Genomic DNA, 72,089 nt, shown 5'->3' on the forward strand with positions numbered 1-72,089 from the left:
TGACAGACAAATTGAGAAAATAAAATCCAGAAAATCACATTGTAGGATTTTTTATGAATTTATTTGCAAATTATGGTGGAAAATAAGTATTTGGTCACCTACAAACAAGCAAGATTTCTGGCTCTCACAAACCTGTAACTTCTTCTTTAAGAGGTTCCTCTGTCCTCCACTCGTTACCTGTATTAATGGCACCTGTTTGAACTTGTTATCAGTATAAAAGACACCTGTCCACAACCTCAAACAGTCACACTCCAAACTCCACTATGGCCAAGACCAAAGAGCTGTCAAAGGACACCAGAAACAAAATTGTAGACCTGCACCAGGCTGGGAAGACTGAATCTGCAATAGGTAAGCAGCTTGGTTTGAAGAAATCAACTGTGGGAGCAATTATTAGGAAATGGAAGACATACAAGACCACTGATAATCTCCCTCGATCTGGGGCTCCACGCAAGATCTCACCCCGTGGGGTCAAAATGATCACAATAACAGTGAGCAAAAATCCCAGAACTACACATGGGGACCTAGTGAATGACCTGCAGAGAGCTGGGACCAAAGTAACAAAGCCTACCATCAGTAACACACTATGCAGCCAGGGACTAAAATCCTGCAGTACGAGACGTGTCCCCCTGCTTAAGCCAGTGCATGTCCAGGCCCGTCTGAAGTTTGCTAGAGTGCATTTGGATGATCCAGAAGAGGATTGTGAGAATGTCATATGGTCAGATGAAACCAAAATATAACTTTTTGGTAAAAACTCAACTCGTCGTGTTTGGAGGACAAAGAATGCTGAGTTGCATCCAAAGAACACCATACCTACTGTGAAGCATGAGGGTGGAAACATCATGCTTTGGGGCTGTTTTTCTGCAAAGGGACCAGGACGACTGATCCGTGTAAAGGAAAGAATGAATGGGGCCATGTATCGTGAGATTTTGAGTGAAAACCTCCTTCCATCAGCAAGGGCATTGAAGATGAAACGTGGCTGGGTCTTTCAGCATGACAATGATCCCAAACACACCGCCCGGGCAACGAAGGAGTGGCTTTGTAAGAAGCATTTCAAGGTCCTGGAGTGGCCTAGCCAGTCTCCAGATCTCAACCCCATAGAAAATCTTTGGAGGGAGTTGAAAGTCTGTGTTGCCCAGCGACAGCTCCAAAACATCACTGCTCTAGAGGAGATCTGCATAGAGGAATGGGCCAAAATACCAGCAACAGTGTGTGAAAACCTTGTGAAGACTTACAGAAAACGTTTGACCTGTGTCATTGCCAACAAAGGGTATATAACAAAGTATTGAGAAACTTTTGTTATTGACCAAATACTTATTTTCCACCATAATTTGCAAATAAATTCATAAAAAATCCTACAATGTGATTTTCTGGATTTTTTTTCCTCATTTTGTCTGTCATGTTTGACGTGTACCTATGATGAAAATTACAGGTCTCTCTCATCTTTTTAAGTGGGAGAACTTGTACAATTGGTGGCTGACTAAATACTTTTTTTCCCCACTGTAGGTGTTCCTCTTGTCCAGGTGGGAAACGGCAGTGTGGAGTGCAATATAGATTGCATCATCTCTGGATCTGTTGGGGCGGTATGCAAATTGGAGTGGGTCTAGGGTTTCTGGGATAATGGTGTTGATGTGAGCCATGACCAGCCTTTCAACAGACGTGAGTGCTACAGGTTGGTAGTCATTTAGGGAGGTTATCTTAGTGTTCTTGGGCACAGGGACTATGGTGGTCTGCTTGAAACATGTTGGTATTACAGACTCAGTCAGGGACATGTTGAAAATGTCAGTGAAGACACTGCCAGTTGGTCAGCGCATGCTCGGAGTACACGTCCTGGTAATCCGTCTGGCCCTGCGGCCTTGTTGAATGTTGACCTGCTTAAAAGTCTTACTCACATTGGCTACGGAGAGCGTGATCACATAGTCATCCGGAACAGCTGATGCTCTCATGCATGCTTCAGTGTTGCTTGCCTCGAAGCGAGCATAGAAGTAGTTTAGCTCGTCTGGTAGGCTTGTGTCACTGGGCAGCTCGCAGCTGTGCTTCCCTTTGTATTTTTCAAGCCCTGCCACATCCGACGAGCGTCCGAGCCGGTGTAGTACGATTCAATTTTAGTCCTGTATTGACTCTTTGCCTGTTTGATGGTTCAGGATTTCTTATAAGCGTCCGGGTTAGAGTCCCACTCCTTGAAAGAGGCAGCTCTACCCTTTAGCTCAGTGCGGATGTTGCCTGTAATCCATGGCTTCTGGTTGGGGTATGTATGTACTGTCACTGTGGGGACGACGTCATCGATGCACTTATAGATGAAGCCAGTGACTGATGTGGTATACTCCTCAATGCCATTGGATGAATCCCGGAACATATTCCAGTCTGTGCTAGCAAAACAGTCCTGTAGCTTAGCATCTGCGTCATCTGACCACTTTTTTATAAACCGAGTCACTGGTGCTTCCTGCTTTAGTTTTTGCTTATAAGCAGGAATCAGGAGGATAGAGTTATGGTCAGATTTGCCAAATGGAGGGCGAGGGAGAGCTTTGTACGCGTGCGTCTCTGTGTACAGAGTAAAGGTGGTCTAGAGTTTTTTCAATCTGGTTTCACATTTAACATGCTGGTAGAAATTAGGTAGAACGGATTTAAGTTTCCCTGCATTAAAGTCCCCGGCCACTAGGAGCACTGCCTCTGGATGAGCGTTTTCCTGTTTACTTATGACCTTATACAGCTCATTGAGTGTAATCAGCATCGGTTTGTGGTGGTAAATAGACAGCTACGAAAAATATAGATGAAAACTCTTGGTAAATAGTGTGGTCTACAGCTTATCATAAGATACTCTACCTCAGGCGAGCAAAACCTAGAGACTTCCTTAGTATTAGATTTTATGCACCAGCTGTTGCTTACAAATATACACAGACCGCCACCCCTTGTCTTACCGGAGTCAGCCGTTCTATCATGCCGATGTAGTGTATATCCCGCCAGCTGTATGTTGTCCATGTCGTCGTTCAGCCACTACTCGGTGAAACATAAGATATTACAGATTTTAATGTCCCGTTGGTAGGATAACCGTAATCTTAGGTCATCCAATTTATTCTCAAATGATTGAACATTGGTTAATAGGATTGATGGAAGAGGCAGTTTACTCGCTCGCCGTCAGATCCTTACAAGGCACCCCGACCTACGTCCACGATATCTCTGTCTCTTTCTCATGCGAATGACGGGGATTTTGGGCCTTGTCGGGTGTCTGTAGGATATCCTTCGCGTCCGACTCGTTGAAGAAAAAATCTTCGTCCAATACGAGGTGAGTAATCGCTGTCCAGATATTCAGAAGCTCTTTTTGGTAATAAGAGACGGTGGCAGAAACATTATGTATAGAATAAATTAAAAATAACGCTAAAAAACACACATCATAGTACAAATGGTTAGAGGGCTGTAAAATGGAAGCCATCTTCTCCGGCGCCATTCATCTCATGATCCTGCAGCCTCTACAGAAACTGTATCATGGCTCATAGAATCACAGGGGACCAAGGGTAGAAACTGGACCACGGCTAATAGAATCACAGAGAATCACAGGGGCCAGAGGGTAGAAACTGGACCGTGGCTGAGGCAGAGAATCCCAGCCCAGAGGCCTGAGGGTAGAACCTGGACCGTGGCTGAGTCAGAGAATCCCAGCCCGAGGGGCCCAAGGGTAGAAACTGGACTGTGGCTGAGTCAGAGAATCCCAGCCCAGGGGCCTGAGGGTGTCTTGTATAACCAACATCTCAGATGCCTCAGCAAAAGGTAGGCCGTGTTGTTACATAACAGTTTAGTCCGTAATGAATGGACCTCAGCACAGGCCTGCTGAATGGAAGTAAATGGGAAATGAATGGAAGTGAATGGGAAATGAATGGAAGTGAATGGGAAATGAATGGAAGTGAATAGGAAATGAATGGAAGTGAATGGGAGTGGAAGCAGAGGGGAACAAGTGGGTATAAACAGTTTGTCAATAAGACACACTACTGATATCATTTAACTCACTTTTAATTCACTTAGAAATAACTATTTCATAACTCAAATAAATTGACCTTGAATTCGTCAAAATATTTTTTAAATACCTCAAAATAATCAAACAATCAAAAATGTAAGATTGAAAGAAATGTAAGTCCATGTCTTGCATACTGCACCTGATGCAGGGTATACTAAAAGGTTCTAGAATGTCAGCTGTGGGGTTAGTTTTGTTTGCAGTGATGAGGGAGAGGGAGTGGGGAGGTGCAGTGATGAGGGAGAGGGAGTGGGGAGGTGCAGTGATGAGGGAGAGGGAGTGGGGAGGTGCAGTGATGAGGGAGAGGGAGTGGGGAGGTGCAGTGATGAGGGAGAGGGAGTGGGGAGGTGCAGTGATGAGGGAGAGGGAGTGGGGAGGTGCAGTGATGAGGGAGAGGGAGTGGGGAGGTGCAGTGATGAGGGAGAGGGGAGGTGCAGTGTGAGACCTTGCTTTAATGACCCACCATAGACTCTATACATGACCACCCTAGCACAACCCTCCCTCAGGCCTCCACCCTTCCACCCCTCCTTCACCCGCCCTGCACCCCTCTGTTCTGCCTCACTATACACAGCCCCAGCCCTCCTCCTCCACCCCATCACCCCACTATACACACAGCCTATTTAAAGGCCAGGTCTTTGTGTATGCAAGCCTCTATTTATGGCTTCCTTTACAAGGCCCCGGGTCCTTTGAATATGAACTATGTGAGCCGTCCTGCCACACAGACAGCCTCCTCCAGATACATGGAGTTTTGCATCCCAAATGGCACCCTATTCCCTACATAGCGCACTAATTTTGACCAGGGGTGCACTATATAGGGAATAGGGTGCCATTTGGGATGCTGGCCTTCCAGAGAGACCCCCCATGTAAGCTCCAGATCCAGCCCAGCACTCAGCACTCAGATTGGTGTCTTTGTGCTCCAAACTACTGCCTCCGTGGATGTCCCATTGCCAGTCATTAATACAACAAGCACTTGAGTTCAGTCAACGGCCAACTGGTAGGGAGGAGAGATTTCATTCCATTCAATTTCCACTGCTTAAATTACATAATAATAATAATATAATAATATGCCATTTAGCAGACGCTTTTATCCAAAGCGACTTACAGTCATGCGTGCATACATTTTTTTTGTGTATGGGTGGTCCCGGGGATCGAACCCACTACCTTGGCGTTAATAGCGCCGTGCTCTACCAGCTGAGCTACAGAGGACCACATAATGATGTAATGGTTGATTAATTGTAAGGTCTGGGAGCACACATTGCACCAGACATTAGATATGACTGAGGAGTCTGTTTCAGTTTCAACATTACAGGCCCTGAGAATAAAACACAGGAAGTAAAGACAAGAGGGAGCAAATAGAAACACAGGAAAAGGAGGAGAAGAGAGGAGATTTGTCTGTGTCACATCGTGTGTCATGGTGTGTCATGGTGTGTCATGGTGTGTCATGGTGTGTCATGGTGTGTCATGGTGTGTCATGGTGGAGTTCCAGTGGAGTGAGACTGTGGTGTGATGACACGACAACAGCAATACTGTGAGTCACAGAGCCTCTCATAAACAGCAAGACACACACACACACACGTACACACACATGCACACAGACCCCATACGCTCACACACACGAAACACACACACACACATGCATATTGACGCCACACACACACCAGGGCAGTATAGTGTAGCATAGCGGGTGCAGGAAGGGGACAGGGGAGCTCTAGTCAGTCTGGGCTGGTGGTTTCTCTCAGGGGAGATGTAGTCAGTCTGGGCTGGTGGTTTCTCTCAGGGGAGCTGTAGTCAGTCTGGGCTGGTGGTTTCTCTCAGGGGAGCTGTAGTCAGTCTGGGCTGGTGGTTTCTCTCAGGGGAGCTGTAGTCAGTCTGGGCTGGTGGTTTCTCTCAGGGGAGATGTAGTCAGTCTGGGCTGCTGGTTTCTCTCAGGGGAGCTGTAGTCAGTCTGGGCTGGTGGTTTCTCTCAGGGGAGCTGTAGTCAGTCTGGGCTGGTGGTTTCTCTCAGGGGAGCTGTAGTCAGTCTGGGCTGGTGGTTTCTCTCAGGGGAGCTGTAGTCAGTCTGGGCTGGTGGTTTCTCTCAGGGGAGCTGTAGTCAGTCTGGGCTGGTGGTTTCTCTCAGGGGAGCTGTAGTCAGTCTGGGCTGGTGGTTTCTCTCAGGTGAGCTGTAGTCAGTCTGGGCTGGTGGTTTCTCTCAGGGGAGCTGTAGTCAGTCTGGGCTGGTGGTTTCTCTCAGGGGAGCAGTAGTCAGTATGTGCTGGTGGTTTCTCTCAGGGGAGCAGTAGTCAGTCTGGGCTGGTGGTTTCTCTCAGGGGAGCTGTAGTCAGTCTGGGCTGGTGGTTTCTCTCAGGGGAGCAGTAGTCAGTATGTGCTGGTGGTTTCTCTCAGCCAATAAGCCCTTTTATTGAGTCTCAGGAAATCCTAATTGGAGTCGGAAGTGGCTCCAACAGCCAGCTGTACAACGACAAACAGACAGAATAGGGAGGGAGGGGGTAGTAGGACAGGGAGGGAGGGGGTAAGACAGGGAGGGGGGAGGGGGTAGTAGGACAGGGAGGGAGGGGGTAAGACAGGGAGGGGGAGGGAGGGAGGGGGTAGTAGGACAGGGAGGGAGGGGGTAAGACAGGGAGGGGGGAGGGGGTAGTAGGACAGGGAGGGAGGGGGTAAGACAGGGAGGGGGAGGGAGGGAGGGGGTAGTAGGACAGGGAGGGAGGGGGTAGTAGGACAGGGAGGGAGGGGGTAAGACAGGAAGGGGGGAGGGGGTAGTAGGACAGGGAGGGAGAGGGTAAGACAGGGAGGGGGTAGTAGGACAGGGAGGGAGGGGGTAAGACAGGGAGGGGGGAGGGGGTAGTAGGACAGGGAGGGAGGGGGTAAGACAGGGAGGGGGAGGGAGGGAGGGGGCAGTAGGACAGGGAGGGAGGGGGTAGTAGGACAGGGAGGGAGGGGTAAGACAGGGAGGGGGGAGGGGGTAGTAGGACAGGGAGGGAGAGGGTAAGACAGGGAGGGGGTAGTAGGACAGGGAGGGAGGGGGTAAGACAGGGAGGGGGGAGGGGGTAGTGGGACAGGGAGGGAGGGGGTAAGACAGGGAGGGGGAGGGAGGGAGGGGGCAGTAGGACAGGGAGGGAGGGGGTAGTAGGACAGGGAGGGAGGGGGTAAGACAGGGAGGGGGGAGGGGGTAGTAGGACAGGGAGGGAGAGGGTAAGACAGGAAGGGGGAGGGAGGGAGAGGGGAGGGAGAGGGGAGGGAGGGGGTAGGATAGGGAGGGGGGAGGGGGGAGGGGGTAGGACAGGGAGGAGGACAGGGGGGAGGGAGGGAGGGGGTAGGACAGTGGGGTGGGAGGGGGTAGGACAGGGAGGAGGGAGGCAGAGGGTAGAACAGGGAGGAGGGAGGGAGGGGTTAGGACAGGGGGGTGGGAGGGGTTAGGACAGGTAGGAGGGAGGGAGGGGGTAGGACAGGGAGGAGGGAGGGGTTAGGACAGGGGGGTGGGAGGGGTTAGAACAGGTAGGAGGGAGGGAGGGGGTAGGACAGGGAGGCGGGAGGGAGGGGGTAGGACAGGGAGACGGGAGGGAGGGGGTAGGACAGGGAGGAGGGCCCAAACCCCACAGAGCGCCCATGACCACAAGCACTTTAAACAAGCGCCCCTCCCCTGTCCCCTGGAGTGTTTGAAGACTTTTCTCTCCCCTCACACTACAGTGTTGTTACAGTAGACAGCTGGGGAAGCACACAACATCAACAGCTGTGCTACCCTGAGGACTGGCAGACACAGACTGTTGTAGATGCACAAATCAGAAACTACACCTCTCTTTATGTATAATATTCATTACAGTAGAGGGACGGAGCACAATACCGCCTCAAAAAAAGTAGAAATTCTCCTTGGCTCAGAGCAAAGTATATCTCAGTAGAATAACAGCAGATTTTTAGAAAGCCTGACAAACTTTGTTGTTGCGTCCCAAATGGCATCCTATTCCCTATATAGTGCACCACTTTTGACCACATCCCATAGGGCTCTAGTCAAAAGTAGTGCACTATGTAGGGAATAGGGTGCCATTTGGGACGTACAGTGGGGAGAACAAGTATTTGATACACTGCCGATTTTGCAGGTTTTCCTACATACAAAGCATGTAGAGGTCTGTAATTTTTATCATAGGTACACTTCAAAAAGTCCAGAAAATCACATTGTGTGATTTTTAAGTAATTAATTTGCATTTTATTGCATGACATAAGTATTTGATCACCTACCAACAAGTAAGAATTCCGGCTCTCACAGACCTGTTAGTTTTTCTTTAAGAAGCCCTCCTGTTCTCCACTCATTACCTGTATTAACTGCACCTGTTTGAACTCGTTACCTGTATAAAAGACACCTGTCCACACACTCAATCAAACAGACTCCAACCTCTCCACAATAGCCAAGAACAGAGAGCTGTGTAAGGACATCAGGGATAAAATTGTAGACCTGCATAAGGCTGGGATGATAATCTTAGCTTCTGGAGGGGGGTCGGAGAGAGGGGTTGACAGTCCCTCTGTAAGCATTAGGAGGTGGGGGCAGTAAGCATTAGAGGGAGTACGGGGGGGGGCAGTTCTCCCGCTTATGGTCCCCCACTTACCAAAACATTCAAACAAATCACCCTCCTCAATACTCTTTGATTTTAGCTTGATCAAACAGCGATCATTTTCTCACACACCAAAACACATCCATAGTATGTATATATGTATATATGTACTGTATATATGTGTACCGCCCACACTGTCTGGGCACCAATACACATTCTCTCTCATTCACCCACCCTCCCACTGGGCACACCACGTCATTTCAACGTGGAAATGTAGGTAATATTTGGTTGAGACGTTGATCAATGAGATTTCAACCTTTATTCACCCACTCAAAAAGACAGACAGAAGTTTGTTGAATTCCCAATGTGTTATCACTATGCTTTCAACCATCTAAAAGCTCAACCAAAGTCAAATGTAAAAACAACGTCAGGTTGTTGGGTTTAGTTTTCATCTAAATGTGTTATCACTATGCTTTCAACCTTTTCAAATGGGAATACCATGTCAGATGTTTTGTATTTATACAACAGATTAATGTGGTACCACTGTGCTTCATCTAATAGCAGAACCAAATGACCTGCACTGTTGTTGAGATCACATTAAAAGTACATGCTGCAAGTGATCAATGCTGTTCCAGATTCTGCTCCGATTATTACAGGTATTTTGAAGATCTCCACAGACCTGCGATGACCTTTGCATGCTATCTTGAACATGCACGCTTTCTATGATTACATTAGAAGACATGTATAGTTACAGTAACCTCAAAATGTGGCCATGGATGTGTTACTCATTTTAAGGTTGAATAAATACTGTTACATTAGTTTGTAAGTGTTAGGCTATGGTTCAACCCAGCACTCAGAGAAACAAACACGACAAAGGGAGTGGAAGAAACAAAAAATATTTAATAAAAGTTAAACTTGTCTTAGTCCAAAAACAACTGAAGTAAAGGAACAGAGTGGGCTAGTCGGCTCCGGAGGAAGGAGAGGCTGAGGCAGGCAGGCAGGCAGGCAGGCAGGCAGACCGACAGGCAGGAGGGCAGGCAGGTTGGGAGGTATGTCCGAAACTAAAGACAAAACAAACGACAGGTTAAGGAGTGTGGAGAGCCAGGCTGAAGACAAAGACAAAATAACTTTACTGGTGAGCCAAGTTACCGCTCTGGTAAGAACAACGATCTGGCGCCGGTGGAGAGCCATGCCCAGGAATAAGTAGTGCAGGTTGATGAGAGAATAGGATGCAGCTGCGTAGGCAGGAATCACTGGAAACAACCCGCAGCTGCACAGGAGAGGCAGATCCTGAGCACGCCCCCTGCTCCACTCCAGACACACCCACATAAAGGGGACAAACACACATACAGATACAACAGAAAAAGAGGGGACAAAACAAGGAGGAAGGGAAACAGAAAAGGGAGAGACAAGCTGCCCACATAACAGTAAGATAGCTTTAACTTTAGGCTATTTTAATGTATTGCAGAAGTGATATTGAATTGTGTTTGGTTGTCAACGCAACGAAATATCAACATTTGAAGGAGATGTCTAAGTTAAAGAATATGACTAAATCAAATCTAACTTTATTTAAAGTGCATTTAAAGTTTGATTTGATTTAGTCATATTCTTTAACTTCGATTTTTGGTTGAGATGGATATGTGAATCCAACATAGAAATTATTAATTTGTAGACAAACTGGAATTAAAGTCAGACTAAGTCAGTGGCACAGATGGAACTATCCAAGCAGAAGATACATCTCCTTCAAATGTTGATATATCATTGCATTGACAACCAAACACAATTCAATATCCAGTTTGTCTACAAATTAATAGTTGAAATTATGGATTCAAATCTCAATCTCAACCATAAATCTAAATTAAAGAATAGGACTAAATTAAATCAAATCAAATTTTAAATGCTATGTAAATAAAGCTGGATTTGATTTAGACCTATTCTTTAACTTTGATTTTTGGTTGAGATGGAGACTTGAATCCAACATATCAATTAACAACTTGAAGATTACATTTGAAATCAACCAAAGCTTTAAACCCTAGGCCTACAGTGCATTCGAAAGTATTCAGACCACTTCCCTTTTTCCACATTTTGTTACGTTACAGCCTTATTCTAAAATTGATTAAGTAAATTTTTTTACTCATCAATCTACACACAATAACCCATAAGGACAAAGTGAAAACAGGTTTTTAGAAATGTTTGCAATTTTATATACAAAAAATATAAGAAATACCACGTTTACATAAGTATTCAGACCCTTTACTAAATACTTTGTTGAAGCACCTTTGGAAGTGATTACAGCCTCAAATGTTCTTGGGTATGACGCTACAAGCTTGGCACACCTGTATTTGGGGAGTTTCTCCCATTCTTCTCTGCAGATTCTCTCAAGCTCTGTCAGGTTGGATGGGGAGCGTCGCTGCACAGCTATTTTCAGGTCTCTCCAGAGGTGTTCGATCAGGTTCAAGTCCGGGCTCTGGCTGGGCCACTCAAGGACATTTAGTGACTTGTCCCGAAGCCACTTCTGCATTGTCTTGGCTGTGTGCTTAGGGTTGTTGTCCTGTTGGAAGGAGAACCTTCGCCCCAGTCTGAGGTCCTGAGCACTCTGGAGCAGGTTTTCATCAAGGATCTCTCTGTACTTTGCTCCGTTAATCTTTGCCTCGTTCCTGACTAGTCTCCCTGTCCCTGCAGTTGAAAAACATCCCCACAGCATGATGCTGCCACCACCATGCTTCACCATAGCGATAGTGCCAGGTTTCCTCCAGACGTGATGCTTGGCATTCAGGCCAAAGAGTTCAATCTTGGTTTCATCAGACCAGAGAATCTCGTTTCTCATGGTCTGAGAGTCCTTTAGGTGCCTTTTGGCAAACCTGGCCACTCTACCATAAAGGCCTGCTTGGTGGAGTGCTGCAGAGATGGTTGTCCTTCTGGAAGGTTCTCCCATCTCCACAGAGAAACTCTGGAGCTCTGTCAGAGTGACCATCGGGTTCTTGGTCACCTCCCTGACCAAGGCCCTTCTCCCCCAATTGCTCAGTTTGGCCGGGTGGCCAGCTCTAGGAAGAGGCTTGGTGGTTCCATACTTCTTCCATTTAAGAATGATGGAGGCCACTGTGTTCTTGGGGACCTTCAATGCTGCAGACATTTTTTGGTACCCTTCCCCAGATCTGTGCCTCGACACAATCATGTCTCGGAGCTCTACGGACAATTCCTTCGACCTCATGGCTTGGTTTTTGCTCTGACATGCACTGCCAACTGTGGGACCTTATATAGACAGGTGCCTTTCCAAAGCATGTCCAATCAATTGAATTTACCACAGGTGGACTCCAATCAAGTTGTAGAAACATCTCAAGGATGATCAATGGAAACAGGATGCACCTGAGCTCAATTCCGAGTCTCATAGCAAAGGGTCTGAATACTTATGTAAATAAGGTATTTCTGTTTTTTTATTTTTAAAACATTTGCTACAATTTCTAAAAACCTGTTTTTGCTTTGTCATTATGGGGTATTGTGTGTAGATTGATGAGGAAAAAATTAATTTAATCAATTTTAGAATTAGGCTGTAACGTTAAAAAAAATGTATTGTCCGTTTTAAGTTTAACCTTGGGTTGAACTGAAACAATAGCTGTTGATTACTTCTCAAATACTATACAGGCCTAAATATTGATGATGCTGTATATGACTTATAAAGTATGGTTACATTTCATTTGCTCTGTTAAACCTACACTTTGGAATGACTTCGAAAGCAACAGGGAATCTATTTAGTTATTAAGAGATCTCTCAACAATCCTTTTCACGATAGCACATTGGTAATAGTCAGTGATATATCAATGCTAAGCAGGGCTTGGTTAAATCCCTGGATAGGAGACCAAAGGGAAGCTGTAGATAAATACATTTTTCCAGTAGGAGGTGCTGCCCAGCCAGTTTCGTTCTGATAGTGGATATAACGATGACAATCTGACGTTGTTTCAAAGGTAAAATTGAAATTTGGTTACCATGATGACATAATCATGTGGTTGAATTTTCACCCTCAAAACAACAGTTGATTACTTTGTTTCAAATCCAATGTTTTTCCACGTAGATTCCATATCATAATACGTTGACAAATTACGTTGAAACAACGTTGATTCAACCAGTTTGTGCCCAGTGGTCTGCCTCCAATACACTAATTCTCTCTCATTCATAAAAACGACACCCCCTCAATGAAAGGTCCCTTTCTGACCCCGTCCAGTTTTACACACGAACACCCACATGAACATCCATTCACAGGAGAACAGAGCCTCAAGCTCCAAGGCTCACTGCAGAAAGGGAAACGGGGTCGGTCCACCACTGACTGTTGTTTCACTGTGAAGCAAAATAGTCAGTCTCAGTGAAGCAAATGAGGTGTGTGTGGGTGTGTTCGTGTGCACCCTTCTACAGGGGTGTTCTGGCTCTGTACAAGGCCTATACAACAGCTTTTTTTCTCAAGTATTCTGAAGTCTACTGTACTCAGAGTCTGGCCTAAGTTACGGCCTGAACTGACTGGACAGAAAGATACGTTTCCTGAGAGTTAGTTTATTCTGGCACAGTCTCGGCACACCCCGATGGATGTACGGAGTCAGAGAGAACAATGGCTGGCGCTGAGAGGTCATAACCTCCCAATTAGCTACTACAGCCTCTGATGTGTTGAGTTGTGTCTGTCACCGTGCCGTGTAAAAGAGGCTACCTACCTGAGAGCACACAGGTGACACCCCCAGATGCCCCAGCACGTCCAATGAAAGGCCAGTGTTGTGGCTTCACACACGTGTGTCAACAGCCTGTCTGGACTTCTAGCATCTTGGCTTTCAGGCTTCATCCCTTCATACATCCTCTTTCATTTCTCTCCCTCTCTCATTTCTCTCCCTCTCTCATTTCTCTCTCTCTCTCTATAATTGTTTCTGTTCCCACTCTCTCTTTCTCCTCTTCCTCCTTCTCTCTCTCCCTCCTGCTCCTTCTCTATCACTCATCCCCCTTCTCCATCTCTCCCTCTCTAGTCTCATCTGGATCTGAACATAATCTCCATGTCTGTCTAATGCATCTGGTCTCTCAGGGTCTTGTTCCCCTCCTCTCTCCCCTGATCAAGGCTCTCTACACCAGGCAGAAATCACAGCCTCACCCCCCTGTGATGATAACCCTGGAACAAGGACTTATCACCAAGATACTATAACTACAAATTCTTCTTGTAGTCATCAATGATCTTGCTGAACCATTCTACTGGCAATGTGGCTTAATTTTCAGCAGCAAATGGATCTAATTCTTCAACATTTGAGGGGTGCCCTTCACTAACTGCTGTTTTCAGATCTCGCCATAGGTTTTGGATGTGATTCAGATCTGGACTCTTTGCTGGCCACTCCAGAACAGACCAGCATCTCTGAACCATTCCCGAGACACAGTCCAAAAACTGTCTCTGTTGAAGGTTGTGAGTCTTCCAGCAGGACAACAACCCCAAACACACATCAAAAGCAGCCTGGAATGGTTCAAGAAGAAACGTTGGATTATTCTGGAGTGGCCAGCGAAGAGTCCAGATCTGAATCACATCCATGGCGAGAGCTGAGGAGGGCACCACTCAAACATAGAAGAATTAGAGCAGTTTGCTGCTGAAGAGTGGGCCAAATTGCCAGCAGTAATATGCAGCAAGCTTATTGATGGCTACATGAATAATTTGTTGGCGTTATCTTGGGAAAGGCTGCGCAACCAAGTACTAGCTCCGGGGTGCCAATAATTTTGTCAATGCCATTTGTCTTTATTTTCAAATTAAATTGTAAACTTTAGTTGACAAAAATAAAATTGGTTCTGCAATGTTGATAATACATTAACAATGTGTGGAGACCAAATTTGTTTTTCAATTTCAGCTTATTTTAGACAAATAGGGAATTATTTAAGAAAAGCGCAAGGGTGCCAATATATTTGGCAACAACCGTAACAATACAGTATATCCTAATGGCACATTCTATATCATTTTCATGGGAACTATTTTTATTCTCCATTATGTGTGAATTAGTGTGTAAGCCCGTTATTAATGTGTCCAGGTATTATAAATGTTCCCAGGGCTTATAAATGTGCCCAGGTATGCAGCGGAATCCACTGGAGTGATTAGTGAAGTACCTGTTTGTCCATCACATGGGAAAGTTGGGCGGAAATAATGCAAGAAGCTCAGGGCGACATTCAGTTGCCGAACGTATAGAACGTTGCAGATAGAAATGCATGAATAGAGTAGACGTGATTCCTTATTCTACATGTCAGAGTGGCATGTTTGTTCTACATAACACATTTCTATCTGAACGTTCCAAAACGTTGCGTACTGATGAACGCGCTCCTGGGCAAATTTTAAGAGACTCGGCGGCGCGCCTGCGCGTCTCTTCAGCACTGGGAAAGTTTTACTGCAAATTGAGCGAAGTAGAGGAGAACACTTGAAACTGCGGAGCAGCACAATGCATTGGCTTGAGTGAGGAGGCATCAAGCGAAAGAGAACGAAATAAAACAAAACAATACGTTTTTCATTGAAGTTTAAAACAAGAAAGAAGGAATTGTCAAATAAGTTTAGGTGATAACTTTGGAAAGTTGGATATCGCATCATAACGCACTGTAAGTAGCATGTGTTTTTTTTGTGTGTGATTTTGTTGCAGGAAAAGGTGGAAATAACCATGAGAAGACTACGATAAACCGGGGAATTACATTGTAGGCTTATAAGGCATTATTGCAAATTCGCTATAGCCTAAACAATTGTTTTTATAAAGTAATTTAGCCTACATTTAATTGAGAAAAAAACATGCAGAGATGATCATATTATAATAATTGGTCATTTAGCAGACGCTCTTATCCAGAGCGACTTACAGGAGCAATTAGGGTTAAGTGCCTTGCTCAAGGGCACATCGACAGATTTTTCACCTAGTCGGCTCGGGGATTAGAACCAGCGACCTTTCGGTTACTGGCACAAAGCTCTTAACCACTAAGCTACCTGCCGCCCATTTTATTATGAATATTCACAGTAGGCCCCTGCTACCCAGGTGGCTGAGTGTTTTTAAATGAAAGTCTATTTTAGGAACTGACACGGTTTAGACTAAATCTGTCAATTGATGTGTTTGTTTTGGGGGTGTCCACACAAAATCAGTACTCTTAACGTTGGGCCTACTCTTCTTTCCTCCTTGAATTAAAACCATCAGGCTATGAACTTTCTTCGTAGGTCTACTCCTCCTAAATTATGTATTTATTTATTAGTATGTTTACTTTTAAAGAATGACTGTCTTGGCTGTATACAAAGAAAGCGTTCCGATTGAATGAGTAATTTACGGAAGGCCAAATCAGAGATGGTCTTTGGCTGTGTTTAGACAGGCAGCACAAATCTGATATTTTTTTTAACTTATTGGTCTTTTGCCCTATCAGATCAGCTCTGGAAAAAAATCTAACGCGGAAGATGTGATGTGATTGGTAAAAAAAGATCAGAATTGGGCAGCCTGTCTAAAAGCAGCCTCTGTAGCGCGCTCATGCGGTGCGAAGTGAAACAACTAACATGGCATTAATCACTGGCCTCAGAGCGCCATTGTGCCCCAGTGTTGTCATTCATGAAAATAATACCACACGAGGAGGCCCATATGTTGCCATTTATGATTGAATAACTTATATTTTCAATCAGAAAAACATGCACTTGAAACCTGAATGACTCATTTGTGTAATTGCAGGTTAGGCCTATCCAAAACTTTCCAGTGGGTTCATGACGCTTACTGCTAATTTTCAGAATCTGTTTAATATTCGTGACTGGACATGTCCTATCTGAAGAGAATCTAGTCATATTAGACACGAGAAATGTAGGGACGTTTACTGTTACACCTTTCCTTGTGTGTGAGCGGGAGAGAGGGTAGATCACCTGCTTCTGTACACCTCTCTTCCTCTGATGTCTTCATTTGCAATAATTAGAAGGTAGTGCAGCAGGCAGGGCATGGTGGAGGTGTGTGTGGACATGAGGCCGGCATCAGGGTGAAACATGCTGTCCTCTTTCTCCCCTCTCTCTCTCTCTGAGGGTGTAACCTAACCGGAGGTAAGCATTTTCAAGCTGTGTAACAAACAGTCAGTTAGATCCGCTGTAGAGAGTGATGAACAGAGATATAACAGGCATAACCGTGCTGCTAATTAAAGGACTAGCCAGGTGTCTGAGTTAGTAGCTTGCGGGCCGCACACTGGAATATTTCAAATGCTTATTGAAAAACCTTAAATACCGGTCTTAGCCTGGTACAGAGTTTTACTCAAAGAATACAGACGGATAAGAAATACTTTATTTGAAAATGTGGTTTGTCAATCACAATCAACATAAGTTACAGGAATTCCAAATGCCTTTGGTTGATGTAGGCTAAGACTCAACCTTTTTAAATCGGGTTATCAGAATGAGTGACAATGGAACACTTGGCTTCCGAATCCCAGAGCATCTGGTGTCATCTCAAATGTCTAGTAACTAAAAGATATGGAGACGTTAATGTCAGGCCCAGGACCAGACCAGACTAGACTAGACAGGTCCTGGGTTTATAACGTATGTCTGTCTGTCTTTAAGTAAGTAATGTGATCATGGAGACTGGATGAAATGCTTCATTACATTGTCTGATACCAGCATAGCCTATACTGCTATTGGCATAATAAAGATGAGAGGTATTCTGAGACATGTCTGTCTATTGAACCTTTCTGAGAGTTGATTTCCTTGTGTTGTTGTTTTCCTAGATTGGAGAGACTGACTGAGACTTGCACCACTGTGAGAAGAGAATAGAGAGCGGACACTCCTTGGTTGAGTAGAGACTACTAGCCCTTTGGGACGCACCCTAACAAGCATCAAATCTACACCCTAACTAGCCCCTATACCCTAAATGTCAATATCCATCTATCCATGTTGAACTCTTGCTATCCGCAATGCTAGACCACAACCAGTCCCAGTCCTAAACCCTAGTTGAGCCCTATCCTAACTCCCAACTAGCCTCTATGCTTATCAACCTGACTGTGTCCTTCAAGGAGTCCCGTGCCTTTCATGGAACGCCACCCGCCAGCCCTCGCGGTGTTGCGCCCCTCATCTTGGAAGTGACAGCCATGGACACCCTCCCTGTCCTTCCTGCCCCTGCTCCCCTACCCCTCACCCCTGCTCCTACTCCTCTGCCACCTCCCCCACCTCCTCCACCTCCCTTCACCTCCTCTCCTCTGACCCGTATGGACTCGGCCCGTCGCAGCCGGCTGAGGAAGCTGAACTGGGAGCAGATCCCTAAGGAGAAGGTGGAGGGGAGGAAAAGTGTCTGGAGTGGAGCGGCTACGGAGGAGGAAGAGTTCCCTATAGACCTCCACTCTCTGGATGAGCTGTTTAGACAGAAGGACTGTAAACCTCAGGACAGAGCCGGGAGTTTGAGACGGAGGTCTGTGCTGATGCGATGCAGTTCACCCCAGGACAACACCACGGATAAGGTGAGATAGCTGGGAGAGGATGATGGGGCTGGAGATGGGTGGGAGAGAGGATGAGAGGACTGGAGATGGGTGAGAGAGAGGATGAGAGGACTGGAGATGGGTGAGAGAGACGATGAGAGGACTGGAGATGGGTGAGAGAGAGGATGAGAGGACTGGAGATGGTGGGAGAGAGGATGAGAGGACTGGAGATGGGTGGGAGAGGGGTTGAGAGGACTGGAGATGGATGAGAGGACTGGAGATGGGTGGGAGAGGGGATGAGAGGACTGGAGATGGGTGAGAGAGAAGATGAGAGGACTGGAGATGGGTGGGAGAGAGAGACAGCACCACAGACAAGGTATGGGATAGGAGCGCAGTATGAGTTAGTGCCAGTCTGTGTGTGCATACTACAGTGGAATGTTGTTGCTGTGCCAAGACAACAGCATGCTGGCTAGTGGCAGACACTGACTAGGTGTGGTTTAAACTGACACTGACCGGCACCGAGGCTAGGTGTGGTTTAAACTGACACTGACTGGCACCAAAGCTAGGTGTAGTTTAAACTGACACTGACCGGCACCAAGGCTAGGTGTGGTTTAAACTGACACTGACCGGCACCGAGGCTAGGTGTGGTTTAAACTGACACTGACCGGCACCAAGGCTAGGTGTGGTTTAAACTGACACTGACCGGCACCGAGGCTAGGTGTGGTTTAAACTGCCAGGTAGCATATATTGATAGAATGTGTTGTCTGTAAAGTTGAATGAGATACTGCATATACCACGCAGGAGGCTGGTGGCACCTTAATTGGGGAGGACGGGCTCGTGGTAATGGCTGGAGCGGAATCAGTGGAATGGTATCAAATACATTACATTGGCTCCGTTCCAGCCATTATTATGAGCCGTCCTCCCCTCAGTAGCCTCCAGTGAGATACCGGTAGACTACTGACTATTATTCCACCTTGATGATAGTATCTGACATGTTCTCTGTGTGTGTGTTTGCAGGTCTCACTACTGGACTCCAAACGCAGTATGAATGTTGGAATATTTCTACGGCAGTTTAAGACGTAAGGATCTACTTCCCTTTCCTCATCACACTCTTTCATTTTCTTTTTTCGAAGAAGTATTTATCTGTAAGGTCCTAGAGAGCACATGCTGCTCTGGTATCAGAGGTCAAGCGCCATGAATCAGAAAAGCTATTAGAGTCTGTAGGGGGAAACACAAGGGGCTAGGATTGCACCCAGGGGAACAACCCTTCACACTGGAGATGGACTGGAGAGGATGGGCTTCTATCGAGGAGTGGGAAGTGTGGGGGGGGATCTTCTAAGTATGAGGGGAGAGGGGGTGTCAAGAAGGTGACAGGTGCAGATGAGATGGCATCCTGCCTTAGCAGCTGGACTGTAGGGGGGGGGGGGGGGGGGGGCACAGGGTGAGGGTGGTAGGGGGGTAAGATGGTGAGCCAAGGGGTCAAAGTTGACACCTGCTCAGACCGTTAAGGAGTGCTGCCCTCCAGTAAAGACAGTCGGACATAGGCTGCATCCCAAATAGCACCCTGTTCCCTTTATAGTGCACTACATTTGACGATGGCCCTGTAGCGAATAGGGTGCCATTCATAGTCCTCCTCCTTTACTCTGTAGAGTCTTTGAGTCTGTAAACACAAGGTGAAAAGTATTTAAATGACTTGTAAAACCAAAGGTTGTGCTTTTCTATAGCTTGATGTTTTCACTTTTCACTTTTATTTTATGTAGAGTTTAGATCGTAGGTTTAAAATCGGTGTACTGTTTGGAATGTCTCTTGGTTGATGCTGCAGATATGGTTGGTCTCTGTGGGTCAGATATGGTTGGTCTCTGTGGGTCAGATATGGTTGGTCTCTGTGGGTCAGATATGGTTGGTGTCTGTGGGTTGGTCTCTGTGGGTCAGATATGGTTGGTCTCTGTGTGTTGGTCTCTGTGGGTATTAGTATTGCACGGTACACCAAAACGTAGGTACTTTTTCGATACTAGAACATGAAAAACGCTTCAGTACTAGAATTTGTTACTCTCTGTACTTCTGTCAAATGTGTCGCACGTCGTCTACTGATTGAGAGAGGATCTAGTCTGTCTATCAGCGCAGCCGATGACACTTATAGCCTCCTCACTCATTAGAGCACCGTGCCTGCTCCACACCCTCCACTCACTCATTACTAGCTCTAGCCTGCCATGAGGAACCACTGAACTCACTGGGAGTCTGGGCTGCATCATGTTAGCTCCCCACTCATGCTGCACAGAAGTTAACATGTAGAAAGAAATGTTTAAACTGCTAATTACTGTTCCCAAAACAATGTCCAGTACAGGCTAGAATACTACAGAAGATACCGGTAGCTTCCAGCTTTGTAGGCTAACTTTCCTTGCTAGCTTACAGACGAAGACAACATCAATTCACTACCCTAGTACCTTGTTTGTGATAATAAGCAAACCGTAACGCAGAATATTGCTGATTGTTACCAAAAACGTTATTAATTCACTTTGTTTCCCTCACCTCACGTCTCTCCCAGTCAAGATAATCTTTCCTCGAGCCTGGAACGGACTTTGTGTGTGAATGACGTCATGGTCGTGAAGAGACAGCGTACACGTTTGTAAAAGAAGAGATTGTTGTTGATCAGTCCAATAAAATAAGTCCCAAATGGAAGGTAAACAGTGTTTCATCTGTAGCCTCATGAAATCAGCCAAAACAAGATCAATAACACAATGCTTGCACACACCCCTATTGAATATGTATTCATCTGTATTGTGAAAAGACCTTGGCTACATCTCGGTTTACCCAGTTTTATCAATAGAGATTTACCATTCAAATAAATGATTACCGTTTATGTGGTTAGATTGGTAATAAACTGTCACATTGATTTGTATAATTGATTCATTAATGCATACATTCAAACATTTCAAAAGTAATGATATTGAACTCTACAGATCTCTCCGGATCAAGTGTCATTCTGCGTCTTTGGCTAATACCACTTATTTCTTTACCGTGGTATAGTGATGGTATCGCGTATCGAAGTCAAAATTCTGGTTTTGTGACAACACTAGTGGGTATGATGGTAGCTACCAGACGATGCCTTCTTGCAGAGCAGGTATGTTGTCATGCCCGCGCGTTTACTGAACACAGAGTTCACGGAGATTCAATTGTTTGCGTCCTACTTGAAGAGAGCTTCTCTCTAAACAAAATATCTGTCAGAACATGTAGTTGAAAGCCTTTATATGAAGAGAGGTGAGCCTATGGACAAAAACATGTCTTCTTACATGGACCTTGTTTGTCTTGTGTGAGTCACAAGGTACTTTTAGATTAGCGACATGGGTGGAAGTCGTTTGAACAGATTGGTCCCTTCGTGAGACACTACGGTATTAGAACATGTACTACCTCCCTCTACCTTTTCATTATGCTCAATTTCAGCTGTGGCGACTGTTATTGTAACCAGCATTCAGTTCTGCGTAGAAATAACAGGCCGGAGGTTATGAAGGTAGAGGCTAAAAACCTTTCATTCAACTCTTTTGAATCAGGATAATCCCAGTTGAGCCACGTGTATTTTCAATCCTTAACAAAGGTTAATGTTATCTGTGATTCAGACAGGCAGAGCCACGGTATTAGAGTGAACACAGGGCAGACAGGCAGAGCCACGGTATTAGAGTGAACACAGGGCAGACAGGCAGAGAGGAGGTATTAGAGTGAACACAGGGCAGACAGGCAGAGCCACGGTATTAGAGTGAACACAGGGCAGACAGGCAGAGAGGAGGTATTAGAGTGAACACAGGGCAGACAGGCAGAGAGGAGGTATTAGAGTGAACACAGGGCAGACAGGCAGAGCCACGATATTAGAGTGAACACAGGGCAGACAGGCAGAGCCACGGTATTAGAGTGAACACAGGGCAGACAGGCAGAGCCACGGTATTAGAGTGAACACAGGGCAGACAGGCAGAGAGGAGGTATTAGAGTGAACACAGGGCAGACAGGCAGAGAGGAGGTATTAGAGTGAACACAGGGCAGACAGGCAGAGCCACGGTATTAGAGTGAACACAGGGCAGACAGGCAGAGCCACGGTATTAGAGTGAACACAGGGCAGACAGGCAGAGCCACGATATTAGAGTGAACACAGGGCAGACAGGCAGAGAGGAGGTATTAGAGTGAACACAGGGCAGACAGGCAGAGCCATGGTATTAGAGTGAACACAGGGCAGACAGGCAGAGCCACGGTATTAGAGTGAACACAGGGCAGACAGGCAGAGAGGAGGTATTAGAGTGAACACAGGGCAGACAGGCAGAGAGGAGGTATTAGAGTGAACACAGGGCAGACAGGCAGAGCCGCGGTATTAGAGTGAACACAGGGCAGACAGGCAGAGAGGAGGTATTAGAGTGAACACAGGGCAGACAGGCAGAGCCACGGTATTAGAGTGAACACAGGGCAGACAGGCAGAGCCACGGTATTAGAGTGAACACAGGGCAGACAGGCAGAGAGGAGGTATTAGAGTGAACACAGGGCAGACAGGCAGAGCCATGGTATTAGAGTGAACACAGGGCAGACAGGCAGAGAGGAGGTATTAGAGTGAACACAGGGCAGACAGGCAGAGAGGAGGTATTAGAGTGAACACAGGGCAGACAGGCAGAGAGGAGGTATTAGAGTGAACACAGGGCAGACAGGCAGAGCCACGGTATTAGTGAACACAGGGCAGACAGGCAGAGCCACGGTATTAGTGAACACAGGGCAGACAGGCAGAGCCACGGTAGTAGAGTGAACACAGGGCAGACAGGCAGAGAGGAGGTATTGGAGTGAACACAGGGCAGACAGGCAGAGAGGAGGTATTAGAGTGAACACAGGGCAGACAGGCAGAGCCACGGTATTAGTGAACACAGGGCAGACAGGCAGAGCCACGGTATTAGTGAACACAGGGCAGACAGGCAGAGCCACGGTAGTAGAGTGAACACAGGGCAGACAGGCAGAGAGGAGGTATTAGAGTGAACACAGGGCAGACAGGCAGAGAGGAGGTAGTAGAGTGAACACAGGGCAGACAGGCAGAGCCACGGTATTAGAGTGAACACAGGGCAGACAGGCAGAGCCACGGTATTAGAGTGAACACAGGGCAGACAGGCAGAGCCACGGTATTAGAGTGAACACAGGGCAGACAGGCAGAGCCACGGTATTAGAGTGAACACAGGGCAGACAGGCAGAGAGGAGGTATTAGAGTGAACACAGGGCAGACAGGCAGAGCCATGGTATTAGAGTGAACACAGGGCAGACAGGCAGAGAGGAGGTATTAGAGTGAACACAGGGCAGACAGGCAGAGAGGAGGACTGTAAGAGAAAGACAGAAAAGGGGGGGGACATAAGGGAGAGAAAGGAAGAGCCAGGGAAAGAGAGGGGGTGAAAGGAAGAAGTGAAGGAATGGGGTGAAGCTGTCTGATGTAGGTGGTGATGAAAGGAGAGACTCCTGGAGGACTTGAGCTACATACTAGACTTGTGTCATTTGGAGGAAGTCGGGGTCGGGGAGAGGTCATACAGTCAGGGACTGGCCAGCTTCTGCTCTCTCTCTCTCTGTCTGGCGATAACTCAACCTCTAAGGACCGCTGTGTGTGGGTGTCTACTTATGTGTTTGCCCAAGTGTCTGTGTTGAGCGCCTGTGTGTGTTTCTATATCTGTGTGTGTGTTTGCTCAGGGCACATGTCATTCAGCGTGTCGCCAATGTGGCGTCAAAGGCCTTTTTTCCCAACAATCAGTCAGATAAGAGGGGATAAGCTTGACTGCGTGTGCGTGTGTGCGTGCACCAAGCAGAGTAATCAGAGAATATCAAACCCCCTCCACCATTCCAGACCCCTGGATGAAACCCCCTCCACCATTCCAGACCCCTGCATGATACCCCCTCCACTATTCCACACCCCTGCATGATACCCCCCTCTGCCATTCCAGACCCCTGTATGAAACCCCCTCCACCATTCCACACCCCTGCATGAAACCCCCTCTTTTCTTCATTTCTTAAATGATGAGTGTTCATTTGAATCACCTCAGTATATCAGTGACTTACATCCTCCGGGGTTGGCTTAAACCCCATTTCTCTAAACCCCACAGACAGTGCAGCTGCGTGTGTGTTTGTGTGTAAGGTGATGTCACCATCGAGCTGATGTGTGTTGTCATGTTTCCACAGGGCTGCCCAGGAGATAGTTGAGGATATCCGGCAGGGGGTCGGGACCCGCTATGGGGCAGAGAAACTGGCAGAGCTCTGCAAACTGCTGCCTGACACCGACGAGGTAAAGACTCTGCTCCGTGTCCTCTCTGACACACCGTAGCTCCTACTGCAACAGCACTGACTAGCCTGTAGCCCCCACCCCTCTCTTCATCTGGTTCTGATGATCCTAATCAACAGTTTGCCATTACACCATCGTCTCAGAATTGTGAAGGGCTTACTGACAATACATGTGGTAAAATATGTTCCCAATGACTGCACGTGTTGTTGTATATGGACATGGTTATAAGAATATAAAGTAATAATAATGACTCATCCTGGGTGATGGTGGTTCTACCGCTGGACTCATCCTGGGTGATGGTGGTTCTACCGCTGGACTCATCCTGGGTGATGGTGGTTCTACCGCTGGACTCATCCTGGGTGATGGTGGTTCTACCGCTGGACTCATCCTGGGTGATGGTGGTTCTACCGCTGGACTCATCCTGGGTGATGGTGGTTCTACCGCTGGACTCATCCTGGGTGATGGTGGTTCTACCGCTGGACTCATCCTGGGTGATGGTGGTTCTACCGCTGGACTCATCCTGGGTGATGGTGGTTCTACCGCTGGACTCATCCTGGGTGATGGTGGTTCTACCGCTGGACTCATCCTGGGTGATGGTGGTTCTACCGCTGGACTCATCCTGGGTGATGGTGGTTCTACCACTGGACTTATCCTGGGTGATGGTGGTTCTACCGCTGGACTCATCCTGGGTGATGGTGGTTCTACCGCTGGACTCATCCTGGGTGATGGTGGTTCTACCGCTGGACTCATCCTGGGTGATGGTGGTTCTACCGCTGGACTCATCCTGGGTGATGGTGGTTCTACCGCTGGACTCATCCTGGGTGATGGTGGTTCTACCGCTGGACTCATCCTGGGTGATGGTGGTTCTACCGCTGGACTCATCCTGGGTGATGGTGGTTCTACCGCTGGACTCATCCTGGGTGATGGTGGTTCTACCGCTGGACTCATCCTGGGTGATGGTGGTTCTACCGCTGGACTCATCCTGGGTGATGGTGGTTCTACCGCTGGACTCATCCTGGATGATGGTGGTTTTACCGCTGGACTCATCCTGGATGATGGTGGTTTTACCACTGGACTCAAGCAAAGTTTTAAATTCTACAAATTATTTCTGGAGATGCTAGTAAATGAAACCTAGGTGGAATTCCCAGTAAAAGGAATGAGGCTTGTAGAATGTAGCAGGAAAGCTGACTGATAATATCTCTAAGTTGTCTGTCTGGGTATTTTCACAGGAGGCTCGTCTGAAGAGGTTCAAGGGAGAGCGCAGTAGGCTTGGGGAGCCTGACCTCTTCATGATTCTGCTAGTGGAAGTCCCCAGGTATACCACACAACCTAGCACTTCACTGTTTTAAACTATTACAAACCCTAACCTTGAAGTTCAAACTGTGTTGCAAAATATGCCAATTTATCTGCTGTTCTCATTTTGCAGTGACTCCCACTCTCCACACACTAATGGCTGACTCACTAACTTTCCACTCTGTGCTGATGTGTGTCTCTCTGATGATCGATATGGCTCTAACCACTTCCATCCTCTCCTCTCCTCTCCTCCCCTCCCCTCCCCCCCTCTCCCTCCTCTAACCCCCCTCCCCTCCCCCTCCTCTCCCTCCTCTCCTCTCCCCCTCCTCTCCTCCCCCTCTCCTCTCTCATCTCCCTCCTCCCCCTCTCCTCTCCTCTCTCATCTCCCTCCTCCCCCTCTCCTCTCCTCTCTCATCTCCCTCCTCCCTCTCTCATCTCCCTCCTCCCCCTCTCCCCTCCTCCCCCTCTCCCCCCCCTCCTCCTCTCCCTCTCCCCCCCCTCCTCCTCTCCTCTCCTCCCCTTCTCCTCTCCTCTCTCCTCTCCTCCCCCTCCTCCCCTTTTCTCCCCTGTTAGCTTTCGTCTGCGTCTGGACGCCATGATCCTGCAGGAGGAGTTTGACCCCGCTGTGACCTCTCTCTGTCTGGCGGCCAGATGTCTGAGGGAGGCGGCCAGAGGTAAACCATCAGCAGGGGCTTTTAGTTAAGGGATACGTCCCAAATGGCACCCTATTCCCTATATAGTGTACTACTTTTGACCAGGTTCCATAGGGCTCCGGTTCAAAGGTTGTGTACTATGTAGGGAATAGGGTGCCATTTGGGATTAACCCTAGGCCTACTCTACTCCCTATCACCGCCCTTTTTAAACTATTTTGTGGTCATTCACTTCCATACCGTTCACTTCCCCTTGTAGTGCTCTTGTCTTGTTTGAGTTTAGTATGAAATGGTGGAAGTTATTATTTAGTTGTTTTTAGTTTTACTCTACACTACTACTCATCACCATCCGTTTAACCCCCTTTGTGGCCCATCCACTTCCTCTTTTCGATAATACCAATGCATCCCAAATGGCACCCTATTCCCTACATAGGGCACTACTTTTGTCCAGATCCCCATGGGCCCTGTTAAAAAGTAGTGCACTATAAAGAGAATACGGTGCCATTTCGGACGCAAACATGGCCTACTGCTCTTCATCAGCGCCCCCACCCCTTTAATCACCAGCAGGGGGTTTTAGTTTCCCCTTTAATCACCAGCAGGGGGTTTTAGTTTCCCCTTTAATCACCAGCATGGTTTTAGTTTCCCCTTTAATCACCAGCAGGGGGTTTTAGTTTCCCCTTTAATCACCAGCAGGGGGTTTTAGTTTCCCCTTTAATCACCAGCAGGGTTTTAGTTTCCCCTTTAATCACCAGCAGGGGGTTTTAGTTTCCCCTTTAATCACCAGCAGGGTTTTAGTTTCCCCTTTAATCACCAGCAGGGGGTTTTAGTTTCCCCTTTAATCACCAGCAGGGGGTTTTAGTTTCCCCTTTAATCACCAGCAGGGTTTTAGTTTCCCCTTTAATCACCAGCAGGAGTTTTTAGTTTCCCCTTTAATCACCAGCAGGGTTTTTAGTTTCCCCTTTAATCACCAGCAGGGGGTTTTAGTTTCCCCTTTAATCACCAGCAGGGTTTTTAGTTTCCCCTTTAATCACCAGCAGGGTTTTAGTTTCCCCTTTAATCACCAGCAGGGGTTTTTAGTTTCCCCTTTAATCACCAGCAGGGGGTTTTAGTTTCCCCTTTAATCACCAGCAGGGTTTTTAGTTTCCCCTTTAATCACCAGCAGGGGGTTTTAGTTTCCCCTTTAATCACCAGCAGGGGTTTTTAGTTTCCCCTTTAATCACCAGCAGGGGGTTTTAGTTTCCCCTTTAATCACCAGCAGGGGGTTTTAGTTTCCCCTTTAATCACCAGCAGGGGTTTTTAGTTTCCCCTTTAATCACCAGCAGGGGGTTTTAGTTTCCCGTTTAATCACCAGCAGGGTTTTTAGTTTCCCCTTTAATCACCAGCAGGGTTTTTAGTTTCCCCTTTAATCACCAGCAGGGTTTTTAGTTTCCCCTTTAATCACCAGCAGGGTTTTTTAGTTTCCCCTTTAATCACCAGCAGGGGTTTTTAGTTTCCCCTTTAATCACCAGCAGGGTTTTTAGTTTCTCTTCTAAGTGTTCAGTCTTGTTTGAGTTTAGTCTGGGATGGTGACCTGAAGTTGGTTCAGAATTAGTGACGTGATGTACTGTAGGCTACAGATGGGCCACGTGGGTTTTTGTCTAAAGAAGATATGAGATCGTTTTATTCACCAGTTTTATATCCGTCTGTCCGTCCGTTTGTCTGTCCCGCTGTCCCTCTGTCTCTGTCTCAGAGCTGTTGAGCTGTCCTGAGCTGCACTCCATCCTCCGTCTGGTTCTGAAGGCAGGAAACTACATGAACGCTGTGAGTCATGTCTTCTTTCTCTTCCTCCTTCCTTTCTATCTTTCAGATGAAATAGAGAGACGTCCTTTATTTGTGTGCACAATGCTGCTGGTGTAGGACTGGGGTCTGGGACGGGGGTCTGGGACTGGGGTCTGGGTCTGGGAAGGGGGTCTGGGAAGGGGGTCTGGGACGGGGGTCTGGGTCTGGGACGGGGGTCTGGGTCTGGGACGGGGGTCTGGGACGGGGGTCTGGGACTGGGGTCTGGGACTGGGGTTTGGGGTCTGGGACTGGGGTCTGGGACTGGGGTCTGGGACGGGGGTCTGGGACGGGGGTCTGGGACTGGGGTGTGGGACTGGGGTCTGGGACTGGGGTGTGGGACTGGGGTCTGGGACTGGGGTCTGGGACTGGGGTCTGGGACTGGGGTCTGGGACTGGGGTGTGGGACTGGGGTCTGCGACTGGGGTCTGGGACGGGGGTCTGGGACTGGGGTGTGGGACTGGGGTCTGTGACTGGGGTCTGGGACTGGGGTCTGGGACGGGGGTCTGGGGTCTGGGAAGGGGGTCTGGGACGGGGGTCTGGGACGGGGGTGTGGGACTGGGGTCTGGGACTGGGGTGTGGGACTGGGGTCTGGGTCTGGGGTCTGGGACTGGGGACTGGGGTCTGGGACTGGGGTGTGGGACTGGGGTCTGGGACGGGGGTCTGGGACGTGGGACGGGGGTCTGGGACTGGGGTCTGGGACTGGGGTGTGGGACTGGGGTCTGGGACTGGGGTCTGGAGCGTCACTCTGGCTGCACCTGGGTTTTGTAATGTTGTGTTTGTTTAAGATGTCGGGGGTGTGTGTGTGTGTGTGTGTGTGTGTGTGTGTGTGTGTGACCTCTTTTCACTGACCTACTGTATTTGACCTCAGGGTGGGTACGCAGGCAACGCAGCAGGGTTCCGAATCGCTTCTCTGCTCAAGCTGGCCGACACCAAAGCCAACAAGCCAGGCATGAACCTCCTGCACTTCGTGGCCATGGTAAGACCTGATCTAGGATCAGGTACCTTTTTGTGCATATAGCTGTATTCATTATCATCAAAAATGCAAAACTGATCCTACTGTAGATCAGCACTCCTACCCTGATGTAGTCAAATATACACCTTCCTAATATTGAGTTGCATCCCCTTTTGCCCTCAGAACAGCCTCAATTCGTCAGGGAATCGACTCTGTACAAGGTGTCGAAAGCATTCCACAGGGATGCTGGCCCATGTTGACTCTAATGCTTCCCACAGTTGTGTCCAGTTGGCTGGATGTCCTTTGGGTGGTGGACTATTCTTGATACACACAGAAAACTGTTGAGCGTGAAAAACCCAGCAGCATTGCAGTTCTTGACACACTCAAAACGGTGCGCCTGGCACCTACTGCCATACCCCGTTCAAAGGCACTTCAATCTTCACCCTCTGAATGGCACACATACACAATCAAAGTTTGTCTCAAGGCTTAAAAATCCTTCTTTAACCTGTCTCCTCCCCTTCATCTACACTGATTGAAGTGGATTTAACAGGTGACATCATTAAGGGATCGTAGGTTTCACCTGGATTCACCTGGTCAGTCTGTCATGGAAAGAGCAGGTGTTCGTAATGTTTTGTACACTATGTAAATCACATTTGCAGTGAAGAGGAGACCCTTGAAGTGCTTGACTTTAATTGATCTTTCAGTGAAGACTTAAGCTATAGCAGTAATATGCCACACATCTCAAGAAACTCTCTCTAGATGCAGTTCAAAGACGACAGAATGAATCCCAGACTACTCTTTATTGAAGACTAACAACCATCTGACAGACTGCACATTTAGTTTCCTTTGAAAAACTTGACACTTATTTAGCAGAATTGTTCAATTGGCATAGATGAAATGGGTCTTCAGAATGTCTTTCAAACTATGTGTTGGGTATTTGTTGTATTTGACCAACCATTAATTATTACTTTCACAATAACCATATCAACACACTGAATCGTGACACAATGCAATGATTCAGACAGAATTATGACGGCTCACTGTGTGAAACAATAGCTGGATCAGCGCCGTCTCTGTCTCCACAGGAAGCGGTGAAAAAGGACCAGAGTTTACTGTCGTTTCCCAGCCAACTAGGACATGTCGGCCCCACATCCAGGTCAGTAAGAGCCAATAATACAGACCCCCCCCAGTTTAGAAATGCCCCCCTTCCTCATAGGGAATGGGCCACGTTCAGTTGCCAAACATTGTCGAACGTTGCAGATAGAATTGCCATGAATAGAGCCAACATGATTCCTTGGTCTACGTGTCAGAGAGGCATGTTTCTATCCGAACGTTCCAAAACGTTGTCCTGCTGAATGAGCCCCTGTTCTAATAGTTTGAAAATGTACCTTGGGGCGAGCCCAGATCTTTGCGTGATCTGCGCGTAAAGCAAGGTTTCCACTTCATTGCTTTTAACCAGTCCAGCAGATCTGTAATTAATTAAACAGAGGAAAGAAGGAAGGAAGCAATCTGAAGTGTTTGAACGTGGCCCGTGGTGTTTTGTATGCTTCGGGGGAGCATATGAGATCCGCCCTATAACATCAATACGCTCCAGCAGGCTGCTAACACACACAGACACTACGGCTGCTTTAAGACTAGTTTCAACAGGACTGTATTGTGTTACAGTACTGGAGCTCTGTCCAGCTGTTAGTGATATAACTATCACCTTTTTAATATGGCTCATGACAACATTTCTGTTTCAATCCAATATCACGGCTCTGTTGGGTTTGGTTAGCTATGTAGGACACTTAGATTGAGTCCCAAATGGCACCCAATACTTTTTGTCGATGTACTATATAGGGAATAGGGTGCCATTTGGGATACACCCTTTACTGTCAGTTACTCTGTGGGTATCGGTGTTACTGTCCGTCAGTCAGGACCTAGTAATGAGCGACAGCCTACTCCTGCTGGGGTAGAGCCAAAGGGGAAATCTTGGACGTATTAAGATGTCTGTCAGAGGAAAATAACAGCTCTATCTAGGTCACAGCTTGGGAACCACCGCTTTGACTTATAATCTTAGTAACAGCATCTTCTGAAACAAAGACTCCTTGTATGTTTTACTTTGCAGCATAGTCTCTCATGGACCAACAGATTGGGTTGTGGTTAAAAACACATGGTTTTATCCAGAGCTGTACATTTACACAGTTTGGCCAACTTTTAGAACAGATGCCATCTAGTTGTTGGGTCACAGAATCTCACTGTAATCACTTTACTATCATCTATAAAGGTGGACTCTGCGAAATGACGTTGCCACGAGCAGCACCGGAGATATTGAGATGAGCGAGATGCAACACTTTGCTCTCACACGGTCACACACAAGTATCTGCGCGAGTGCACGGGTTCGCTTCAGCCTCTTCACAGTGTGATAGCCAGGGAGAAGTTGAGCCTCGTGCTTTAACGCTCTTAGTTGTTACGGAAATTGACCCACTATGCTGTTTACTTTCTGCAGCCACCTCATATCGCTGAGTCTACCTTTTTAATGTCATGTAAAGTAATGCATCTCTCGTCTCTGTCTTCCTATAGGTTGTGTGAGGAGTCTGTAGTAGAGGATCTCTCCAGGCTCCACAGCCGTGTGGCATCCCTCAGGATCAGTGTCCAGACGGAGGCAGACATCCAGCAGCTCACACAGCCTTTCCTGGAGGTACGGAACTGAACTAGATTCTAGAACATGGATTTAGAACATTTTTACATTTACATTTTAGCCATTTAGCAGACGCTCTTATATATAAAAAAAAATATATATATATATATTATAATTTTTTCATACTGGCCCCCCGTGGGAATCGAACCCACAACCCTGGCATTGCAAGCGCCATGCTCTACCATCTGAGCTACACGGAACTGAGCTAGAACATGCTAAATTCTTAAACACTGATCTATGGTATCTAGTGAAGTGAGAATTTATGAACTCACAAAGAACAAAACTGAAACTCACACGGCTTTGGTTAACTCTGAGTCTCTTCCCTCCATATTCGTCCTCCTGAGTCAAAATGCACAACAGTGAGTCTAATCTTGCTCTCTCCATCTCTAGGTGGCAGAGGAGCGTCTGAAGGAGGCGGAGGATGAGGTGGAGGGGATGAGGATGTCCAGTCAGGCTCTGGTCGAATTCTTCTGTGAGGATGACAGCACCTTTAAACTGGAGGAGGCCTGCAGGGTCTTCCACTCCTTCTGCCTTCGCTTCCAAAGAGCTGTACAGGTGAGACCAACTGCTTTACATCAAGCTGTACAGGTGAGACCAACTGCTTTACATCAAGCTGTCTGCATGGGTTCACCCTACATGACCAAAGTCCACATTTTGTCCATATTGAAAAAATGTATGAAAACTAAATAGTTTTTTGGTCCTAATTCAAGGTTGGGTTTGGGTCTGGGCTTAGGCTTAGGGTTGGGTTTAGGGTTGGGCTTAAAATCTGATTTTAAGAAGAGAAATTGTAGAACTAGGTTGGGCTTCATCTAGACACCGTTGCCCTAGAGCACACAAAAAAACTATACATACAGTTGAAGTCGGAATTTTACATACACCTTAAACTCAGTTTTTCACAATTCCTGACATTTAATCCTAGTAAAAATTCCCTGTCTTAGATCAGTTAGGATCACCACTTTATTTTAAGAATGTGAAATGTCAGAATAATAGTAGAGTGATTTATTTAAGCTTTTATTTATTTTATCACATTCCCAGTGGGTCAGAAGTTTACATACACTCAATTAGTATTTGGTAGCATTACCTTTAAATTGTTTAACCTGGGTCAAACGTTTCGGGTAGCCTTCCACAAGCTTCCCACAATAGGTTGGGTGAATTTTGGCCCCTTCCTCCTGACAGAGCTGGTGTAACTGAGTCAGGTTTGTAGGCCTCCTTGCTCGCACACGCTTTTTCTGCTCACAAATGTTCTATAGGATTGAGGTCAGGGCTTTGTGATGGCCACTCCAATACCTTGACTTTGTTGGAAGTATGCTTGGGGTCATTGTCCATTTGGAAGACCCATTTGCGACCAAGCTTTAACTTCCTGACTGATGTCCTGAGATGTTGCTTCAATATATCCACATAATTTTCCTTCCTCATGATGCCATCTATTTTGTGAAGTGCACCAGTCCCTCCTGCAGCAAAGCACCCCCACAGCATAATGCTGCCACCCCGTGCTTCACAGTTGGGATGGTGTTCTTCGGCTTGCAAGCAACCCCCTTTTTCCTCCAAACATAACGATGGTCATTATCGCCAAAGTTCTATTTTGTTTAATCAGACCAGAGGACATTTCTCCAAAAAGTATGATCTCCAATTGACTCAAATGATGTCAATTAGCCTATCAGAAGCTTCTAAAGCCATGACATCATTTTCTGGAATTTTCCAAGCTGTTTAAAGGCCCAGCCAATTTAGTGTATGTAAACTTCTGACCCACTCGAATTGTGATACAGTGAATTATAAGTGAAGTAATCTGTCTGTAAACAATTGTTGGAAAAATTACTTTGCACAATGCACAAAGCAGATGTCCTAACCGACTTGCCAAAACTATAGTTTGTTAAAAAGAAATTTGTGGAGTGGTTGAAAAACGAGTTTTAATGACTCCAACCTAAGTGTGTGTAAACTTCCGACTTCACCTGTGTGTGTGTGTGTAAGGAGTTATAGACAGATGAGGAAAAAAAGATTATATGATAGATACGTAGATAGATATGATAGATACGTCGTAGATAGATACGTAGATAGATGCGTAGATGCTTTGCTGATAAATGTATACTTTATGTTTCTTATTTTACCTGAAACTCCTTTAACTCATCCTGTTCCCTCTCAGGAAAACGCAGAGCGGAAACAGAAGGAGCAGAAGCGGATGGAGCGAGAGCGAGAGATGGTGGAGAAGCGTCGCTCTGTGGCCGTGTGTACAGGGCTGGACCTGGGTGTGGTTCTGGGTCAGGTGTCTCCACCGGGCACCCAGGAGAACCAGGATGACCTGGAAAGAACCCTTGAGAACCTGAGCCACACTTGGAGCCAGCGCAGCCTTAGAACCCAGGAGAACCGTAGGCTCTCCAACCACCTCCAGAACTACAACTCTCATCTCCTCCAAAACAACTCCTCATCCTCCCCTCCTCCTCAAACCTCCTCCACCCGCTTCCAGAACTACACTTCCAACCTAATCCAGGACACCACCTCCGCTCCTCTTCAGACCTCCCCAGGGCTACCCTGCCCCACCTACCCCAGCCAGGAGAGACCGTCCCTGGGGACAGAGACCAGGACAGAGCCCCTGGTCCATCAGCACCAACCAGTCCTGGAGACAAAGAGACCACATCATGAGGGGACAACTCAGACTCAAGTCTCACAACCTCAACATGAACTGACTTCTAATGTCACTCAAACCCAGTGTGGACTTAGATTCAATGTCCCCCAAAACAGGCAGGACACTATTGCCTATGCCACACAAACCCAACATGGAATTGCTACTAACTTCAATGAAAGCCGACTCACACCAATGGCTCGAGTGACTAAAACTCACCATGAACGGACAGTTGATGCCAGCCTGGACCAGCGTGTACTGACCACTAAGTCTATGGCCAGTCCTCATAGACACTCCTCCACTACCACTACTGCCATTCCCAGTGTGAGAAGAAATACCATTGGTCTTAGACACAGGTACGGCCTAGTGGGGACTGAGCCTACCCCCGTTTCTCAGGCGAATGCCACAGACTCCTCAGTCAGAGACGCAGCGCATCAAGACCCTGACCTCGCTCCTCTCACAGGGTCAACGGTCACTGAGGTGACTCAGCAGCCCTTTGAGAGCCAATCAGAATCATCCATGGCCACTGACCCCCCAGACGGTGTCCAATCGCAGGAGGCTAAGGGAGCCAAGGAGACCACACAAGGAAGTGGTTTGGAGCTGAGGCCTGAGGGGGGAACAACCCAGCAGAGGGAAACAGAATCTCCCTCTACACCAGTGGAACAGAGCTGGCTGCCTCCCAGCCTACCAGAGCTGAGCCCACAGCGGGCACATCAATGCCCAGAGGTCTCCAGCCCTGACAGGGAGAGGGACCGGTCGTACCCACGTGTGGGCGAAACCCTGGAGTACCACACCCTGGTCCGAGGCCTGCGTTCTTACGACACCATATCCCCTCCTCCCACTCCCACCTCAACCCTCCCTAGAGCCCCACCCAGCCTATGTTCCAAGTGGAGGAAAGAGAGGCAGGCAGAGACTCCAGGGGCTGGTGCCGGGCTTCCAATGGGGAAAGAGGACTCTCGGAGCGGGGGGAACACTCCTGTTGTCCGAGGAGGGGCTAAGAGGGGCTTGGTACCTCGTGCAGGTCAACCGAACAATACAGGCATCCATAGGGTGCGTTTTATTTCCAAACCAGAGACACCCACTGGCCCCGTCCCAAATCCTAATTTACAGACTACACCACGTTCCACTTGTCTGGCGTCCCCGTCCATACGCAGCGCCTCCATACGCTCCTCCCCCATCACACGTCCTACTACTACCCAGACAGAGGTGAAGCGGAGCAGTAGCACCAGGAGTGAGAGGATCCAGGCTGGGGGTGAGAACCAGCAGCAGGCCCCAGGGAAACCCACCTTGACCCGCCAGGCATCAGAGAGAGCTGGGCTGGGGCTTGGACCAGAGAGGGAAAGGACTTCTAGCACCAGCACCACTAGTAGTACAGCTAGCAGCCAGCCAGGCTTTGTCAGAGGCTCCCCTCTCAGGGTGACCAAACGTGTCGCCCCCACTGCCAACTCTGAGACCCAACACTCCTCTCAACCCCGCTCCCCACACAGCTCCTCCTCTGCTACGGCTAAAGCCATCCGTACAGCTGTTATAGCTGCGGCCAGGACTAAAACAACCAAGACGAGCCCCGGCACAGAGCCCTCTAGAGCTGCTGTCTCTGCCTGCAAAACCCCCACAGCAACACGGATACCTGGACCTAAAATGGCCCGTCCTGCCTCCTCGCCCATGTGGAAGTGATCATGGCAGATAATACCACTTTTTCAACTTTATACAGCAGTCTTACGTCCACACATACACATGCCTATGTGTGTTTTGGGTCCACTGTACATGTATGCGGGTATCAATAGATGACTTGGTGAATTGTAACAGACCTCTCTGTTCTGGAGGGGTAGGCAGTTACTGGTCCATTCAGACTATTCACGATTGTCCAGAATCTATGGGGTGTTTTCACTTAGGTTTGGCCCATTTTAAAGCTCAATTAAGGACGTACCAAGTACCTGCCATACAATCTCTCCTCTGCTGCGAAGATGACACAGAACTCGAACAAAATGGCTGCCACGACATCACTCTACATCTATTCTGTTTGCATATGGACAGTAGCTGTACTGTCACTGTAGATAGAAATATATTCTGTTCTACACACTTCCTCCATCCACTAGTGTCCTGTGCAGGCAACAGGGCACTTCAAGGAGAGACTACCCCCCCTCACACCTACCTGGACTTTGTCAAGCTCCTGAAATGTGTGCCTCTGACCTTGATCATTTGTAGTTCAAGAAAGTCCTTAATTTAGAATAATTTGCCACAGCGGCCTCCTCTGTGCCTTGGTCTTCCAAAAGATCACTCTCATCAACTTGTTTTTTTAGGGTGTATGTTGAAAATGACGTGTTTGTCTTCAAGGGGTTCATTTATTTAACTTTGGTTGCGTCCCAAAGGGCACCTTATTCTCTATACATCGAGTATACCAAATATCCTAACATTAAGTTGCACCCCCCCTTTTACCCTCAGAACAGCCTCAATTCGTCGGGGCATGGACAAGATGTCAAAAGCGTTCCACAGGGATGCTGGCCCATGTTGACTCCAATGCTTCCCACAGTTGTGTCAAGTTGGCTGGATGTCCTTTGGGTGGTGGACCATTCTTGATACACACGGGAAACTGTTGAGCGTGGAAAAACCCAGCAGCGTTGCAGTGCTTGACAAAAAAAATGGCGCACCTACTGCCATACCCCATTCAAAGGCACTTAGATTTTGTGTCTTGCCCATTCACCCTCTGAACGGTACACATTCCATGTCTCAATTGTCTTAAGGCTTAAAGCTCCTTCTTTAACCTGTCTCCTTTCCTTCATCTACACTGATTTGAAGTGGATTTAACAGGTGACATCAATAAGGGATCATAGCTTTCACCTGGATTCACTTGGTCAGTCTGTCGTGGAAATGTTTGTTTTGTGTACTCAGCGTATAGTGCACTACTTTTGACAGGAGCCAATAGGGCTCTGGTCAAAAGTAGTGCACCATGTAGGGAATAGGATGCCATTTGGGACTCAACCACCATACCTGATCAGTCCATCTCCTATGTGCGATGTAATTTCTGAGTCCTCAAGGTATTTCTAAACCTCTTGTTGTGCTGTTTGATTAGATGCATGGACCAGATTGATTAGTGTGAATCGTCTTCCTCTTCCGTTGCTTTCTCACCTTGGGCTATTTGTTTGCCCAATCAGCAATCAATCGGTATGGTATCCAATTGATTATTGGTAATTGATCGATTTGTTGGTTGTCCTCATCTTGAATGTGCTCTTCATTCTGATGTACTTTACAAAATGAAGAGGAGACATGTTGCTAGGATACTCACTGTAATATTCTACTACTGATGTTTATATCAGAAAAGAGATCTTAACTTAAATTGAACGACATGAATTGTTATCCATGGCGACAATGTGTGCGTTTGTAAATAAAATATCAAATAAAGATGCTAATCAGACTCCTGGTTTGTTGTTTGTTTCACCCTAACTAAAGACAATAAGGAACTGTAAGGCAGGTTTTCTTTAATGCACAGCTGTTCTTATGTCTTTTCTTGCGGTTACTGGCTGCCTACACAATCAGTTTTTTCCCAGGCATCTCAATGGTCACAGTATGGTTGCTTACATCCCAAATGGCACCCTATTCCCTATATAGTGCACTACTTTTGATCATATACCTATGGGCCCTGGTCAAAAGTAGTGCACTATATAGTGAATAGGCTGCCATTGGTCACATTATTTTAGACTAGAGAGCAGTTTTAATAAATAACCAAGCTGTTGGCTCATTATCAACATCATTTCTCCCTCTCTCTCTCTCTCCACTGCTTCACTCCATTTCCCTATTTTCTATCCCCCCTCTCCTCTCTCACCTTCTCCATGTCTTGACACAATCATCCTCCCCCTTGGGCCTGTAATTGTTGTTATGGTGACACTGCAGGCATCCTAGGGAATTTCCTTGGAGAATAGGGGTGAGAAGGGTGTGTGGGTGCAGGAGTTCAGTGGGAGAGCTCTGTTTACAGGCCACAGTGACGCGACTGACACCAGAACCCCCTGGAGGGCAGAGCAATAAACTGGTGCCTCTTTGTGTTCCCTGGTTTTCCGGTGGTTGGTCAGCACTGACCTCTTCACCACTCTCTGCATCCCAAATTACACCCTATTCCCTTTAAAGTGTACTAGGGTAGTGTGCTAAATTGGGGAAAGGGTGCCATTTGGGATGCATCCAATGCTTTACCTGGATCAGTGTATAGATTGGAGATGTGATGTCATCAATGAGTCTGCCAGCAGGGGCAGACTGGCCATCTGGCATTTCGGGGAAATGCCGGATGGACTGGTCCATTTTTAGCCCAGTGGGCCTGTCTAACTTGTTTTTTTTGCACAGAAAATGAGCCGGTGTGGGGGCCTCAAGGAAAGAAATGGACCGGTGTGTTAGAGGAGGTCTGACTGAAATAGTGCAAAGTATTCTGAAGTGGCTTCCCTTCCTATTCTGCTTGTGACGAAGAGTTACTCACTCACAACCGCTCTGTCACTGTCTACAAACATTCATGGATTACAAAGTTTATGAACTGAACTGGACAATGTACCCTACCCTTAAGTTAAACGTGACCAGTGAAGGCATGTTAGTCAGTGTCTGTTCTCTCCAGAAGAAAGTGGACAAAGCAGCTGAGACATGGTCATTAGTAGCATCTGTGCTGTTTGGAATGGTGTCAGAAGAAAACTGATTGTTTTAGCGCTTGGTCAAGGGGTCAAATTGTTTGAAAATGGTTAGGCCAACCAAATTTATTATTTCATTTATCCTTTATTTAAACAGAGAAATCACATTGAGATGTACATCTCTTTTCAAGAGAGCAGCATACACATACACTGTACTAAAATATAAACAACATACAACAATTTCATAGATTTTACGAAGTTACAGTTCATATAAGGAAATCAGTCAATTGAAATAAATTCATTAGGCCCTAATCTATGAATTTCACATGACTGGTAATACAGATATGCATCTGTTGGTCACAGATACCTTTTTAAAAAGGTAAGGGCGTGGATCAGAAAACCAGTCAGTGTCTGGTGTGTCGATCAGGCTGTTGATTGTGGCCTGTAGAATGCTCAATGGGTGACATGAAGAACTGGGACATTTTCAGCTTCCAGGAATTGTGTACATGGGGCCGTGCATTATCATGTTGAAACATGAGGTGATGGCTGCGGATGAATGGCACGACAATGGGCCTCAGGATCACCTCACCGTGTCTCTGTGCATTCAAATTGCCATCGATAAAATGCAATTGTGTTCGTTGTCCATGTAGTTTATGCCTGCCCATACCATAACCCCACAGCCACCATGGGGCACTCTGTTAACAACGCCATACACGCTGCCATCTGCCTGGTACAGTTGAAACCGGGATTCATCCGTGCCAGTGGCCATCGAAGGTGAGCATTTGCCCACTGAAGTGGAGTTGGGTGTGTATGGAACATTTCTTGGATATTTTATTCATGGAACATGGGACCAACACTTTACATGTTGCGTTTATATATTTTTTCAGTGTACATTTACATTTTACATTTTAGTCATTTAGCAGACGCTCTTATCCAGAGCGACTTACAGGAGCAATTAGGGTTAAGTGCCTTGCTCAAGGGCACATTTACGTCATTTAGCAGACGCTCTTATCCAGAGCGACTTACAAATTGGTGCATTCACCCTATAGCCAGTGGGATAACCACCTTCCAAATTATTATTATTATTTTTTTTTTGGGGGGGGGGGGGGGGGGGGGGGGGGTAGAAGGATTACTTTATCCTATCCCAGGTATTCCTTAAAGAGGTGTAGTGTGTTATGTGTAGTTACACAATACACATAAAACATAACAATGAATGGAAGTTAAAACAGTGCAAAGTGCATAAGAGAGAGAGAGATTAATAGAGCAGGTTTAAAAACAAGTGCAGCCAGTCAGTTGGCAGCAGCCCTCCAATCCTGGAATTTAAACTGATCAATCAGAATACAATTATCTAATTTTGTGATGAGCCATTATAGCCTAATGACTTGTGTTGCCTGTAGGCTTACATTTTGCCATGGTCTGACTACTGTTGCTTCAGTCTTTGTTTATTTGAGAACTATGTATACCGGTATTATAAAACAATCAAATATATACCACAATTTGAATGTGCATGTTTAATGTAATGCGCAAGGTCCTTTTCTGGGGGATATGATTATTTTAAAAAGCGTTATGGTTTATAGTGCCATCTAGCGTCCGAATGATCTCTTATCAGCTTGAAGTAAGATGAGAAGAAAAACTACAACTACCATGATGACGTAATACGTGGTGGGCGTTTAAGAAAGTTCCCCGTATGCTGTTGTGATTGACTGTACACGGCTAAAAAGTTGAGCTCTAGTCGAGAGGTGGTAAGATAAACAACACTTTTTTGAATATAGATAATTCTTGCAAACTATTGTTATACCTATATGTATACTAACACTGCTAATTGTGGCTGATAGCTACTTAAATTGTTTTTAGGAAGTGGAAACTTTGAGAAACTCCACATGCTTGCTTGTTAGCACGCTAGCTAGGTCCTTCGCGTTCCATCTAGCTGGCTGGCTAGGATGGGTACGCCCAAAAGTTGACTACCTTGGATAGCAATTTTATAGTTGTCTAACTTACTCAGGCTTTACATTGTATCATAGTTAAATCCTTGTAGTTAACTGGTACCTTGCTAATTAAGAGGAAAGACTTTAGCAAAAGTTTAATAAATAATCAAAACAAACTTCAGTCAATGCGCTGCTAATGGTTTCTGTTTCGCCAGCTCCAGCCTGTGGACTTTGATTTAGAGTCAATTCGGTTAGAGGAAACAAACAACCTAACATTTACTCTGCTCCCTCTTTTAATCTATCTCCCCTCTCTCCCCCCCATAAACAAAGTGAAATTAACAATAAAAAGTGAAATATAAAAAGTTCCAAAATAAGAGACATTTCAAATGTCATATTATGTCTATATACAGTGTTATAATGATGTGCAAATAGTTAAAGTACAAAAGGGAAAATAAACATATGGGTTGTATTTACAATGGTGTTTGTTCTCACTGGTTGCCCTTTTCTTGTGGCAACAGGCCACACATCTTGCTGCTGTGATTGCACACTGTGGTATTTCAGCCAAAAGATATGGGAGTTTATCAAAATTGGATTTGTGTTCAAATTCTTTGTGGGTCTGTGTCATCTGAGGGAAATATGTGTCTCTAATATGGTCATACATTTGGCAGGAGGTTAGGAAGTGTAGCTCAGTTTCCACCTCATTTTGTGGGCAGTGTGCACATAGCCTGTCTTCTCTTGAGAGCCAGGTCTGCCTATGGCGGCCTTTCTCAATAGCAAGGCTATGCTCACTGAGCCTGTACATAGTCAAAGCTTTCCTTAATTTTGGGTCAGTCACAGTGGTCAGGTATTCTGCCACTGTGTACTCTCTGTTTAGGGCCAAATAGCATTCTAGTTTTCTCTGTTTTTTTGTTAATTCTTTCCAGTGTGTCAAGTAATTCTCTTTTTGTTTTCTCATGATTTGGTTGGGTCTAATTGTGTTGCTGTCCTGGGGCTCTGTGGGGTCTGTTTGTGAACAGAGCCCCAGGACCAGCTTGCTTAGGGTACTCTTCTTCGGGTTCATCTCTCTGTAGGTGATGGCTTTGTTAAGGAAGGTTTGGGAATCTCTCTCTCCCCCCTCCTTCTCTCGCTCTCTCTCTCGCTCTCTCTCTCTCCCCCCTCCTTCTCTCTCTCTCTCTCTCTCCCTCCTTCTCTCTCTCTCCCCCTTCTCTCTCCCCCTCCTTCTCGCTCTCTCTCCCTCCCTCTCTCTCTCCCTCCTTCTCTCTCTCTCTCCCCCTCCTTCTCTCTCCCCCTCCTTCTCTCTCCCCCTCCTTCTCTCTCCCCCTCCTTCTCTCTCCCCCTTCTCTCACTCTCCTCTCTCCCCCTCTTTCTCTCTCTCTCTCTCTCCCTCCCCCTCCTTCTCTCTCTCTCTCTCCTTCTCTCTCTCTCCCCCTCCTCTCTCTCTCTCCCCTCCTTCCCTCTCTCTCTCTCTCTCTCCCCTCCTTCCCTCTCTCTCTCTCTCTCCCCTCCTTCCCTCTCTCTCTCTCTCTCTCCCCTCCTTCCCTCTCTCTCGCTCTCTCGCTCTCTCTCACTCTCTCTCCCCCCTCACTCCCCCTCCTTGCTGTGACTCTTATGTGGATGATGTAAAAACATTTTTGGGGTCTTATGTGATTAATAAGGAGCATCTAGACGCTGCACTTGATGAAATTGCTTCTTCCAATTATTAATACACATGCACTTGTTAAGAAACTGACTGTTAGGACTGTTAAGGCTCCATGGATTGATGAGGAATTAAAAATCTATGGTTGAAAGAGATGGGGCAAAAGGAGTGGCCAATAAGTCTGGCTGCACATCTGACTGGCTGCCTTAATGCAAATTGCAAAGTTGTGAATAAACTCAACAAAAAGAGGAAACCGTATTATGAAGCCAAGATCAATGATATAAAGAGTGATGGAAAAAGGTGTCTTATTCATCACAAAACCATTTGATGTTGCCAATTATTTTAATGATTACTTCATTGTCAAAGTGGGCGAACATAGGCAGGAAATGCCAACAATGAACAGTGAGCCATCGTATTCATGCATAAAAAAAACAAATAATGAAAGAAAAGCATTGCAAGTTTGAATTTTGTAAAGTCAGTGTGGGAGAGGTGGAAAAATGATTATCGATCAATATTGACAAACCTCCTGGCATTGACAACTTAGATGGAAAGCTACTGAGGATGGTAGCTGACTCTATAGGCACTCCTATCTGTCATATCTTTAATCTGAGCATAGAGGAAAGCCAATGTAATTCCATTATCCAAGAGTGGTAAAGCGGTCTTTACTGGTTCTAACAGCAGACCTATCAGCTTGCTGCCAGCTCTTAGCAAACTGTTGGAAAAAATGGTGTTTGACCAAATTCAATGCGATTTCTCTGTAAACAAATTAACAAGAGAGGTTATGGTTAATAATATGTTGTTGAAAAAACTTGTGTTATGTCTTTTCAACCGCTCTTTTCAAGCGCTATCTATCTAATAGAACTCAAAAGGTTTTCTTCAATGGAAGCTTCTCTAATGTCAAACATGTAAAGTGTGGTGTACCGCAGGCAGCTCTCTAGGCCCTCTACTCGTTTCTATTTTTACCAATGACCTGCCACTGCCATTAAACAAAGCATGTGTGTCCATGTATGCTGATGATTCAACCATATACGCATTAGCAACCACAGCTAATGAAGTCACTGAAACCCTTAACAAAGAGTTGCAGTCAGTTTTGGAATGGGTGGCCAGTAATAAACTGGTCCTGAACTTCTCTAAAACTAAGAGCATTGTATTTGGTACAAATCATTCCCTAACATGCTACCCAGACCGCACGCGCGCAAGTTGATTTTGTCCCCCCACACCAGAAGCGATCAGGACACGCAGGTTGAAATATCAAAATAAACTCGGACCCAATTATATTAATTTGGGGACAGGTCGAAAAGCATTAAACAAATATGGCAATGTAGCAAGCTTGCTGTTGCTAGCTAATTTGTCCTGGGATATAAACATTGGGTTGTTATTTTACCTGAAATGCACAAGGTCCGTCCTCTACTCCGACAATTAATCCACAGATAAAACTGTAAAAGTTTTTTCTAGTCATCTCTCCTCCTTCAGTCTTCTTTGGACCTTTTATATGGCGGTTGGCAACCGACTTTATGGTGCATTACCACAGCCAACTGGACTGGAGCGTAGACCTCAGTTCATCTTTCAATCACCCTCGTGGGTAGATGCTCGTAAAAACCAATGAGGAGATGGGGGAGGCAGGACTTGCAGCGCGTTGAGCGTCACAAATAGAACCAAGTTCTATTTTAGCACCTGGCCACGCAGACGCTCGTGAGCAGTGTGGGTGCAATGACTGAATAACATGAATGTGTACATTTATTGTTAACAAACTATAGTTTTGGCAAGTCGGTTAGGACATCTACTTTGTGCATGACTCAAGTAATTTTTCCAATAATTGTTTACAGACCAGATTATTTCACTTATAATTCACTGTATCACAATTCCAGTGGGTCAGACGTTTACATACACTAAGTTGACTGTGACTTTAAACATCTTGGAAAATTCCAGAAAATGATGTCATGGCTTTAGAAGCTTCTGATAGGCTAATTTACATCATTTGAGTCAATCGGATGTGTACCTGTGGATGTATTTCAAGGCCTACCTTCAAACTCAGTGCCTCTTTGCTTGACATCATGGGAAAATCTAAAGAAATCAGCCAAGACCTCAGAAAAAAATTGTAGACCTCCACAAGTCTGGTTCATCCTTGGGAGCAATTTCCAAACGCCTAAAGGTACCACGTTCATCTGTACAAACAATAGTACGCAAGTATAAACACCATGGGACCACGCAGCCGTCATTCCGCTCAGGAAGGAGACACATTCTGTCTCCTAGAGATGAACATACTTTGGTGCGAAAAGTGCAAATCAATCCCAGAACAACAGCAAAGGACCTTGTGATGATGCTGGATGAAACGGGTACCAAAGTATCTATATCCACAGTAAAACGATTCCTATAGCAACATAACCTAAAAGGCCGCTCAGCAAGGAAGAAGCCACTGCTCCAAAACCGTCATAAAAAAGCCGGACTACGGTTTGCAACTGCACATGAGGACAAAGATCATACTTTTTGGATACATTTCCTCTGGTCTGATGAAACAAAAATAGAACTGTTTGGCCATAATGACCATTGTTATGTTTGGAGGAAAAGGTGGGCGCTTGCAAGCCGAAGAACACCATCCCAACCGTGAAGCACGGGGGTGGCAGCATCATGCTGTAGGGGTGCTTTGCTGCAGGAGGGACTGGTGCACTTCACAAAATAGATGGCATCATAAGGAAGGAAAATTATGTGGATATATTGAAGCAACATCTCAAGACATCAGTCAGGAAGTTAAAGCTTGGTCGCAAATGGGTCTTCCAAATGGACAATGACCCCAAGCATACTTCCAAAGTTGTGGCAAAATGGCTTAAGGACAACAAAGTCAAGGTATTGGAGTGGCCATCACAAAGCCCTGACCTCAATCCTATACAGTGAGGGAAAAAAGTATTTGATCCCCTGCTGATTTTGTACGTTTGCCCACTGACAAAGAAATGATCAGTCTATAATTTTAATGGTAGGTTTATTTGAATAGTGAGAGACAGAATAACAACAAAAAAATCCAGAAAGACGCACGTCAAAAATTTTATAAATTGATTTGCATTTTAATGAGGGAAATAAGTATTTGACCCCCTCTCAATCAGAAAGATTTCTGGCTCCCAGGTTTATTTTATACAGGTAACGAGCTGAGATTAGGAGCACACTCTTAAAGGGAGTGCTCCTAATCTCAGCTTGTTACCTGTATAAAAGACACCTGTCCACAGAAGCAATCAATCAATCAGATACCAAACTCTCCACCATGGCCAAGACCAAAGAGCTTTCCAAGGATGTCAGGGACAAGATTGTAGACCTACACAAGGCTGGAATGGGCTACAAGACCATCGCCAAGCAGCTTGGTGAGAAGGTGACAACAGTTGGTGCGATTATTTGCAAATGGAAGAAACACAAAATAACTGTCAATCTCCCTCGGCCTGGGGCTCCATGCAAGATCTCACCTCGTGGAGTTGCAATGATCATGAGAACGGTGAGGAATCAGCCCAGAACTACACGGGAGGATCTTGTCAATGATCTCAAGGCAGCTGGGACCATAGTCACCAAGAAAACAATTGGTAACACTACGCCGTGAAGAACTGAAATCCTGCAGCGCCCGCAAGGTCCCCCTGCTCAAGAAAGCACATATACAGGGCCATCTGAAGTTTGCCAATGAACATCTGAATGATTCAGAGGAGAACTGGGTGAAAGTGTTGTGGTCAGATGAGACCAAAATCGAGCTCTTTGGCATCAACTCAACTCGCCGTGTTTGGAGGAGGAGGAATGCTGCCTACGACCCCAAGAACACCATCCTGACCGTCAAACATCGAGGTGGAAACATTATGCTTTGGGGGTGTTTTTCTGCTAAGGGGACAGGACAACTTCACCGCATCAAAGGGACGATGGACAGGGCCATGTACAGTCAAATCTTGGGTGAGAACCTCCTTCCCTCAGCCAGGGCATTGAAAATGGGTCGTGGATGGGTATTCCAGCATGACAATGACCCAAAACACACGGCCAAGGCAGCAAAGGAGTGGCTCAAGAAGAAGCACATTAAGGTCCTGAAGTGGCCTAGCCAGTCTCCAGACCTTAATCCCATAGAAAATCTGTGGAGCGAGCTGAAGGTTCGAGTTGCCAAACATCAGCCTCGAAACCTTAATGACTTGGAGAAGATCTGCAAAGAGGAGTGGAACAAAATCCCTCCTGAGATGTATGCAAACCTGGTGGCCAACTACAAGAAACGTCTGACCTCTGTGATTGCCAACAAGGGTTTTGCCACCAAGTACTAATGTAATGTTGTGCAGAGGGGTCAAATACTTATTTCCCTCATTAAACTGCAAATCAATTTATAACATTTTTGACATGCGTTTTTCTGGATTTTTTTGTTGTTATTCTGTCTCTCACTGTTCAAATAAACCTACCATTAAAATTATAGACTGATCATGTCTTTGTCAGTGGGCAAACGTACAAAATCAGCAGGGGATCAAATACTTTTTTCCCTCACTGTATAACATTTGTGGGCAGAACTGAAAAAGCGTGTGCGAGCAAGGAGGCCTACAAACCTGACTCAGTTACACCAGCTCTGTCAGGAGGAATGGGCCAAAGTTCACCCAACTTATTGTGGGACGCTTGTGGGAGGCTACCCGAAATGTTTGACCCAAGTTAAACAATTTAAAGGCAATGCTAGCAAATACTAATTGAGTGTATGTAAACTTCTGACCCACTGGGAATGTGATGAAAGAAATAAAAGCTGAAATAAATAATTCTCTCTACTATTATTCTGACATTTCACATTCTTAAAATAAAGTGGTGATCCTAACTGACCTAAGACAGGACATTTTTACTAGGATTAAATGTCAGGAATTGTGAAAAACTGAGTTTAAATGTATTTGGCTAAGGTGTATGTAAAATTCCGACTTCAACTGTATGTATAGTTTTTTTGTGTGCTCTAGGGCAACGGTGTCTAGATGGAATTTGTATTTGTGGTCCTGGCAACTGGACCTTTTTTGAAACACCATTATTTTTGTCTTACTGAGATTTACTGTCAGGGCCCAGGTCTGACAGAATCTATGCAGAAGATCTAGGTGCTGCTTTAAGCCCTCCTTGGTTGGTGACAGAAGCACCAGATCATCAGCAAACAGTAGACATTTTACTTCAGATTCTAGTAGGGTGAGGCCGAGTGCTGCAGACTGTTTTAGTGCCCTCGCCAATTCGTTGATATATATGTTGAAGAGGGTGGGGCTTAAGATGCAAACCTATCTCACCCCACGGCCCTGTGGAAAGAAATGTGTGTTTTTTGCCTATTTTTAACCGCACACTTGTTGTTTGTGTACATGGATTTTATAATGTTGTATGTTTTTCCCCCAACCCCACTTTCCATCAATTTGTATAGCAGACCCTCATGCCAAATTGAGTCAAAAGCTTTTTTGAAATCAACAACGCATGAGAATACTTTGCCTTTGTTTTGGTTTGTTTGTTTGTCAATTAGGGTGTGCAGGGTGAATACGTGGTCTGTCGTACAGTAATTTGGTAAAAAGCCAATTTGACATCACACAGTTTTCACTCTCCCCCCACCTCTCTCTCTCTCTCTCTCTCGCTCTCGCTCTCTCTCTCGCTCTCGCTCTCGCTCTCGCTCTCGCTCTCGCTCTCGCTCTCGCTCTCGCTCTCGCTCTCGCTCTCGCTCTCGCTCTCGCTCTCGCTCTCGCTCTCGCTCTCTCTCTCTCTCTCCCCACCTCGCTCTCTCTCTCTCTCTCCCCACCTCGCTCTCTCTCTCTCTCTCCCCACCTCGCTCTCTCTCTCTCTCTCCCCACCTCGCTCTCTCTCTCTCTCTCCCCACCTCGCTCTCTCTCTCTCTCTCCCCACCTCGCTCTCTCTCTCTCTCTCCCCACCTCGCTCTCTCCCTCTCTCTCCCCACCTCGCTCTCTCCACCTCGCGCTCGCTCTCTCTCTCTTCCCATCCCACCTCGCTCTATCTCCAACCCACCTCTCTCAATTCAATTCAATTTAACGGCTTTATTGGCATGGGAAACATATGTTAACATTTCCTAAGCAAGTGAAGTACATAGTAAACAAAAGTTAAATAAACAATACATATTAACAGTAAACATTACACTCAGAAGTTTCAAAAGAATAAAGACATTTCAAATGTCATATTATGTATATATACAGTGTTGTAACAATGTGCAAATAGTTAAAGGACAAATGGGAAAATAAATAAACATAAATATGGGTTGTATTTACAATGGTGTTTGTTCTTCACTGGTTGCCCTTTTCTTGTGGCAACAGGTCACAAATCTTGCTGCTGTGATGGCACACTGTGGTATTTCACCCAATAGATAAGGGAGTTTATCAAAATTGGGTTTGTATTCTAATTCTTTGTGGATCTCTGTAATCTGAGGGAAATATGTGTCTCTAATATCTCAAATATGGTCATTCATTTGGCAGGAGTTTAGGAAGTCCAGCTCAGTTTCCACCTCATTTTGTGGGCAGTGTGCACATAGCCTGTCTTCTCTTGAGAGCCAGGTCTGCCTACGGTGGCCTTTCTCAATAGCAAGGCTATGCTCACTGAGTCTGTACATAGTCAAAGCTTTCCTTTAGTTTGGGTCAGTCACTGTGGTCAGGTATTCTGCCACTGTGTACTCTCTGTTTAGGGCCAAATAGCATTCTAGTTTGCTCTGTTTTATTTGTTTGTTCTTTCCAATGTGTCAAGTAATTCTCTTTTTGTTTTCTCATGATTTGGTTGGGTCTAAATCTCTGTCTCCCCCCCACCTCTCTCTCTCTCTCTCTCTCTCTCTCCCCCCCACCTCTCTCTCTCTCTCTCTCTCTCTCTCCCCCCCACCTCTCTCTCTCTCTCTCTCTCTCTCTCTCTCCCCCCCACCTCTCTCTCTCTCTCTCTCCCCCCCACCTCTCCCTCTCTCTCTCTCCCCCCCACCTCTCCCTCTCTCTCTCTCTCCCCCACCTCTCCCTCTCTCTCTCCCCCCCACCTCTCTCTCTCTCTCCCCCCCACCTCTCTCTCTCTCTCTCTCCCCCCCACCTCCCTCTCTCTCTCTCTCCCCCCCACCTCTCTCTCTCTCTCTCTCCCCCCCACCTCTCTCTCTCTCTCCCCCCCACCTCTCTCTCTCTCTCCCCCCCCACCTCTCTCTCTCCCCCCCCCACCTCTCTCCCCCCCCACCTCTCTCTCTCTCCCTACCCCCCCCCCCCCCGGTTCTGTAGCCTGTGTGGTAGGTCGGTCATAGGAAGGCAGCAGGACAGAAGACAGAATGCAGACCATAAAGTGTGTAGTGGTTGGGGACGGTGCCGTGGGTAAAACATGCCTCCTCATCTCCTACACCACCAACGCTTTCCCCGAGGAGTACATCCCCACCGTGTTCGACAACTACAGCGCCCAGGTACACCTGTGTTTTCACCTGTCTGCCTGTGTGGTACACCTGTGTTTTCCCCTGTCTGCCTGTGTGGTACACCTGTGTTTTCCCCTGTCTGCCTGTGTGGTACACCTGTGTTTTCCCCTGTCTGCCTGTGTGGTACACCTGTGTTTTCCCCTGTCTGCCTGTGTGTTACACCTGTGTTTTCCCCTGTCTGCCTGTGTGTTACACCTGTGTTTTCCCCTGTCTGTGTGTTCATGTCTGCCTGTGTGTTACACCTGTGTTTTCCCCTGTCTGTGTGTTCATGTCTGCCTGTGTGTTACACCTGTGTTTTCCCCTGTCTGCCTGTGTGGTACACCTGTGTTTTCCCCTGTCTGTGTGTTCATGTCTGCCTGTGTGTTACACCTGTGTTTTCCCCTGTCTGTGTGTTCATGTCTGCCTGTGTGTTACACCTGTGTTTTCCCCTGTCTGCCTGTGTGGTACACCTGTGTTTTCCCCTGTCTGCCTGTGTGGTACACCTGTGTTTTCCCCTGTCTGCCTGTGTGGTACACCTGTGTTTTCCCCTGTCTGCCTGTGTGGTACACCTGTGTTTTCCCCTGTCTGTGTGTTCATGTCTGCCTGTGTGTGTGTGTGTTACACCTGTGTTTTACATCTCTGTGTTTTACATCTCTCTGTGTTTTACATCTCTCTGTGTTTTACATCTGTGTGTGTGTGTTTTACATCTGTGTGTGTTGCAGATGACTGTAGACGGCCGCAGCATCAGCCTCAACCTGTGGGACACAGCCGGACAAGAGGAGTACGACCGCCTCCGCACTCTCTCCTACCCCCAGACCAACGTCTTCGTCATCTGTTTCTCCATCGGGAGTCCTTCATCCCACGCCAACGTCCGCCACAAGTGGCACCCGGAGGTGTCTCACCACTGCCCCAGCGTGCCCATCCTCCTAGTGGGGACCAAGAGGGACCTGAGGGGGGATGGGGAGACGGTGAAGAAGCTGAAGGAGCAGGGTTTAGCGCCCACCACACAGCAACAGGGGAACAGCATGGCGAAGCAGATAGGAGCGGTGAAGTACATGGAGTGTTCTGCTCTGACGCAGGAAGGGGTCAGGGAAGTGTTCGCCGAGGCAGTACGGGCCGTGTTGTATCCCGTTACCAAAAAGAATGCCAAGAAGTGTGTACTGTTGTAATGAAATGGGTGGGTGACTGGGAATTCGGGAGGAGGGGACTAAGGGAGTGACATGAATGGAGAGTGAGAGAGTGAGGGGAAAAGGAGGGAGAGAGACAATGACGGGGAGCAAGGTTGAGTTTGTTGCTGGAGATGGACTCAGGCCTCTCGGCCTCTCAGCCCCCAGGCCCCAGGCCCCTCTGCCTCTCAGCCCCCAGGCCCCTCTGCCTCTCAGGCCCCTCTGCCTCTCAGCCCCCAGGCCCCTCTGCCTCTCAGCCCCCAGGCCCCTCTGCCTCTCGGCCCCCAGGCCCCTCTGCCTCTCGGCCCCCAGGCCCCTCTGCCTCTCGGCCCCCAGGCCCCTCTGCCTCTCGGCCCCCAGGCCCCTCTGCCTCTCGGCCCCCAGGCCCCTCTGCCTCTCGGCCCCCAGGCCCCTCTGCCTCTCGGCCCCCAGGCCCCTCTGCCTCTCGGCCCCCAGGCCCCTCTGCCTCTCGGCCCCCAGGCCCCTCTGCCTCTCGGCCCCCAGGCCCCTCTGCCTCTCGGCCCCCAGGCCCCTCTGCCTCTCGGCCCCCAGGCCCCTCTGCCTCTCGGCCCCCAGGCCCCTCTGCCTCTCGGCCCCCAGGCCCCTCTGCCTCTCGGCCCCCAGGCCCCTCTGCCTCTCGGCCCCCAGGCCCCTCGGCCTCTCGGCCCCCAGGTCCCTCGGCCTCTCGGCCCCCAGGCCCCTCTGCCCGTAAAGACTCTTGATTCAGCTCACTTCTCTCCTCTCCTTCCTCCAGCCCCCTCAAAATTAAATCTGGACCTCAAAGCCAGTTCCACTGCTTTTTACATTCTTTCTGTCTATTCAGGGACTGATTTACATACACTAGGTGTGTGCAATTAATTATCAGGTAGAACCGAAAACCAGTTGTAGTCCGGACCTCGTAGGGTCAGAGTTGAATACCCTGGCTCTATTCTTTTCCTCAGAGTTTAATCCACTTCTAATTGTATCATCACCGAAGTGACTATGCCAACAGAACTGCAGGGGAGCATATAGTCTCTCTCCTCCCAGTCCGCTCAAACCTGTGTTAATGTTATCTGTTGATTTCACTTGATTTTTAGCAATGTTCGAAAGATGCTTCTGCCGTAGCTAATGTAATCGGTCTATTTTGTTTCATACGATCCCTTCCTTTAAGAGGTTTCTTAATGTGCCATAATGACAGATCCTGAACATACAGTGACCCAGTAGAGCTGGAGAGATGAGCTCTGCCTTAGTATGAGGGTAATCACAGCCTCTCCAGTCAGCTATTCAGGCTATCCATCAAGTACTGTTGAAACCACACCTGGAAATAGGTTTTGGGCATCTTGTTCTATGCAGCTCTCTGCTTTAGCTAGGTGTCCAGTTTGCCTTCTTAATGTCCTTTCAAATGGACATTAGCCTAATCCAAGTATGATGCAAGGGCCAAATCAACAGGGTTGTGTGCTGACATTTTAAAATCAATGAATCGATTGGTTGGATGAATGTTGTGAGTATGTATGATTAATGCTGACAGGAATGATGGAACGACAGCGATATCAGATTGTTGGTTCCGGTTATTTATGCCAATTACATTTTTATGTGCCTTATTGTATAATATCTGTTTTTTTAAAGTTTATTTTATCTACCTGAAATTGATTATATGCTTTAGATCCCAAAATGTTTGAATTTGAAATCTGTTGAATAGCTTGTGTGTGAGATACTAGTCCCTGGCAGAGTTGATTAGCTCAATGTTTCATCCTCTCAGAGGAACCAAAGCTTCTTTATCAAAGTGCCATGAAACCAATTTTTGACTTTACACAATGTTTCTGCCCTCTCAGCCTGCTCCGAGACGGATGTAGGCCTATAACTGACATCAGAGAAGTGGCGTGTGGTGTGAACTTGTGTTCACAGCCCTTAGCGTTTGCCTCTAGAATGTGGTTTTTTGCTGGTAAATGGAGGATGGGGTTTACTGGCTATGTGATAACTGACACATAACAACTACAACAGGAAATATGGCCCAGATTCCAGTAACTGTACATTATTTAAGCTAGTATTATTTCTGCATGGTTTTATTAAATGAATGAAACGATATAGCCTGGATAGGGTGTCATACTGAAAACGTATCGGGTCAGACCTTCCAAAGATCTATTTAAGGGTGCATCACAAATGGCACCCTACTCCCTATTTAATGCACTGCTTGGTCAAAAGTAGTGCATTAAATAAGTAGTAGGATGCCATTTGGGATTCACTCAGAGTTGGAAAGCCTAAAGCAATAAACTTCATTCCTGTTTTATATATTTTTTTTTTATGTAATCAATTTATTCAAGTGATCAGCTGGTAGTTTGAATATAAACAAAACAGTAACTATTCATGGGAGTTCTCTCCGAGGTAGGGAGAGAGATGCAAATTATTGTTTCTGGAAAAAACCTCTGAGTGGAAGAACCCATGTCACTCCACCTCTCAAGTTGCAGAGGGAGTTTGCTTTATTCTGTCAAGAAAACTGACACGGAGGTCCTTCGGGGCTTTGTGGAAACAGATGTGTCGGTTTGACAGATCGCTGCGACTGTGTTGTGTAGAGGGTTGAATGTAAGATAATGAAAGCGTGTCTGTCAGTGTAAATCCTGTGGGTTGCTTGTTGTGCTACCGTGTCCTGATTTCACTCTGAACATGCTGTCAAAACGGAACACACACCTGTGGCCTTTCCGTCTGCGTCTTAGTGTATGTGTATGCTACAGTGTGGGATACATTGGCGTTTGCATGCCACGGTGTGTGTGTGTGTGTGCGCCACGGTGTGTGTGTGTGTGTGCCACGGTGTGTGTAGGCCAGTGTTTCCCAAACTCCTGGGGACCCCAAGGGGTGCGTATTTAGGTTTTTGCCTTAGCACTACACAGCTGATTCAAATAATCAAAGCTTGATGATAAGTTGATTATTTGAATCAGCTGTGTAGTGCTAGGGGAAAAAACCAAAACGTTCCCCAGGACTGAGTTTGGGAAACGCTGGTGTAGGGCAAGGTAGGTGTGTGTGGGGTACTCAATTTATTATACACTGGGAACTTGATTTGTTTGTAGAATTTTTGTAATTTTATATATATATATACACACACGCACTACCGTTCAAAAGTTTGGGGTCACATAGAAATGTCCTTGTTTTTGAAAGAAAAGCAATTGTTTTGTCCATTAAAATAACATCAAATTGATCAGAAATACAGTGAAGAGGCGACTCCGGGATGCTGACCTTCTAGGCAGAGTTGCAAAGAAAAAGCCATATCTCAGACTGCCCATCTTAATCTTTTCTCTTTATTGGCCAGTCTGAAATATGGCTTTTTCTTTGCAACTCTGCCTAGAATGTCAGCATCCCGGAGTCGCCTCTTCACTGTTGACGTTGAGACTGGTGTTTTGTGGGTACTATTTAATGAAGCTGCCAGTTGAGGACCTGTGAGGCGCCTGTTTCTCAAACTAGACACTCTAATGTATTTGTCCTCTTGCTCAGATGTGCACCGGGGCCTCCCACTCCTCTTTCTATTCTGGTTAGAGACAGTTTGCGCTGTTCAGTGAAGGGAGCAGTACACAGCGTTGTACGAGATCTTCCGTTTCTTGGCAATTTCTCGCATGGAATAGCCTTAATTTAGCCTGTAATCGAACCCACAATTGCTGATGCTCCAGATACTCAACTATTCTCAAGAAGGCCAGTTTTATTGATTTTTTTAAATCAGCACAACTGTGTTAACATAATTGCAAAAGGGTTTTCTAATAATCAATTAGCCTTTTAAAATGATAAACTTGGATTAGCAAACACAACGTGCCATTGGAACACAGGACTGATGGTTGCTGATAATGGGCCTCTATACGCCTATGTAGATATTCCATTAAAAATCAGCCATTTCCAGCTACAATAGCCATTAACAATGTCTACATTGTATTTCTGATCAATTTGATGTTAATTTAATGGACAAAAATGCAAAATTAATCACTTAAAAATCATACAATGTGATTTTCTGGATTTTTGTTTTAGATTCCGTCTCTCACAGTTGAAGTGTACCTATGATAAGAATTACAGACCTCTACATGCTTTGTAAGTAGGAAAACCTGCAAAATCGGCAGTGTATCAAATACTTGTTCTCCCCACTGTATATATACATACATACATACATACATACATACATACATACATACATACATACATACATACATACATACATACATACATACAGTTGAAGTCGGAAGTTTACATACACTTAGGTTGGAGTCATGAAAACTCGTTTTTCAACCACTCCACAAATTTCTTGTTAACAAACTATAGTTCTGGCAACTCGGTTGGGACATCTACTTCAAGTAATTTTTCAAACAATTGTTTACAGACAGATTATTTCACTTATTATTCACTGTATCACAATTCCAGTGGGTCAGAAGTTTACATACACTAAGTTGACTGTGCCTTTAAACAGCTTCTGATCATTTGAGTCAATCGGATGTGTACCTGTGGATGTATTTCAAGGCCTACCTTCAAACTCAGTGCCTCTTTGCTTGACATCATGGGAAAATCAAAAGAAATCAGCCAAGACCTCAGAAAAATAATTGTAGACCTGCACAAGTCTGGTTCATCCTTGGGAGACATTTCCAAACGCCTGAAGGTACCACGTTCATTTGTACAAACAATAGTATGCAAGTATAAACACCATGGGACCACACAGCCATCATACCGCTCAGGAAGGAGACGCGTTGTGTCTCTTAGAGATGAACGTACTTTAGTGCGAAAAGTGCAAATCAATCCCAGAACAACAGCAAAGGACCTTGTGAAGATGCTGGAGGAAACAGGTACAAAAGTATCTATATCCACAGTAAAACTAGTCCTATATCGACATAACCTGAAAGGCCGCTCAGCAAGGAAGAAGCCACTGCTCCAAAACCACCATAAAAAAAAAGCCAGACTACAGTTTGCAACTGAACATGGGAACAAAGATTGTACTTTTTGGAGAAATGTCCTCTGGTCAAACAAAAATGGAACTGTTTGGCCATAATGACAATCGTTATGTTTGGAGGAAAAAGGCGAACGCTTGTAAGCTGAAGAACACCATACCAACCGTGAAGCAAGGGGGTGGCAGCATCATGCTGTGGGGGTGCTTTGTTGCAGGAGGGGCTGGTGCACTTCACAAAATAGATGGCATCATTAGGAAGGAAAATGATGTGGATATATTAAAGCAACATCTCAAGACATCAGTCAGGAAGTTAAAGCTTGGGTGCAAATGGGTCTTCCAAATGGACAATGACCCCAAGCATACTTCCAAAGTTGTGGCAAAATGGCTTAAGGACAACAAAGTCAAGGTATTGGAGTGGCCATCACAAAGCCCTGACCTCAATCCTATAGAAAAATTGTGGGCAGAACTGAAAAATCATGTGCGAGCAAGGAGGCCTACAAACCTGACTCAGTTACACCAGCTCTGTCATGAGGAATGGGCCAAAATTCACCCAACTTATTGTGGGAAGCTTGTGGAAGGCTACCCGAAACATTTGACCCAAGTTAAACAATTTAAAGGCAATGCTACCAAATACTAATTGAGTGTATGTAAACTTCTGACCCACTGGGAATGTGATGAAAGAAATAAAAGCTGAAATAAATCCTTCTCTCTACTATTATTCTGATATTTCACATTCTTAAAATAAAGTGACCTAAGACGGAATATTTTTACTAGGATTAAATGTCAGGAATTGTGAAAAACTGAGTTTAAATGTATTTGACTAAGGTGTATGTAAACTTCCGACTTCAACTGTACATACATACATACATGCATACACTACCGGTCAAACGTTTTAGAACACCTACTCATTCAAGGGTTTTTCTTTATTTTTACTATTTTCTACATTGTAGAATAATAGTGAAGCCATCAAAACTATGAAATAACACATGGAATCATGTAGTAATAAAAAAGTGTTAAACAAATCGAAATATATTTTATATTTGAGATTCTTTAAGTAGCCACCCTTTGCCTTGATGACAGCTTTGCACACTCTTGGCATTCTCTCAACCAGCTTCATGAGGTAGTCACCTGGAATGCATTTCAATTAAAAGATGTGCCTTCTTAAAAGTTAATTTGTGTAATTTCTTTCCTTCTTAATGCGTTTGAGCCAATCAGTTGTGTTGTGACGAGGTAGAAGATAGCCCTATTTGGTAAAAGACCAAGTCCATATTATGGCAAGAACAGCTCAAATAAGCAAAGAGAAACGACAATCCATTATTACTTTAAGACATGAAGGTCAGTCAATACGGAACATTTCAAGAACTTTGAAAGTTTCTTCAAGTGCATTCGCAAAAACCATCAAGTGCTATGATGGAACTGGCTCTCATGAGGACCGCCACAGGAATGGAAGACCCAGAGTTACCTCTGCTGCAGAGGATAAGTTCATTAGCGTTACCAGCCTCAGAAATTGCAGCCCAAATAAATGCTTCACAGAGTTCAAGTCAAAGACACATCTCAACATCAACTGTTCAGAGGAGACTGCGTGAATCAGGCCTTCATGGTCGAATTGCTGCAAAGAAACAACTACTAAAAGACACCAATAAGAAGAAGAGACTTGCTTGGGCCAAGAAACACGAGCAATGAACATTAGACCGGTGGAAATATGTCCTTTGGTCTGGAGTCCAAATTGGAGATTTTTGGTTCCAACCGCTGTGTCTTTGTGAGATGTGGTGTGGGTGAACGGATGATCTCTGCATGTTATGGTGGAGGTGTTATGGTGTGGGGGTGCTTTGCTTGTGACACTGTTTGTGGTTTATTTAGTATTCAAGGCACACTTACCCAGCATGGCTACCACAGCATTCTGCAGCAATACGCCATCCCATCTGGTTTGGGCTTAGTGGGACTATCATTTGTTTTTCAACAGGACAATGACCCAACACGCCTCCAGGCTGTGTAAGGGCTATTTGACCAAGAAGGAGAGTGATGGAATGCTGCATCAGATGACCTGGCCTCCACAATCCCCCGACCTCAACCAAATTGAAATGGTTTGGGATGAGTCGGACCGCAGAGTGAAGGAAAAGCAGCCAACAAGTGCTCAGCATATGTGGGAACTCCTTCCAGACTGTTGGAAAAGCATTCCAGGTGCAGCTGGTTGAGAGAATGCCAAGAGTGTGCAAAGCTATCATAAAGGCAAAGGGTGGCTATGTGAAGAATCTCAAATATATAATATATTTTGATTTGATTAACACTTTTTTGGTTACTACATGATTCCATATGTGTTAATTAATAGTTTTGATGTCTTCACTATTATTCTACAATGTTGAAAATAGTAAAAATGAAGAAAACCCCTCTAATGAGGTGTTCTAAAACTTTTGACCGGTGTGTGTGTGTGTGTGTGTGTGTATATATATATATACACACACACACACAGCTGTGGAAAAAATTAAGAAACCACTGCAAATTTTTCTTAAATCAGCATCTCTACATGTATGACTTCCATTCCAGTGTCTGTTAAATTCCAACACAGGCACACCTCATTTTACTGTATTAGGTACTGATTAGGTGATCACCTGAACCAAATCTTATTTAATGAGGAAAAGTATAAAAACCACTGCTGTGGTCATCGCTATCCTCTTGCAATAGGACCAGCTGGATGGTAAAAACAGTGCTAATAGTACCTCAAAAGTAATATTAATCAAAAAATAACTATTGACCATGCCAAAAGAGTTGAAAAGGAAAGTTTTTTTGAGTGAGGAAAAGAAGGGTTAAATTCTGGCTTTACTAGCAGAGGGATACAGTGAGCGTCAGGTTGCTTCCATCCTTAACATTTCAAAGACGGTGGTTCTTAAGAACAAGGTCAAACAGCAGACATTGGGGACAACAAAGCTACAGACCGGCAGAGGGCGAAAACGACTCTCTACTGACCGGGATGACCGCCAACTAATTCGAATGTCACTCAACAACTGTAGGATGACATCAAGTGACCTACAAAAAGAATGGCAAACGGCAGCTGGGGTGAAGTGCACGGCGAGGACGGTTCGAAACAGTCTCCTGGGGGCAGGGCTGAAGTCGTGCAAAGCTTGGAAAAAGCCCTTCATCAATGAGAAGCAAAGAAGAGCCAGGCTGAGGTTTGCAAAAGACCATAAGGATTGGACCGTAGAGGACTGGAGTAAGGTCATCTTCTCTGATGAGTCCAGTTTTCAGCTTTGCCCAACACCTGGTCGTCTAATGGTTAGACGGAGACCTGGAGAGGCCTACAAGCCACAGCGTTTCGCACCCACTGTGAAATTTGGTGGAGGATCGGTGATGATCTGGGGGTGCTTCAGCAAGGCTGGAATTGGGCAGATTTGTCTTTGTGAAGGACGCATGAATCAAGCCACGTACAAGGTTGTCCTGGAAGAAATCTTGCTTCCTTTTGCTCTGACATTGTTCCCCAACTCTGAGGATTGGTTTTTCCAGCAGGACAATGCGCCATGCCACACAGCCAGGTCAATCAAGGTGTGGATGGAGGACCACCAGATCAAGACCCTGTCATGGCCAGCCATATCTCCAGACCTGAACCCCACTGAAAACTTCTGGAATGTGATCAAGAGGAAGATAGATGGTAACAAGCCATCAAACAAAGCCGAGCTGCTTGAATTTTTGCGCCAGGAGTGGCATAAAGTCACCCAACATCAATGTGAAAGACTGGTGGAGAGCATGCCAAGACGCATGAAAGCTGTGATTTAAAATCAGGGTTATTCCACCAAATATTGATTTCTGAACTCTTCCTAAGTTAAAACATGAGTATTGTGTTGTTTAAAAATGAACATTAACTTATTTTCTTTGCATTATTCGAGGTCTGACAACACTGCATCTTTTTTGTTATTTTGACCAGTTGTCATTTTCTGCAAATAAATGCTCTAAATGACAATATTTTTATTTGGAGTTTGGGAGAAATGTTGTCAGTAGTTTACAGAATAAAACAAAACGTTTATTTTTACCCAAACACATACCTATAAATAGTAAAACAAGAGAAACTGATATTTTTGCAGTGGTCTCTTAATTTTTTCCAGAGCTATATATATATATATATATATATATATATATATATATATATATATATATATATATATATCTCAAAAGTATATTTGTATAAATGAGCTAACAATGAGATTATTTTTAACTGTGCTAAATAAAATTGTTATAGTGATATTGTGTTATTTCCTGTGTGGTGTTCTCTGCTTCTGCAGATGGTGAGCTTGTGGGTGAACATGTAGCTGTGGGGGTAAAGTGGGTGTAGCTGTGGGGGGGGGGGGGTAAAGTGGGTGATCCTGTAGCTGTGGGGGGTGAAGTGGGTGATCCTGTAGCTGTGGGGGTAAAATGGGTGAACCTGTAGCTGTGAGGGTAAAGTGGGTGTAGCTGTGGGGGTAAAGTGGTTGAACCTGTAGCTGTGGGTGAACCTGTAGGTGTGGGTGAAGCCTGCAGGATATGTTGTAATGTGACATATTATTGACTAACCAAATGGAACAGAGTTTAGATCATGTAAAACTGTGGAAATCAAATGATGAAAGTGAAATGGGAACTGTTCATGACACAGTTGGCCTAGAACACAGCTCTAAGCACCAGGTCATGACACAGTCGGCCTAGAACACCGCTGTAAGCACCAGGTCATGACACAGTTGGCCTAGAACACAGCTCTAAGCACCAGGTCATGACACAGTCGGCCTAGAACACAGCTCTAAGCACCAGGTCATGACACAGTCGGCCTAGAACACCGCTCTAAGCACAATATCCCAAGTGGCTACATGTACTGTATGTATTCAGTCCCTTTTAAAAGTTACATGAAGGCTACTGTGGCATATTTATCAGCATGGACTTTGATGGAAATAAGAAATTGCAGTACTAAAATACATTTACATCTGTATTTTGTAGTTTGTATTGAGTACATAACCATTCTTCAACACAAGATGGCGACAAAGCCCCTCTGTTTTATTCCACATTCCCAGATTAACTCTCTTCCCTGGTTTACACACTGTTACACAATCTTCTACGTTCAGAGGGCGTGTCCCAAATGGCATCCTATTCTCTGTATAGTGCACTACCTTTGACCAGGGCCCGAATAGGGCTCTGTTCAAAAGTAGTACGCTATATTGGCAATAGTGCTATTTGGGACAGTCTGAGTTAATGTTCCACCCTCATCTCCTCTTCTCTCTGAGTCATCCTTCAACTCAGCAGACACCTACAAGTTCCATCCATTCTTCCTGCTCTAGAATGTCAAAGTGTTGCCAACTCTGAAAAATGTCTGTGACCTTTGTGGGTGTTGGCTCTAACCACATGATAGATGTGTTGAACTTCACCAACAAAACTCCCACAACGGTATGCATATTCTCTGTCCTGAAATGTTTTATTCCGTTCATGTTTGTGTTCTATTCAAGAGGTTGACATTGTTGGCACAGAATATTTAGCATGCCTATTTCACAATATGGACATAAAATTGTTTAGAAGACATACAAAACATTAGAGCTGGGAAGATGAACCGAAAATGATCAACGACCATACGATAAGTAGCCTATACTAGAGAAATGTAAAGTTTGAAATTAAATACGTTTGCTAATATGGGTGATTGTTAATGGGACAATTGATGGCTTCAACCATCAAACTAGTAGTAGTAGTTTAAAGGATAATTTTAAACTGTGGTGCACATTTATTTATATTATTAACGTATCGTTCTATTGATTGTTATTCCATCCATTCAGACAATTTATTGCAATATGTATTTTGGTTGATATCGCCCAGCTCTACAAGACATGCATTTGAAATACTAGATGCAACTAATTAAGACCAATGTCTTGATTGATCACCAACCCAGCTGAAATCAGGGAGGTTTGAAGTCCGGAACACCTTCATCTATAGGCCTGCAAACATACATGCATCAAAGTTCCTCTGGTGCAGAGCTGAGGACAGAGAAGTTCCTCTGGTGCAGAGCCGAGGACAGCTAAGTTCCTCTGGTGCAGAGCCGAGGACAGCTAAGTTCCTCTGGTGCAGAGCCGAGGACAGCTAAGTTCCACTGGTGCAGAGCCGAGGACAGCGAAGTTCCTCTGGTGCAGAGCCGAGGACAGCTAAGTTCCTCTGGTGCAGAGCCGAGGACATCCACTGTAAAGGCTGGATAGAGAACTGAGGAGAGGAGTGGTGGTGAGTTGGGGTGAGGAGAGAAGATATACCAAGGAGTTTACACAATACACACAGAAAATTTACATGACAGATTTCTCTCCCTTACCCGCTCGCCCTGTCCAGTCCCCCACTCTTTCTCCCTCTCTAAGTCTCTTGCTTGTTTTTGCACCAGTTCCATTAAAGAGCTAGGCCTATGTAACCGACGCCAATCGCTTCCTCCACTCCCTGTCGCTACCATGGCTTAAACTAGTTACCCTCTGCTGGCCAACACACGTGACCATCGGGCTTGAAAACATACTGAGCAGTGGACCACTGAAAAGGATCTGATTGTAGGCGCCAACTGGCTGAGTTTGTTCAGTACGATCTCAATCCGTTACACATACACATATCTACCTACCATGGTCTGTCTCAGAGTTCAAATAGATGTAAATCTCCCCCATCTCTGTATCAGCTCTGTTGGAGGTTTGCTGTATCTCTCAGTTCTGTGGGAGGTTTGCTGTATCTCTCAGTTCTGTGGGAGGTTAGCTGTGTCAGTTCTGTGGGAGGTTTGCTGTATCTCAGCTCTGTGGGAGGTTTGCTGTATCTCTCAGTTCTGTGGGAGGTTAGCTGTATCAGTTCTGTGGGAGGTTTGCTGTATATCTTAGTTCTGTGGGAGGTTAGCTGTATCAGTTCTGTGGGAGGTTAGCTGTATCTCTCAGTTCTGTGGGAGGTGTGTGTGTGTGTGTGTGTGTGTGTGTGTGTGTGTGTGTGTGTGTGTGTGTGTGTGTGTGTGTGTGTGTGTGTGAGTCATCAGTGTGGGAGGAGAGGCCACTGCTAAGACCTTGATGTGGGCTCTGCCCTCCCTCCCTCCCTCCCTCCCTCCCTTCGTTTGATGCTGTGCTGGTTAGGGGTAGAGGTTGGACAGCTGTGGGCTCCAGTCAGGAACAGAGAGAGGTCTTATTTTCTTCAGAGATAAAGAAGAAGAGCCATGAACTTAATAGACACCCTGCAGCAAAGAATGTGAGGCTGAGTTCCAAATGACACCCTATTCCCTACATAGTGCACTACTTTTGACCAGGGCCCACAGGGTAAGGAATAGGTTTCCATTTGGGATACAAAGGAAGTCGTGGCTCTGCATTCAAATCAAACAGGAGAGGTGAAGAAGGAGAGAAAGAGGTAGGTGGAATCAAAGTCACAGAGGGAGGCTTTATGGCTGTGTGTTCACAGAAAGACAGGCTTTTAAATAAAGGGGAGTAGAGAGGATTGATAGATGGGAGTTACTGTATAGAGGAAAGGGAGTGGGAAAGGGGTTGATAGAGAGGGTGTGCATGTGTGTGTCCGCGTGTGTGTGGGCAGGGTAGGTGGTTTTAAATGACATGTTTATTTGTCACATTATGGTTGCATTAGCGTTTTAGACAGTGCTGGGAGAGGAGTAGAACCCAGATGGAAATCTCACGGGGAACACTGAGTTAGTGGGCAGGTGGTGGGGAAGGGAGAGGAGAACAACAGAACTGCGAAGAAAAGATGAGGACAGAGAAGTGTCAGAGAACCACTCAGGTCTTCATTGCGGACGAAGAGAGAGTAGAGCAGGAGCTGCCCACGTAACCCTGACACACACACACACACACACACACACTGCCCACGTAACACTCTCATAATGAAAAAGGAACACAAGAGTCCTCACACTCCTCCACTCATCCTTTCTTCTTTACACACTTTATTTCTCTCTCTTTCTCTTCACACTCTTCCTGTTATCCTCTCTGCCGCCTGGGAGAAGACAAATAGAGAATTAAACAGGGTTGGTGTGAAGCACAGTGCGTGGCCGTGGGTCTGCGTTGGTACAATCTCTTCAATCCACATCCTGTCAACCCCTGACATCTATAGTTGTGTCCCAAATGGCACCCTATTCCCAATTTAGTGCACTACTTTTGACCAGGTCCCATAGTGCACTATGTAGGGAATAGCATAGGGTGCCAGCTGGGATACAGCTTTATATCATCTGAATGGAGAGGAGGGTGCAGATGGTGAAGAAGTCTGGTGTTGGAGGATGGAGACAGATGGTGTAGAAGTCTGGTGTTGGAGGATGGAGACAGATGGTGTAGAAGTCTGGTGTTGGAGGATGGAGACAGATGGTGTAGAAGTCTGGTGTTGGAGGATGGAGACAGATGGTGTAGAAGTCTGGTGTTGGAGGATGGAGACAGATGGTGTAGAAGTCTGGTGTTGGAGGATGGAGACAGATGGTGAAGAAGTCTGGTGTTGGAGGATGGAGACAGATGGTGTAGAAGTCTGGTGTTGGACAGAATGGAGACAGATGGTGTAGAAGTCTGGTGTTGGACAGGATGGAGACAGATGGTGTAGAAGTCTGGTGTTGGAGGATGGAGACAGATGGTGAAGAAGTCTGGTGTTGGAGGATGGAGACAGATGGTGTAGAAGTCTGGTGTTGGAGGATGGAGACAGATGGTGAAGAAGTCTGGTGTTGGAGGATGGAGACAGATGGTGTAGAAGTCTGGTGTTGGAGGATGGAGACAGATGGTGTAGAAGTCTGGTGTTGGAGGATGGAGACAGATGGTGTAGAAGTCTGGTGTTGGACAGGATGGAGACAGATGGTGTAGAAGTCTGGTGTTGGACAGGATGGAGACAGATGGTGTAGAAGTCTGGTGTTGGAGGATGGAGACAGATGGTGTAGAAGTCTGGTGTTGGACAGGATGGAGACAGATGGTGTAGAAGTCTGGTGTTGGACAGGATGGAGACAGATGGTGTAGAAGTCTGGTGTTGGACAGGATGGAGACAGATGGTGTAGAAGTCTGGTGTTGGAGGATGGAGACAGATGGTGTAGAAGTCTGGTGTTGGACAGGATGGAGACAGATGGTGTAGAAGTCTGGTGTTGGACAGGATGGAGACAGATGGTGAAGAAGTCTGGTGTTGGAGGATGGAGACAGATGGTGAAGAAGTTTGGTGTTGGAGGATGGAGACAGATGGTGTAAAAGTTTGGTGTTGGACAGGATGGAGACAGATGGTGTAGAAGTCTGGTGTTGGAGGATGGAGACAGATGGTGTAGAAGTCTGGTGTTGGAGGATGGAGACAGATGGTGAAGAAGTCTGGTGTTGGAGGATGGAGACAGATGGTGTAGAAGTATGGTGTTGGACAGGATGGAGACAGATGGTGAAGAAGTCTGGTGTTGGAGGATGGAGACAGATGGTGAAGAAGTCTGGTGTTGGAGGATGGAGACAGATGGTGTAGAAGTCTGGTGTTGGACAGGATGGAGACAGATGGTGTAGAAGTCTGGTGTTGGACAGGATGGAGACAGATGGTGAAGAAGTCTGGTGTTGGAGGATGGAGACAGATGGTGTAGAAGTCTGGTGTTGGACAGGATGGAGACAGATGGTGTAGAAGTCTGGTGTTGGAGGATGGAGACAGATGGTGTAGAAGTCTGGTGTTGGAGGATGGAGACAGATGGTGTAGAAGTCTGGTGTTGGACAGGATGGAGACAGATGGTGTAAAAGTTTGGTGTTGGACAGGATGGAGACAGATGGTGTAAAAGTTTGGTGTTGGACAGGATGGAGACAGATGGTGTAGAAGTCTGGTGTTGGAGGATGGAGACTGATGGTGTAAAAGTCTGGTGTTGGACAGGATGGAGACAGATGGTGTAGAAGTCTGGTGTCGGACAGGATGGAGACAGATGGTGTAGAAGTCTGGTGTTGGACAGAATGGAGACAGATGGTGTAGAAGTCTGGTGTTGGACAGAATGAAGACAGATGAGATGCACATTAACACACCACTTGTCACCCTGTGAGAGGTTAGGGATACACACTGGGGGAGAGTTGTGGACCTCTCTTTCTTTCTTTCTTTCTTTCGTTCTTTCGTTCTTTCGTTCTTTCGTTCTTTCGTTCTTTCGTTCTTTCGTTCTTTCGTTCTTTCGTTCTTTCTTTCTTTCTCTGCGTCAGAGTTCTGAGCTATCTGCCATTATTGCACCAAGCCATTTCACAACACTGTCAGCTCTCACACTGTTACCAGGCAATTTTGCTCTGACTGTTACTCACTGACCCAGCCATCGCTCTGCTCAAATACGTCTGGGAGTGTGCGAGCGTGCGTGTCAATGCTATCTCCACGGCAGCGGCTGATTTGAACTCCTCTGCACATTTCCATCTCCCCAGCACAGATTGTACCATTCTCTGAAAGACTGTTCTATTCAACCATATGGAAAATGCATGTTGAATGTGAATCAAACAGTTTCTCTGGCTCCAGTCCTTGGTTTTTCACGCAGCCATAAGCATCATCCTCCACTGAAAGCAACCCCTCTGTGTGTGTGTGTTTCTGTCTTGGCATGATGGTATGATGGTTTGATGGCTCCACATGACAGTAAAACACTAAGATCTCTGAAACCTACAGTCTCCCAGGGCCAAGTCTTTACAGATGGAGTGAAATATACACACACACAGACCTACATGGTTAATGTCCTGAGAGTCCAGGCAGTTCATCCAATTGTCTCAAGTCCCGTGTAAAGAGAGGGGATTGGGCCCTCTGTGTGGGTTGGGGGGTTGTGTGTGTTTGTCAGTCATGTTTACGGATTAGCGGGGGTGTTGCAGGGCGGCCAGCCAGTGTGTTGAGCCTCTCCTGGATAAAGGACTTGTGATGTCATCATCGCTACAGGAGATTGTTGTTGCTGGCCTAAGGCACATAAACAACATGCAGCTGTCTGTTAGCACTAGCTGCTGTCTGTTAGCACTAGCTGCTGTCTGTTAGCTCTAGCTGCTGTCTGTTAGCACTAGCTGCTGTCTGCTCTAGCTGCTGTCTGTTAGCACTAGCTGCTGTCTGTTAGCTCTAGCTGCTGTCTGTTAGCACTAGCTGCTGTCTGTTAGCACTAGCTGCTGTCTGTTAGCTCTAGCTGCTGTCTGTTAGCTCTAGCTGCTGTCTGTTAGCACTAGCTGCTGTCTGTTAGCACTAGCTGCTGTCTGTTAGCTCTAGCTGCTGTCTGTTAGCACTAGCTGCTGTCTGTTAGCACTAGCTGCTGTCTGTTAGCACTAGCTGCTGTCTGATAGCACTAGCTGCTGTCTGTTAGCACTAGCTGCTGTCTGTTAGCACTAGCTGCTGTCTGTTAGCTCTAGCTGCTGTCTGTTAGCACTAGCTGCTGTCTGTTAGCACTAGCTGCTGTCTGTTAGCACTAGCTGCTGTCTGTTAGCACTAGCTGCTGTCTGGATAACTGGTTTACTCTGGGAAACTGGTCCCTGACGTTGGTGTCTGATGGGTTTTTTAGGAGATGTGACCTGCTATGAACACTGTTCTGTCTGAGGATGCTAGTACTGTATGTCAGATAACTGTTCTCACAGAGGGGGTTGTTTGTCCAGAAGAAACAAAGAGGCCTCTGAATCTGTGTTGCTCCTTCTCCTTACATTTACATTTTACATTTTAGTCATTTAGCAGACGCTCTTATCCAGAGCGACTTACAGGAGCAATTAGGGTTAAGTGCCTTGCTTAAGGGCACATCGACAGATTTTTCACCTAGTCGGCTCGGGGATTAGAACCAGCGACCTTTCGGTTACTGGCACAACGCTCTTACCCACTAAGCTACCTTTCTCTGTCTCTGTCTCTGTGTGTGGGAGTAGGGGATGATGTGGCGCAGTGGTCTAAGGCACTGCATCGCAGTGCTAACTGTGCCACTAGAGATCCTGGTTCGAATCCAGGCTCTGTCGCAGCCGGCCGCGACCGGGAGACTCATGGGCGGCGCACAATTGGCCCAGCGTCGTCCAGGGTAGGGGAGGGAATGGCCGGCAGGGATGTAGCTCAGTTGATAGAGCATGGCGTTTGCAACGCCAGGGTTGTGGGTTCGATTCCCACGGGGGGCCAGTATAAAAAAAATATGTATTCACTAACTGTAAGTCGCTCTGGATAAGAGCGTCTGCTAAATGACTAAAAATTTAAAAAATTTAAAATGTAATGATCTGTGAATCCACAGTGGAATTTATTCTATGTGTTCTACAATCCTGTCTGTTTACATTACATTAATGCATTTCGTCATGCTACATTCCAATCACCATACGGTATATTATCATAACCATGAGTGGTGCTGGAACCATGGAGACACAGAGCGGTGCTGGAACCATGGAGACGGAGGGTGGTGCTGGAACCATGGAGACACAGTGTGGTGCTGGAACGAGGACATGACAGGGAAAATATTAAAATTTTCCCACACATGCCAAAACCGTACACGCCATACGACCTGTACCGCATGCACGTACGCACACACACACACACACACATACACACGCACACATACACACGCACACATCTCCATCACTCATTTCTATGTTATACACCATGTTCTCCCTCTCTCTGTAGTCTAGGGCTAAAGCCGCATGGTGGCAGCTTCTGCGTCCCAAATGCCACCCTAATCCATCGATAGTGCACTACGTTTGACCATAGGGCTCTGGTCAAAAGTAGTGCACTATGTAGGGAATAGGGTGGCATTTGGGACGCAGAAGCTGCCACCTCCAAATGTGTGTGTGTTGTCTCTGGTTCTACTGTGAAGCGGGCAGCTAGCCTCTGCCCTCCACTGGCGCTACCAGTGGCGTGTGTGAATAGCATGCTAGGTTCAGTTAGTGAAGAGCTAATCGCTAATGAAGCTGAGAGCCAGTGTGTGTGAGTGTATGACTGCTGCCTGACCTCTCCACCACTAGCAGACTGTAATCCCAGACATAATGAAGGTCAGGCCTGTGATCCTGCCTGCAGACCCAGATACACACACACACACACACACAACTGACCTCACACCTCAGGGTTTCTCTCCCACTTTACCGCACACATCTAACAAAGCATTGTGTAATAATTATAATTGTAATGGCTTAGCAGATAATAACAAAAGAAGAACGATATTTACATAGCTCAAAGAGGAATATAATATCTATTGTTTACAGGAAACCCATTCAACAATTCCAGCTAGATGAAGTTGCGTGGAAAAAGGAATGGGGGGGGGGGGGGGGGAAATATACACTGCTCAAAAAAATAAAGGGAACACCAAAATAACACATCCTAGATCTGAATGAATTAAATAATCTTATTAAATACTTTTTTCTTTACATAGTTGAATGTGCTGACAACAAAATCACACAAAAATGATCAATGGAAATCAAATGTATCAACCCATGGAGGTCTGGATTTGGAGTCACCCTCAAAATTAAAGTGGAAAACCACACTACAGGCTGATCCTTAAAACAAGTCAAAATGAGGCTCAGTAGTGTGTGTGGCCTCAACGTGCCTGTATGACCTCCCTACAACGCCTGGGCATGCTCCTGATGAGGTGGTGGATGGTCTCCTGAGGGATCTCCTTCCAGACCTGGACTAAAGCATCCGCCAACTCCTGGACAGTCTGTGGTGCAACGTGGCGTTGGTGGATGGAGCGAGACATGATGTCCCAGATGTGCTCAATTGGATTCAGGTCTGGGGAACGGGCGGTCCATAGCATCAATGCCTTCCTCTTGCAGGAACTGCTGACACACTCCAGCCACATGAGGTCTAGCATTGTCTTGCATTAGGAGGAACCCAGGGACAACCGCACCAGCATATGGTCTCACAAGGGGTCTGAGGATCTCATCTCGGTACCTAATGGCAGTCAGGCTACCTCTGGCGAGCACATGGAGGGATGTGCGGCCCCCCAAAGAAATGCCACCCCACACCATGACTGACCCACCGCCAAACCGGTCATGCTGGAGGATGTTGCAGGCAGCAGAACGTTCTCCACGGCGTCTCCAGACTCTGTCACATCTGTCACATGTGCTCAGTGTGAACCTGCTTTCATCTGTGAAGAGCACAGGGCGCCAGTGGCGAATTTGCCAATCTTGGTGTTCTCTGGCAAATGCCAAACGTCCTGCACGGTGTTGGGCTGTAAGCACAACCCCCACCTGTGGACGTCAGGCCCTCATACCACCCTCATGGAGTCTCTTTCTGACCGTTTGAGCAGACACATGCACATTTGTGGCCTGCTGGAGGTCATTTTGCAGGGCTCTGGCAGTGCTCCTCCTGCTCCTCCTTGCACAAGGGCGGAGGTAGCAGTCCTGCTGCTGGGTTGTTGCCCTCCTCCACGTCTCCTGATGTACTGGCCTGTCTCCTGGTAGCGCCTCCATGCTCTGGACACTACGCTGACAGACACAGCAAACCTTCTTGCCACAGCTCGCATTGATGTGCCATCCTGGATGAGCTGCACTACCTGAGCCACTTGTGTGGGTTGTAGACTCCGTCTCATTCTACCACTAGAGTGAAAGAACCGCCAGCATTCAAAGTGACCAAAACATCAGCCAGGAAGCATAGGAACTGAGAAGTGGTCTGTGGTCACCACCTGCAAAACCAGTCCTTTATTGGGGGTGTCTTGCTAATTGCCTGTAATTTCCACCTGTTGTCTATTCCATTTGCACAACAGCATGTGAAATGTATTGTCAATCAGTGTTGCTTCCTAAGTGGACAGTTTGATTTCACAGAAGTGTGATTGACTTGGAGTTACATTGTGTTGTTTAAGTGTTCCCTTTATTTTTTTGAGCAGTGTACTTCTCCCAGGGGCTAAGAAACTAAAAAGGGGTGATGATATTAATGAACAGTACTTTCGATCTGAATGTGCAAATTGTCCAAACAGATGCGCAAGGTAGATGGATTATTTTAAATATGTTATTGGACCATGAACAAATATGGCTCATTAACCTTTACGGACAAAATAATGATGATCCACACTTCTTTGAAAATATGTATAATAAATTATCGACCTTGCAAGCTCTATTATGGTGGGAGATTATAATACAGTTTTAAATAGCTCAATGGACCGTAAAGGAAATCACACTGCAAACAATCACCCTCATGCTCTTAAGGAAATCGTGAATGTCATGGATACATTAGAACTAGTGGATATATGGAGGCTTAAATATCCTGACCTAGTGAGATATACATGGAGGAGACTCAATCAAGCTAGTCGTCTTGACTACTTTCTTATGTCATTCTCGTTGGCACCAAAAGTTTAAAAAGTGTTGATAGGGGACAGAATGCGGTCGGACCATCATATAATTGGCATATACATTACTCTTTCTGAATTTCCACATGGGCGAGGATATTGGAAATTTAATCAAAGCCTTTTGGATGATAACTTGTTTTTAAGTAGGACAGAGGAATTGATAACTGATTTCTTCCGACATAACATAGGTACAGCAAATCCCCTTATTGTATGGGACACCTTTAAATGTGCCTTTAGAGGCCATGCAATTCAGTACTCATCTCGAAAACAAAAGCAATTTAGGTCAAAAGAGTCCACACTAACAAATTAAATAGAAGGTCTTACAGAACAGATAGATAGCAATAAAAACTGTGACATAGAGGCTCAGAATAAATTAGAGGAAAAACAAAAAGAAATTGAGAAACTTATTCAAGAAAGATCAAGTGTAATATATTATAAAAATAAAGCAAACTGGATGGAATATGGGGAAAAATGCACCAAATTATTTTTTAATCTTCAACATAGGAATGCTACCAAAAATAATTTATTGAAACTGGTTACAAATGACGGAGTCACCCAAGATTCACCAAATGATATTTTGAAGGAGGAAACAAAGTACTTTAAGCATAAGTTTTCGTTTCAGTTGCCTCCATCTCCTCTAACTGAAGCAAATTGTAGAGATGTTTTTTCTATTGATAATGTAAAATTAACAGCCATACAGAAAGACTCGTGAAAATTACAGAGGAGGAACTTCTGGATGCAATTAAAACTCCAGGGTGGGATGGCATACCAGTCGAGGTATACCAAACCTTTTTTGATATACTCAGAGGACCATTATTAGCATGTTTTAACCACTCCCATGTAAATGGTAGATTATCAGACACTCAAGAAGAAGGCCTGATTTCATTCTTGCTATTAGCCACAGTTAGCGGTATTTCACCCAGAACATTGGATTTGTCTGCCGGAATAATTTAATCACTGGACATTAATCACCGGATCGCAACTAGTTAGCCGCAACCGAATGGATGTTGCTGTTTGGCTAATCACCACTGCCCCCGATGCAAGCACCAGTTAGCCTCGAGCTAGCCTAGAGCCAGGCCCATATCCCGGCTATCTACCTCTCGGTCTACCGGACGGGAGTAGCC

General features: G+C 46.1%; 2 protein-coding genes across 2 annotated transcripts; both read left to right on the forward strand.

The window, feature by feature from the left end:
• Positions 1 to 17,511: 17,511 nt before the first annotated feature.
• On the forward strand, positions 17,512 to 37,634 carry LOC311104663 (uncharacterized protein; the record flags this gene model as incomplete). The annotated part of the gene is made up of 11 exons (XM_084146534.1): positions 17,512 to 17,982; positions 18,958 to 19,019; positions 24,121 to 24,223; positions 25,450 to 25,535; positions 26,087 to 26,187; positions 27,893 to 27,963; positions 28,849 to 28,956; positions 30,018 to 30,088; positions 31,495 to 31,612; positions 32,003 to 32,167; positions 33,753 to 37,634. The coding sequence occupies 11 exons, from the start codon at positions 17,512 to 17,514 to the stop codon at positions 35,901 to 35,903; spliced, it is 3,507 nt and encodes a 1,168-aa protein (XP_084002660.1). The 3' UTR covers positions 35,904 to 37,634.
• Positions 37,635 to 40,498: 2,864 nt separating this feature from the next.
• On the forward strand, positions 40,499 to 53,188 carry LOC311104765 (rho-related GTP-binding protein RhoG-like). The gene is made up of 3 exons (XM_084146666.1): positions 40,499 to 40,572; positions 49,588 to 49,763; positions 50,474 to 53,188. Exons 2-3 carry the CDS (start codon positions 49,635 to 49,637, stop codon positions 50,918 to 50,920), a joined length of 576 nt encoding a protein of 191 aa, XP_084002792.1. The 5' UTR covers positions 40,499 to 40,572; positions 49,588 to 49,634; the 3' UTR covers positions 50,921 to 53,188.
• Positions 53,189 to 72,089: the final 18,901 nt, after the last annotated feature.

Source organism: Coregonus lavaretus (assembly GCF_964263955.1).
Source record: "Coregonus lavaretus genome assembly, chromosome: 29".
Taxonomy (NCBI): Eukaryota; Metazoa; Chordata; class Actinopteri; order Salmoniformes; family Salmonidae; genus Coregonus; species Coregonus lavaretus.

Excerpts from the sequence above, each read along its gene's own strand:
- LOC311104765 (XM_084146666.1), top strand. The coding sequence starts at position 49,635 with ATGCAGACCATAAAGTGTGTAGTGGTTGGGGACGGTGCCGTGGGTAAA. Across the intron at positions 49,764-50,473 it reads TCGACAACTACAGCGCCCAG|ATGACTGTAGACGGCCGCAG; the intron begins GTACACCTGTGT and ends TGTGTGTTGCAG.